At 41.2% G+C, this 72089-nt stretch overlaps 1 protein-coding gene across 8 annotated transcripts; it reads left to right on the top strand.

The window, feature by feature from the left end:
• Nucleotides 1–22216: 22216 nt before the first annotated feature.
• On the top strand, nucleotides 22217–49290 carry LOC148032828 (uncharacterized). Of its 8 annotated transcripts, none has more exons than XM_087683498.1 (8): nucleotides 22217–22365; nucleotides 22717–22874; nucleotides 23052–23117; nucleotides 23756–24287; nucleotides 24394–24528; nucleotides 39448–39520; nucleotides 45391–45532; nucleotides 48341–49289. In XM_087683498.1, the coding sequence occupies exons 4-8, from the start codon at nucleotides 23919–23921 to the stop codon at nucleotides 48369–48371; spliced, it is 750 nt and encodes a 249-aa protein (XP_087539624.1). In that variant the 5' UTR covers nucleotides 22217–22365; nucleotides 22717–22874; nucleotides 23052–23117; nucleotides 23756–23918; the 3' UTR covers nucleotides 48372–49289. The 8 variants fall into 8 exon arrangements, with proteins under 8 accessions (XP_087539624.1, XP_087539621.1, XP_087539627.1 ...); XM_087683495.1 differs by having other exon boundaries at nucleotides 23639–24287; XM_087683501.1 differs by lacking the exon at nucleotides 23052–23117 and having other exon boundaries at nucleotides 23639–24287; nucleotides 24397–24528; nucleotides 48341–49290.
• The last annotated feature ends 22799 nt before the right edge of the window (nucleotides 49291–72089 follow it).

Raw genomic sequence — 72089 nt, 5'->3', positions numbered from 1 at the left:
TATATATCTCTCTTTTTGGAGGTGTCATTCAAATGGTTGTGTTCGTGTTTGTGTGTGATGTAATAATTGTATGTGATGAGTTCGTACTGGTTGAATAATTTGTTCGAGAGCTCTTTTCAAACTATTGATGGTGGATGAAAGCCTATGGTGCAAAGCTGAAGAGAACCTCTCATATCCTTTACAAATTTGTTATGATTTTTAAATGATTAATCAGAAGAGTTAACGAATAACGAAGTTTTCCTTTAGTAGTTTTTTCAAAGATATAGGTGATAAGTTGGGGTCGTGGTTTGGCGAGATTATTGAAGATACTACAGAAGACAAACTTCAGCTCTTTAGTGAACTTATATTCTTCTTTTCCTTAGGTCGCGAGGATGCTTCCTTTTTAAGTGTGGAGATATGTTGAGAGTGGAAAAAGATCGAATTTTTGACTGAATTTTATTATTTTTGAGGTCTGAATGATTGATTTTTGATGAATTTAGAGTGATGTATGGTTGTTAAAGGAAGTGTTTGAGAGTGTTTTGGATGATATTGATTATGTTTTGAAAGTTCATGATGATTCTCAGTGGAGATATATAGGTTCTGTGATGTTCTGCTTAGTTGTGTATAGCTTCTATTTTGTTCTGATTGTCTTCTGTATGAAGCATGGATTGATGATTGATGAAGATTGAGATATTTTGGAAGCTTATTGAATAGTTTTTAATAGTTTGGAATGGTTTGAGTATGAGTTATGAGGTTCTAATGACCTTTTGTAACCCTTTGTAGACTTCTGTAGAGCCTCTGTCTCTCTGCTCTGTAACTGTACTGTAGCTGTTCTGGTACTGTACTGTATTGTTCTGTAGACCTTCTGTAAGTGTTCTGTGGAATGTATGTGTGACTTTGGGAAAGTTTTCTAACTTTTGGAAAGGATGAATCTAAGTTCAAAAGAGCTAAAACAAATGGAAGAAGCAACTGCTGAAGATTGAAGAGAAGACTGAAGTGACAGTGACAATAGTGAGCTGTGAAAAGACACTGTAGTGGCTCTGGTGACTCTTCATATCAGACGACATACCACTTGGGAGGTGCATCCACGACCTAAGAAGGATTATTGAGAGTTATTATGAGAATATTTTAATGAGGAGATTATGTACTATTGAGAGAGAGAGAGAGAGAGAAAGAGAGCCAGAGATAGTCAATTCTATCAAAACAGTGCAACTATATATGAGAGATTGAGAGAGAGAACTATGAAGATATTGAAGATGAATACTATGTGATTGATTTCCATTCAAAGATGGTGTATTCCTTTATGTTCTTTGTTCTATTGATGGATTCTATGAAGATATTGAAGATTATGGTTGATTCTATCAAATTTGTGGGAGATATCTACTATGATGATGCATGAAGAATTGTTGTTTTCTTTATTTTGGTCATCAAAAGAATGAAATAAAAGCTTGTTGATGCTACAAGATAGATTTTCTTGCAGTAGAATCCCCTTTTCCTTGGTGTTCCTCTTGGGGCTCCAAATATTCTGCACCACCACAATATATATACAGTTTGGGTCCTCAAGTGCAGGACAATAGCTGAGAGTTCTCGACCTATCTCCCAAACTAATCAACATTACGTCTTGTGCACGATAAGAAGACTAGCACTAACCCCAAGGAAGAGACCACATATCAAGCTTTTCAATTGCAGGTATTGCAAATTCCAACAGAAGTACCGTCAGCTCTTCATCAGCACTCCACTCTAAATTCGTATCCTTTATCATCATGCAAGCCCACCAAGAATCGTCGGCTGCAGAATCCCCAGAACATCAACACATGTGCCCACCCATGTGTGACCCATCCCTATTACCACCAACGTGCCCCCAATGGCCTTCATCCGCACCACCACCAAAACTCCTCCATGGCAAACCACAAATATCTCTTCCACCCACGTCTTTGGTACATGCCAAAGCTTGCTACCTACGATGGTGAGTGCCATGGGACTGGCACTCGTCTAGGAGGGGGGTAATGTTAACCCTCAAACGAACAAGGCAGAAAAGTCAAAAAATCTAAAGCAGAAGACAAAGCCAAGGCAAAAGTGAAATAGAAGACGAAGGCGCGCTAAGAAGAATGTGGACACATAAGAAGTGCAGAAAAGTCCTGAAGCAAGGAGAAAGGCGCACGAGAAAAAGTGCAAATCAATACTTTTGTAAAAAATGCGTAAGGCACACCATGATTTATTTTAACAGTTTCAGGCTCTCACTCGTGCAATCTGTGAAGGTAGATGGGCGGTAGAAAGGAAGCTAGGAAGATAGAAGAATAATGGGACAAAGGGCCTAGGCAACAACCGGCCATGTAAAAAAGGGGATAAGGGGATGACCACCCAAAAGAGATTTAGGGTTTTGTATATAAAATTGAAATGTGAATGAGGTCATTCTTGTGTGTGGCAAAAAGCTTCTTCTTCTTCTTCTCTTCTTCTTGCCTTCTTGCTTGCACTTGAGAGAGGAAGTGAGTGAGTGTGAGGGAGTGAGGGAGTGAGTGTGTGAGAGTGAGGGATCGAGGAGAAGAAGCTCCCTATCTCCTCTCTTCATCTTCTTCTCTTCTCTACTTTTCTCTTGTCTGGTGTGGCTATGGAGGATGGAACTTGTTGGAGAGGGATTGAGGTTGCTTGAGCTTGCCTCAAGGATCGTGGAGCTACCTGAGTGCACGGGAGAGAAGGGTACTCGATCGGGCATCAAGGTAAGCTCACTACACCCCATAGGTAGGGAGGGCGCGTCGGCTATGTAAGAGGTAGCCATGGCCGCTCAACCTGAAACGCTTGACCAATAAGCGGTCCGTAGGTCTCAGGGGTTGAGCTTGAAGCTCCCTTTAACTTGTTGCTTACCATGCATATAAGAAGGCATCCCTCTAGATGATAGATCAAAATACTCGGCATTTGTACAACTCTTGAGCCATACTTAGTACACCCTCTAGGGTCATAAGGCCTTGGGTTCATATCATACATTAGAGGTTGTTGAATCTCCATATACATGCTATCAATACACCCATCAACAAATATATAGCAACATGCCTACTCTTTCAAAGTCCATCGCATGGGAAGTTGCTTTTGATAACCTTTTTGCTCCTCATCCAACATAAACTGAGTCTCACTTGCATTCAACACATTCTCACCATCACTGAAAATAGTGAAACAATCCATAACTTAAAGCATCTTTGGTTTGTCTATCAAGGCCTTTGATAAAGCATCTGAAACAGTTTCCAATTGTGGAGCATCATATTTAATGTCCTCTAATACATGCATATCCTCAAGCTCATAAATTGTCGTATAGATAATAACTTTATCATGCAAATCATATGCATCCAACAAGTCATCAATCTCCCTTTGACTCCTTGCATCAAGTAAAACACGATCTTCACAAACCTCTTCAATTGCATTAAGAAAATCTATAGGTGCAATGGCTAAATCTTCTAGTACATGATCTTCTAAGGCATTTGTGGTTGTCTCAATATTAGACTGCAACTTATATCCTAGCTGCTTGCCCTCTTGCTTGCTATCATGTTTCTACTCCTGTAAAACTTCTTCCATAACATGCTTGGGAGATGGTTGATTTATAGTTTTAGGCAAATCCACACTTCTTCTTGTCACTTCCTTAGATATCCCTGCATTATCTTCATCTATCTTATATTTCTCTTCCACAAATACATATTGTGTTTTTTCCTTTTCCTAAATATGCATCTATCAGTGATTCCCAGCCAATTATGTCATAAATTTCTTGCCCTGCATGAGATATTTCACCATTCGTAGCTTTTCTCTTTTCAACTATATGCAAATTATGTGTCCATATTTCAGCCTTTGAACCAACCATCACTTGGCCATGTGTTCTATCCAACTGTAGACCAAAAGTAGAAGCATGTATCACCGCATAAGCATTTCGATAGGCCAAGTCTTCCAACAACTTCTGCAAACCTCCCTTTCCAAAATTTAAAGCAAGAGGCAATCTCATTTCTTGTGCATGGATCTTGCCATCTTTCCAAAAGATGACCTTTCATGCCAAGGCCTCCTGATAGGTGCATATGCATATACATTCCTACCATTGAATAACTTCACCTCACGCTCAACTGCTTGAAAAGTTTTCATCACAATACTTTTTGTTTGAGCAGAATCCTGCATCACCTATTATTGTTGTTGTACCTACATAAGCATATTCATATTTTGTACCTACAGTTGCAAAACATCACTGGAGATTGTGTTCGAAGGTTCTCCCATCTTGTCTTTCCTTCTTCTGACGACCTTTCACATCGAGTTCACCAATATTGGAGGGGTTTTTGTCAAAATGTCACATCCATCGAGGATCAGAGGTAGAAGGAAGTAGATGGAGGGGAGCTTCAAGCTCTACCCCGAGACCTACGGACCACTTATTGCTCAAGTGTTTTGAACCGAGCAGCCATGGCTACCTCTCACATAATCGATGTGCAATGCCTACCTTATGGGTGTAGTGAGCTTACCTTGATGCTCGATCGAGTGCCCTCCTCTTTCTTGCACACCGGTAGCTCCACGATCCTTGAGGCAAGCTCAAGAAACCTCAATCCCTCTCCCATAAGCTTCATCCTCCATAGCCACGCGCGAGACAAGAGAAGAGAAGAGAGGAACGGAAGATGAAGAGAGAAGATGGAGAGCTTCTTCTCCAAGATCCCTCACTCTGACACAATCACTCCCTCGCACTCTCTCAAGCACAAGCAAGAAGGCAAGAAACAAGAGAAGAAGAAGAAGAAGAAGCTTTTGCCACACACAAGAATGAGCTTCCCATTCACTTTCCAACTTTATATACATGCCCTAATTTCCATAGGTGGTCATCCCCCTTTTTTACATGGCCGGCCATTAGCCTAGGCCCATTTCCTCATTTCCCACCGTTCTAGTCTATCCTATCCCCAACTAATACATACAATTTGCACAGGAGTGAGCCTGGCGCTCTTTTACAAGGTTTTGGAAGTGTTTTCGCACTCAATGGTGCGCTTTTTATTCTTTTACTCTCCTTGGGCAACTCCAAGACTTCTTGAGGATCGTGCCTGTGCATTTAATTTTTTCCCGTGTCTAGTTGCCATTTAAGGTGCCTTTTCTTTTTCTCTTTTTCCATTTCTTGCTCCTTTGTGTTGCGGTAAACATTACCCCCTCCTAGCCAAGTGCCAGTCCCATGGCACTGTGGTGGGAAGTAGTGGGATAGATGGTGCTATTGCTAGGTGGAACTGGTGGGGATATGACACTGATGCTTGCGAATGAGAGGTGATGGAGTTTGATGACGATGACCAGTAGAGATTCCGGCGTGCTTTAGGCTTCATGAAGATTCTCGACATCCTTCACACTATGCTGGCGCCCCTATGGAGCTGGTCGTCTTTTGAGTATTAGTGGGTAAGTAGTATCCCCAAACAGGGTGAGTTTGGCATTAGTGGGCTGTAGTTTCGGTTGACCAATGCGTGTCCTATGGTCATGTGTCAAGATGTTGTAGTCAGCACCTTCATCAATCAAGGCTTCAAAAGAATACACTGCTCGTGCTGCGACTGTGATCCGCAGGTATGCCGGTGCCACTGCTTCTTCATCCTGATCTGTAAGGTCAGTTACAGTAGCCATGCGGACGTTCAGTGGGGATTCTAGCATGGGTGGCTCATGTAATGGATGTGAAGGAGGATAGTACTTCTTAATGTGGCTACCGTTAAAAAAGCCAATTCCTTCACTGTCAAATGTCTCCAACTCGACATTCTTGGTCCTACCGATCATGCGTACTCTAAAAGGCCCTAGCCCCCGAAACTTCATCTTCTGTTTATGTCCTTTTACCGAGTATAGCAGAACAAGATCCCCTTGTTCAAAGTCCCGCTGCTTGACATGCTTGTCAAACCACATCTTTCGTCGAGCCTTTTCACAAATCAGAGAGTGAGTGGCGAGAAGTCGGGTCTCCGTTAAGCGCTCGAGTTCCACCAAGCGGTTGGTCCAAGCCTCTCTTCCCTCCCAATGCTCCTGGACTACTAGCCTCAAACTAGGGATGAAGAATTCTAAGGGCAAAATGGCTTCAGTTCCATATGTCTGTCTAAAGGGCGTCTATCCTACAGCCGTTTTATAAGCTGTGCGATAGGCCCACAAGGCCGCCATTAGCTTGTTGTCCCAGTCACTTCTCGAAGTAGACACGACTTTTGTAAGCACATTGACTAGGATTTTATTTGTGGATTCGGCTTGGCCATTAGCCTGAGGGTAATAGGGAGAGGACTTCTGATGAATTATTAGGAAGGTAGAGAGCAAGTGGGCAATCACTTCATTAATGGAGTGTGTGCCTTGGTCGCTTACAAGTTCGATTGGACAGCCAAACCGTGAAATGACATGCTCCCACAAGAACTTTGTGGTGGTCCTAGCGTCGTTCTTCCTCGTGGCTCGTGCCTCTACCCATTTCGTTAGATAGTCGGTCGCCACTATGATGTATCGAGCTTGGGAATACTGTGCTGTAGGACTGATAGGTCCAATAAAATCGATGGCCCATTTTTCAAAGGGTTGTTGGGCTATGACAGGGGTCAACTCCATCTTGTCCTTTCGCACAGGCACTTTGGTCCTTTGGCACTTATCGCAGTGCTTTACAAATTTAGCTGCATCGCGGAATAGGGTGGGCCACCATAGCTAGGATTGTAGCACTTTTCGGGCTATTGTGTCTCCACTAATGCGTCCTCCAGCGATTCTGCCATGTGCTTCGTTTAAAGCGTCGTGCATCTCGTGCTCACACACGCATCTGCGCAATAAACCGTCTTGTCCCAACCTGTAGAGTTGCCCAGCTATTAGTTGGTATGGCTAGATTTTCAAGATAAGTCTTTTCAGCCTGGTCTTCTCAATGGGTCGCTCTGGTAATCCATTTTCTAGTACTTGCACTATGTCATCGGCCCAATACGGCGTCAGATCCGCTTTAAATAATTCTTGCTTACTAGACAAGTTAAAAAGATGGGTATCCGGCAAATCGTCAAGCACCCCTTGCCTAACGGCTTCTCTTGTGGGTATGCGGGACATGTGATCAGCCATGTAGTGCTGCTTTCCTTTGCATACAACCACAGAGAAGTCAAACTCCAATAAAAGGAGTAACCATCTAGCTATGCACCCCGTAGCACAAGGCTTGTTGACAAGATACAGTAGGGCTTGATGGTGAACAAAGAAGACAAAGGGAGTGGCCAACAGGTAATGCCTAAATTTCTTTATTGCAAACACCATGGCCAACCCCTCCCTTTCTATCGTGGAATAGTTCATCTCGGTCTCTGTGAGCTGCCTACTGGCAAAACTCATCGGGTAATCCAAGTTATGCTCACCAGGCTGGCATAGCATGGCTCCAATAGTGAACTTAGAGGCGTCTATGTGCACATGGAACATTATGTTCCAGTCTGGGGCTCGCAAGATTGGTGCAGTCATAAGAGCCTTTTTCAACTCCTCATATGCGCGCTGGCATTCCTCTGTCCACTCAAACACTATCAATAGCTTGTACAGAGGTCTAGTTATTAATGCATAATTTAGCACAAATCGTCGATAATATCCAATGTGTCCCAAGAAGCACTGAACTCCCTTGTAGTTGTCGGGTGGCGGTAGGTCAACAATGACTTTGACTTTGGAAAAGTCAGTAGCAATGCCGTTCCTTGACACTACGTGCCCCAAGATGCATCCGTGTTTTACCCAGAACTGGCACTTTAAGGGGTTTAACGAGAGGTGGTACAGCCTATACCTTTCAAAGACAGCTCTCAATTTCTCCAAGTGTTCGGTCCAACTAGAATGTAAACATAGGTCGTCTACGAATACTTCCAGTTCGCGCCTAAGCATGTCCTTAAAGATAGTGCACATTAGGCATTGGAAAGTTGCAGGTGCGTTCATTAGCCCAAAAGGCATGACAATGTAGGCGAATACGCCCCATTCCATGGCAAAGGCAGTCCTGTGCCTGTCATCGGGGTGCACCTGCACTTGATTGTAACCCGAGAAACCATCCAGAAAACTGTAGGCTTCCTTCCCTGCTACCCTCTCCAGCATGTGCTCGGTGTAAGGTAAATGATAGTTATCCCTTTTCGTAGCGGCATTCACCTTTTTGTAGTTTACGCACACTCGGAATTTTTTATTTTTCTTCATGACAATCACGATAGGTGACACCCAGTCCGTGTGCTCAAACTCATATATGAAACCTACCCTCATGAGTTTATCAATCTCCTCCTTTACTTCATGGGTGTGCTTGAGATTCATGGGGTAAGGTTGTTGTTTTGTTGGCACTGCATCTGGAACCATTGGGATGTTATGAGTCACAACCCTAGGGTCGACTCCCTTAAGTTCGTGTCTAGGCAAACACATCAACGTACTCTTACAGGAGCGCAACAAGTTTGGTCTCTTCCTCCTCCCCCAAGTCATCTGCAATGAGCACCGGTCTTGGTTTTTGGCCTTTCCCAGCCACGTTAACCTCTTTGATTTTGGTGGGTCCCTCGATCGGTTCACTAGTCTGACCTTGTCTTTTTGCACCTAACAGGACCACCACTCTGTCACCCTTTTTAAATTTTGTAAACCGTTTGGGTAGATCATGTGGTCTCCTCTGCCTTTCCACTTCTGAGTCCCTTGCTTGCTTCTTGGCCTCCTCTTTTAGCCTCCTGCGCCTCAGGTGGACTGGCAAGTCTCCCTTGGTGTGTTTGACCTTAGAGGGTTGCGGTATCTCGGGATCACTCTCAGTGCTAACTTCTGACTCTGAGTTGAACTCGCATCCCTCACTTGAGGAAGGTGTTTCCCCAGGGGGTCGTAGTGCCGTAGGTGAATCTATCTTGAGCACTGGGATTACCCATGGCTGTGCTACTCCGGCTTGCTCGTAATCTATGGCTCCTATTCGTTCTAGCCAGGATCTGTCACACTCCATTAGCATGACTCTTTTTTCGTTCTGATTGATCCCTTCTTTCCTAGGCCTTAAGTCTGCCCTGATTTGCTCTATCGCTTTTCCCTCCGTGTCGTATTCTATTGTGTCTACCTCTACTTCACTCTCTTCTCCCGTAGAGTGACAGTCCTCATACTCCTCATCATCCGGGTCATGTCCTTCTGACTGCTCATCATCCCCCAAGCTTCCCTCTTCAATCTCCTTATCATCAGTAACTAAAGCCCAGTAATATAACAAGTTTAGGTCGTGGACCTTGGTCCATTTCCATTCTGGTTTAGCTAAAAGGTCACGTAGAGGTTTTAAGTTAGCAGCCAAATTGCCGTCCAATTTATCGGTCAGATACTCTACAATTTCCTGAAGCTCTAATTTGTTGTTGGGGATGTGGGACGAGGCCGATTTGCCTGGGTTGAGTGAGTTTCCTACCATCATGTAGAGCGGCACAACTGGCTCCTCAGTCGGCATGGTTGTGGCTTTAGCAGCCTGCTGATGTGGTCCCTCCCCATCTGAGAATGGTAGGTCAATGGTTGCCAAAACGTGCATCCAATCCCTCTCATCCTCAGGGCAGGGAATATATCTAGCGAGCGATCCATAGGGCTTGGTCGTTTGAGTATCGCCTTTTAGCATGGCTGAGATGGCAGCCAGGTCAACCGGCATCGTCGTCCAAGTGTCCATCTCTACCCTCACTGCACTAGTTCTGTTCCCTAGGAAAATCAATCCATTGCCCCAATCCTCTATATCTCGTGCATTCCTCATCCAAGGTCAGCCTAATAGTATTTCGTTATCCACTCCCTTCATGACAATGAAGTTTACCGATAATTGCACACCGGCAATCTTTACTGGTCAATTCTTTAAGACCCCAAATGGTCTTACCCTCATTCCGTTTGCTAGCGTGACATTGAATCTAGCAGTCTCTACAGGAGGGTTTCCCCATGCCTCTAGGACCGCATGGTTTAGCACACTAACACCGGCACCTGTGTCTACAATTCCTTTCCGAGTCATGTCTCCTAAGGCTAGGACGGGCAAAACTGCGTGCATTTCAGTGCCTTCCCAAAAAGCATTGATATACAAAGACTTAGGATCTGAGTGTAGAGTTAGACTTGGGATCCGTGTAACTGCATCATAGTCTTGCAGATCACTACCTGCAAGCCCTGCATGTCCCTCAATCAAGTCTTTTAACTCCTACCACAAGTAGTGATTTTGCCTAAGCAAATCCTCCAAGCTTAGAGTTACTAGAGTGGACAGCAAAGTTGTGAGGAGACTATTGGACCCTTGTCTTCCTCTAAGGCCAGCAGTTCTAGGCCATGCATTCTGTCTGCCCTGGTAAGCTTCCCCCTGGCCTTGCTGTTGAGTTGCTCCTAGTGGTGCAGGTATGCTCCCAGCCTGTGGTTGTGAGGGTGAGACTGGTGTGCTAACACTGGAGAAGTCGTCCATAGGGTCTTCCAATATGGGTTCAGCATCTTCTAGGTGCTTTTGGGCATCCTTGACCCACTCCTTAACCTTGGCTATAGCTTTGAGTTGCCATTTGGGGTGGGGATATTCCCCTACCTTGGCACTCCCTAGCTCTGCTGTCTTAGGAGCCGAGGTCTCTGCCTCTGCATCTGTGACCTTCCTTCCCGTTACCAGCGTAGTCGTTTCCTCGATTTTAAGGGTTATCTTCGCATCGGTTCTCTTTTTCCATCTCCTCTGGCTTTTCTTCCCTATTGGGTTGCATCAAGGTTACTTGGCCCTGGCAAGGAGATGCCTGCTTATTTTGTCTGAGCTCGTGTCATAGCATATAGCGGAATAGGCGTATCCTCACTACCAAAAGTTTCCACTCCAAAGAGCCCCAAAGGCACTGATGGCATGTTGGCAGCGCTCGTTGATGGCTTCCGCCTAGGACAACTAGGAAACAGATGTGTGATTCCACACTCCGTGCATTGGAGATCCGCTTTGTCTTTGTTAGCTTGTTCTCGCTCTGGGCAGCATGATGAAATGTGGCTTGGGTGGCCGCAAGTCCAGCATGTGACTAGATCCTAGCTAGGCCCTCCAAAGCCTCTACCTCGTCCTCTTCCTAAAGCCATCACCGGCACTGGCCTATAGTCCATCAGGACTGGGTTGCCCTCCTTGTTGTAGGATAGATACGGATTGACATATGCCTCTTCCTCATTAGGCTCCTCCACAAAGTGAACAGGAGCATCGCTAGGTGGGTGAGTCACAAAAGGCCCTGGTGGCCTGGGTATACTAGTTGGGTTCATTTCCAACCTAGGCACAACAGGTCTTGAGTCAGTTGGTGCTTGAAGAGCTAACTGGGTTCCCCTGCCAAAGAAATTAGGTGGCCTATTACCTAAGTATGGAGGGCTGTACTGTTGTGTGTATGGGAATCTCCTCGGCATTCTGCAATGCGCTGCATCATGTCCGAATCTACCTCAATTTGAGCATGGCCGAGATCTAGGATCTTGGCACTCCACCGGGAGGTGATTGTCGTCGCAGTACACACATTGTACATGCGATCTCATAGGCTTTCTAACGAGCTCTTGCAACCGCGCAATCTCCATTCTCATCTCTGCCATCCCTTGGTCGCGGTCTACACTCTTTACCTAGTCCTGCGCGCTAGCAGTTACTTTTTCCCCTAAGGTGGTTGATCTCTCAAGGTCCCTCTGGCCTGCACTATCTCGGTTGGTAGCCCTCATGCTTCGTTCCCTAAGTTAATCATCTACGCGTATTGCCTCCTCGAAGACTCGAGCTAGCACGTCTCATTGTAAGGTGGAGTTATTGGCCAAAGCCTTGTAGAGCTCCTCGCTCCGAATCCCATTCATGAACATTGTAGACACTGCCCTCTCGGTGGGTCGCTCATTGGTAGGGATTCTCTTGTAGAGATTGCGCACCTGAGTGACGTAATCCCTAACGTTCTCCTTCTCCCTTTGATTGATATTCATCAACCTAACAATGAGGTTATCCGAATACCCTGTCTCCGAAAACCTCTTGATGAAGAGGCCCTTAAGGTGAGCGAAGTTTGTACGTTCTGCGTCATCTAGACTAGAGTACCAGGTCCTCCCTTGTCGCCTAAGCACAGGCCGAAGGCTTGAGCTCGCTGCGCAGGGTCAGTAAGACCGTTACCCTCACATACTTGCTCGAACTGCTCCATGAAGTTGTACGGGTCAATGCTAGGTTTGTATCGAGCTAGTTGTTTTGCTACTATGGGGATTCTAGCCTGCCCCTTAGCCCCTTGCGTGACTCCCAATCCTGACAGTAGCGCGGTGGCTAGGGCAGTAGCACTATGTTCCACGGATGTATTGTCCATGAGTCGCTTTGCCACTAGCTCACTCAACGTCATGCCAGCCTCTGCTGCCCATTCCCTCTCTACGTTCGGTCCGGACTTGGCTGCCCCAGCTAGGTCTAGTACTCGTCTAGCCTCATACATGTCCACGTCTTGCTGCAGCCTTCTAGCCCTTTGCTCATGGTTGTAGGCAATTATGCCTTCCAGTGCTCTCTTGATAGCTCTTCTCTCTTCTTCCAGGTTAGCCACTACTTCCTCTACAGGTCTACCTTGGATCACGGTCCCGGTGAGTAGATCATAGTCGTGGACCAGTTCCTGGACCAAGGTTGGAAATTCTCCTAAGTCTAATTGGTCTTCCCCTTGGTTACCTCTTGACATGGTTTCTACTTCCAGCTCCACGAGATTGTCAATGAATCCAATCAGCTCCGGCAGCTTCCACTCCTCTATCTTGTTGCTTCCCGTGTCTTCGTGTTTTCTCCAGGTACTACTAGTAGGGCGCTCAGGCACCTGTCTAAGTCTTGGGGTCTTCTCCTACTAGTGGGTTCCTTAATGTTATTAGGTATCCAGATGTGTTCCTTGTTATTTGAAAGCAACGGCGATCCTTACTCACACGTTGTGCTTGGTGCGTTCGTGGTGCTTGGTGCGAAAACAGGCTTTTCTCTTTTCTTGCTGTGCAGGTTTAGTGGAGCACAAAAGTGAAATGCCAATGCAAGAAGCGTTTAATGCAAACTCCACCTCGTTTCTACCCACGTTCTTAGCCTAATTTGAGTTTTCAACTCGGTTCCCGGCTATCCTACGGTCTTTTCGCACCCTAAGTTCTATTAGTCTCTGTGGTCCTAATGGTCGAACTGGGTCTTGGGGGTGTTCAGGGTTGCTTCCTGGGGTCAGGTCTGTGGCAAGATCAGCAAAAGATCCTTATCTTTTTGTTCTGGCAAGATGGTTCGATTCTGGGAATCGGACAGGGCTAGTCTGACTTTGGGAGTCGGACGGTCCGATTCTGGCAATCGGACTGGTTTGGTCCGACTCTAACAGTCGGACGAGGTTGGTCCGATTCTGGGAATCGTCCGACACTAGTGGTCCGATTCTGGGAATCGGACTAGGAGGATGGTCCTACTTTTGAAGTGGTCCGACTATGGACTGGTCCGAGTCCAGCCCTAATGGTCTGACTACAATGGTCCGGTTCTAATGGGCAGTCTGAGTGCCATGTGGCACATCCGATCAGGTTGGTCCGATTCTGGCAATCGAACCAGTCTGGTCCGACTCTCTCTCAGTCGGACGGTCCGATTCTGGGAGTCGGACGGTCCGACTCCAAAGCTCGAGTGGTCCGATTCTGGGGATCGGACCACTGCGGGTTGGTCCGACTGCGTTGGCGGCGGGTGCGATTCTGGCACGTTTGAATCCTTCCTAATGCCTGCTGCACTTAATCACCACAGACTTCCCATAACCGATTAGAGCACTAATGAAACACACTGGACTCACCTGAAGCAACACGAATCGAATGCGCCTAGAATCGGGGTTGTGTTTTCTCGTCCTGTGAACCAAAAACTCACACACACACACACACTCTCTCTCTCTCTCTCTCTCTCTCTCCAACTAAAGAAATGAGGTCTGTCCTGGCTTCCCAAGCCTCTTAAGGTCCTTTCCCAGCACTGCAAAACCTTACAGCCAGTTCCTTGTCCCTGTTTCACCCAAAAACTTGAATCTGGTCCCCTGTTTCCTGATTCTAGCAGCAGCCAGAACCTCTGTTTTCTCTTTTCTTATCCTAATCTAACCTTAATCTAGTGCAGGAAATATGAAAAACAGAAATGCAGAACAATAGTCCTAATCTAATGCTTCCAACAGACCCAAATACTTACATGTTTCACTGATTAAACCCTCCTAAATCTCCTAGTTATCTCGAGCACTGGTTCAGGCTGCAAACCCTACTTTCATGCTCGATCTGATGTGCACGGCGCTCAAGGCTCGGTTCTATCGGTCCTGGCAACGGAACCAAAATGGAGGGGAGCTTCAAGCTCTACCCCGAGACCTACGGACCACTTATTGCTCAAGTGTTTCGAACCGAGCAGCCATGGCTACCTCTCACATAGCCGACGCGCAATGCCTACCTTACGGGTGTAGTGAGCTTACCTTGATGCTCGATCGAGTGCCCTCCTCTTTCTTGCACACCAGTAGCTCCACGATCCTTGAGGCAAGCTCAAGCAACCTCAATCCCTCTCCCATGAGCTTCATCCTCCATAGCCACGCGCGAGACAAGAGAAGAGAAGAGAGGAACGAAAGATGAAGAGAGAAGATGGAGAGCTTCTTCTCCAAGATCCCTCACTCTCACACAATCACTCCCTCACACTCTCTCAATCCCTCTCTCAAGCACAAGCAAGAAGGCAAGAAACAAGAGAAGAAGAAGAAGAAGAAGCTTTTGCCACACACAAGAATGAGCTTCCCATTCACTTTCCAACTTTATATACATGCCCTAATTTCCATAGGTGGTCATCCCCCTTTTTTACATGGCCGGCCATTAGCCTAGGCCCATTTCCTCATTTCCCACCGTTCTAGTCTATCCTATCCCCAATTCATACAATTTGCACAGGAGTGAGCTTGGCGCTCTTTTACAAGGTTTTGGAAGTGTTTTCGCACTCAATGGTGCTCTTTTTATTCTTTTACTCTCCTTGGGCAACTCCAAGACTTCTTGAGGATCGTGCCCGTGCATTTAATTTTTTCCCAGGTCTAGTTGCCATTTAAGGCGCCTTTTCTTTTTCTCTTTTTCCATTTCTTGCTCCTCTGTGCTGCGGTAAACAGTAGAGATAGGAGATGGAAGAGAAGATAAAGAATACACAAGAGGTAAACACAATAATGACAAAGTATCATGAATCGAATCAATATGTATTGACAGAACATGAAATCCTTTGTGTGGCACTACTCAGAAGCACTCTCCAGGCGTTAGATCTCCTAGAGCTTCTTCGTAGAACAAAAACGTGGATCAAAATAATAGCTCCTTCTCTTTGCTGCTCAGAACCCAAATCTGATGGCTCCGTTGGCTTTGGAAGGGGGTAAAACCCCATGACAACACCTAATCACGGATCCCCCAGATCACTCCTTCTTCTTCTTCTAGTTCAAAGTGCATTGTCAATAGCGATCGCGATGCCTCTGATTTTGCCAATCTGTCTTTTTCATGAAATATCTCATAACTAACTAAAAAAGCAACTTGCTTTTTGCATGCTATCCTAATCTAGAAGTTTTTCTAACTTTTTTCAGATTTTAACAATAAATAATATAAAAAATAAGCTAAAGTTATCCAAAAAATCTAGTATTTTTGGATAATCCATGCAATTCACACTAGTACTAATGACTCAAATCACATTGACTCTCTTGATCAATAAGAAAGTCGGATGATGATGCACTCCCAGAGTTTTTCACATTGTGCCCGTGTAGTGGCACGACACCATCCCACTACTTGGTGACACATCTTGACATGCTTGCTCGTTAGGACATATGTTTGTATCCTCTCATCTGTGCTTGTTGGTGTTAGGTTATGGTATGCTTCGCTATATCTCCGCACCAACCGCCACACCCTTATTTGGACTATTTGGAATCGATTGGGATGGAATCTAAGAGACCATGCCCAAATGCCTTGAGGTAGGCCTATGAATAGGGGATTTCCCATGTGTAAGAATGCTCCCCATATTTGTAGCAATTGCATAACCAAGATGGGAAAGAGTTGCATAAACATGTCCATGCAACATATGTCTAGTAGAATGAGGTGATGAGAATGCAATGTCCACAGGTGCATGCATTAGATTCCTAGTGTGGGAAATAGAATAGCCACAAGATTCTAGGGGAATGGAAAGAGGCATAGGGGAAGAGTTGCAATCAAAACCCCTCCATGGCCTTGGTGGATTTACATGTGAGCGGAGGGGTTAATGAGAAAGAACTAGTACCAAAACTAAATCTAAAAGGTCTTGTAGTTGAGAAAGCAATGTCATTGTGATCCATGACTAGTAGTGGTCATGGAACATTTTTGAACAAAACCACCAGTGTTGTTCTCTAATTTGAGAAGATGGCACTAATGAGTCATCCAACTCTTCAACCTCATCATTTTGTGACCAATCCTGGGAGGACATGATACCTTCATAATGTAAGATAGTAGATAAGCAAAATGAAATTTTAAAAAAGAACTCCATTTCTATCTAGCAATCTCATGTGTTCGTTGTGTATTGTAGTCATTGTTTATACAAACATTGCCCACAACAAAAATGAGTCTCATAAGCAACGTGGGTGCATGATGTATGTACTCTTAAGATGGTGCACGGTGGACAAGGTGCATGATGTTGCAATTTCAATTTCATATGAAAACTTGCATCATGTTTCACATAGCATTTACAAAATTGATAAAAAACATGCAATTTACTATTTAGATACACTTTCGAAAGAAGTCAAGAAAAAAATACAATATTTTCGCATGAAAATGAATATGGTGCTCATTAGCATGAAATCAGACATGGTAAAATCACTTAAAAGCAACTTCGAAGATAGTCATAAGATGCATTTGAAAATAAAGGTACACATCTTATGTGACATCTTTTGTGAAACATTAGTGAAGTGCATAGCTAAAACAAACATCTTTAATGATTATTATCCTAAAACCAGCTTGGAAATAATGACACTAATTTACACGTCCACTTAATAGAGCTTCGAGAATTGCCAATCCATTGAGTGCATGCATTTTGCTACCATGAAAATTGATCTAATATATAAATCAAGTGTGGTAATGGATGAAAGAACAATGAAACAATTGCAGGTGTTGCATTGGGACAACTAAAATGTACTTAAAGATGAGATAATTTATGAGGAGCAGGTTCTTAGCATGGCAGATGTCTACTAATATCATTCAAGCATAACAGTGTATACATTACCATCTATATCCATATCTTAATTTCAAGTATAAGAAAAATAATTTCCATCAATTGAAAAAAGCAAGTCTTGTCCATGGTGAGAAGTACCTGCAAGCAAAGGACAAGGGATTTGGTTGAATTTCCTATGCGCGACTAATGAGGGAAAACTAGTGAGTGCACCAACCAATCCACATGTAGGGAGGTGCATATCATGAGGAAAATGTTTGCATAGACATAGAAATGAATGGGAATTAAATGGACATTAGCAAATCCAATAAATAATGGTCATGTCTCAAAAAAATTAGCGACTGTAAATTCAACAATAATTTGCATGCATAAAAGGGGATCAATCCATAGAATAACCCCTAGTAAATGCACGCGGAGTTCACCTTATAGAATATGTAAGATACCACATGAGTTCAAAAGAAAGGGTATATATTTAGCCAAATTCACAGGATTATATTTACTAAAGGGGGCTTTTAATTACATTTTGAAAAAAAATCATAAGTTTAGTAAAGTAAAAGGGTCATTTAAAGGCCTTATAGCATGTACAAAATGGGTATTTTGTAATATCTTTTGAACGCCTGTGATAGATGATTTCTTATAGGTGGACCCCTCGGCAGCAAACGCACCCTAATGAGTGATTACTTTCTAATAATACAAATTCAAATGGGGAAGGGAAAACACTATATTAACACCGTTTGGGAAATGTGAAAATTTTCAAAAGTGCACTTAGGAGCCATTGCAAACAATCGTTGGTGCACAGATCGGATGCTGTATGCTCGCGTAGTGAGCGCCGGAAGGTTCCCAATAATAAAAGAACTCTATTTTTTGCACAAAACTCAAGGTAGAAAGCATGCACGACATGAACAAGAGACCAATTGGGTGCAATCTCCCCCCATGCCTTGTGTGAGCACTCCACAAAGCATGCATTTTATGTATTAATCATCTTCAAGCTCAAATAATAGCCCAAATTACAAAATAGCATGCTTTTGGCTTTTGAGTTTGCTTTAGTGCCAAATAGAAATAAAGCTAATGGACGGGGCGCCCAAAGAGTCAGTCATACCCAATACAATATCCAAATACAAATATCATAATCGTGCGTCCATGCGCATACAAAATAATAAATAAATATCCAACACCTTAATAAATAGGTGCGACAAAATATAGGCGCCATGCCTAAGGTATGCGCCCATCAAAACATAAGTGATAACTCGAATACACGCTATCCTCCAATGCTTTCCACCACCACTGCTGCTATCTCTACACATCAACTAAAGCATTCACAATCGTTAGTAAAATAATACAATTAAACCGACAAAAGTAAATACCTAGCAGTCTTCAGCTACATAAAAAAATCAACTGGTTAGAAATCAATCCTAACCTTAATTTATCACGAGTGTACACTTTAAACTCATAAACATTTATTAATTTAATATGTATTTTACGGAATCACCCGCTATGGAATCACCCGCTATGGAATCACCCATGTACACACTAAATTAATGAAACGTCCGAAAAGGATAGGTGTCCCCATCGACTTCTCGCACAAAGAATCCACTTTCTGTATAAGCCCCGATCAACAAAGTTTACGGAATCCACCGTAAAACCTCACGGAATCCACCGTGGCACGGAATCCGCCGTGAAATATGCCTCCTAGCATCATACCCCCTGATACTAAGTGTAATGGTCCAACCCTCAGAGACCCACTCGGGACCCTGTCTAGGCCGCGGGGCAGCACTAGACCCATTCCATAACTTAGCCATCTTGACCCCTCAACACGTCACGAGGCACCTCAACACGTCACGAAATGTGACACAGAATATAACACGGCACAAGATTCACCCAAGGGCCCATCTTGAGGGCATCACGTCATATTCATAAGTAGAAAGCATTTACAAGATCATCGGGGGACTCAGCAAGGGACTATGTCATAGTGGGTAGGTGCAGCTATCAACGCGCTACAACACGACGCCAACACCGTGGGTGAGGGAGCTAGAGAGGGTATAATGCCAGGAGGCATATTTCATGGCAGATTCCATGCCACGGTGGATTTCGTGAGGTTTTATGGTGGATTCCGTAAACTTTGTTGACCGGGGCTCATACATAAAGTGGATTCTTTGTGCGAGAAGTCGATGGGGATGCCTATCCTTTTCGGGCGTTTCATTAATTTAGTGTATATATGGGTGATTCCATAGTGGGTGATTCTGCAAAATGCATATTAAATTAATAAACGTTTATGAGTTTAGAGTGCGCACTCGTGATAAATTAAGGTTAGGACTGATTTCTAACCAGTTGATTTATTTATGTAGCTGAAGACTGCTAGGTATTTACTTTTGTCGGTTTAATTGTATTATTTTACTAACGATTGTGAATGCTTCAGTTGATGTGTAGAGATAGCAGCAGTGGTGGTGGAAAGCATTGGAGGATAGCGTGTATTCGAGTTATCACTTATGTTTTGATGGGCGCATACCTTAGGCATGGCGCTTATATTTTGTCGTGCCTATTTATTAAGGCATTGGATATTTATTTATTATTTTGTATGCGCATGGACGCACGATTATGATATTTGTATTTGGACATTGTATTGGGTATGCCTGACTCTTTGGGCGCCCGTCCATTAGCTTTATTTCTATTTGGCACTAAAGCAAACTCAAAAGCCAAAAGCGTGCTATTTTGTAATTTGGGCTATTATTTGAGCTTGAAGATGATTAATACATAAAATACATGCGTTGTAGAGTGCTCACACAAGGCATGGGGGGAGATTGCACCCAATTGGTCTCTTGTTTATGTCGTGCATGCTTTCTACCTTGAGTTTTGTGCAAAAAGTAGAGTTCTTTTGTTCTTGGGGACCTTCCGGCGCTCACTACGCGAGCATACAGCATCCGATCTATGCACAAGTGGTATCAGAGCAAAGCTAAGATCGAGAGCTTCCAATCACTACCCATTTTGCGCGAAGGCGGAGCTCCTGGAACGATCGAGCTCTACAATGAGTTTCATCGCGAACAGTCGATACAGGTGGATTCCTGCGGTCAAGAACCTCTGTCTACAACTTCTGATCGCGAAGGACTGGCCTGAGGAAGCGGAGGACCACTCCTACATCTCTTCTATCAAGTCGTTTTTCTCTGTCAATACAGATAAGCTTCATCTCTTTCATAAAGCTTAAAAGCTTAAAACTAAGCTTTTTAAAAGCTTAGTATCTCAAATCTATGAATCGGCGGCATCAGGATGTACTCGCCGTGATTTTCGGCGGCTGAAAAACACCCCCCCCTCCCTTCAAAAAAAAAAAAATCGTCATGAGATTCAGATTAAGCTACAAGCTTAATCAACTAAGTCACAAGTCAAAAATTTCCAAAGTTCCTCAAGTTCTATCACTCTGCAAAGTCCTACAAGTCAGCAGAGGTCAAAACTGACTTATTCCAAAAACTCCCATAAGGACTGTTCCTGCGCAGAAGCAATGAACTGCAAAGTTGTTCCCTGGAAGACTCTGTTTGCATATATAGACTTGCTGAACCAGTTTCAGCACATGCAGAAGGTCATACACAGATTTTACGAAGACTTCAAATCCCGCAACTGCAAAAGTCGAAGACCGTAAAAGCCAAACAAAAATCTATAAGCCTTGTATACCCGACTTTGAGCTAAGCTCATCCCGCTAATTGGATTTTGAGAGTGTGAGGTCTTTTGAATTTTTATAGAATGACGGAACAATATATAGGCACCATGCCTAAGGTATGCGCCCATCAAAACATAAGTGATAACTCGAATATACACTATCCCCCAATGCTTTCCACCGCCACTGCTGCTATCTCTACACATCAATTGAAGCATTCACAATCGTTAGTAAAATAATACAATTAAACCGACAAAAGTGAATACCTAGTAGCCTTCAGCTACGTAAATAAATCAACTGGTTAGAAATCAATCCTAACCTTAATTTATCAAGAGTGCACACTCTAAACTCATAAACGTTTATTAATTTAATATGTATTTTGCGGAATCACCCGCTATGGAATCACCCATGTACACACTAAATTAATGAAACACTCAAAAAGGATAGGCGTCCCCATCGACTTCTCGCACAAAGAATCCACTTTGTGTATGAGCCCCGGTCAACAAAGTTTACGGAATCCACTGTAAAACCTCACGGAATCCACCGTGAAATATGCCTCCTGGCATCACTCGTGGTGGAAGAAATAGGAAGGACTCACTTACTTCAATGCAACACATCAAGCTTGAGATTAGAGCAAAGATAAAAAAATATTGCTTTGAGTTTGGGGTGTTGTTGCTTGCAACAAGGGCTGTGGATAAAAAATGATATGATTGCTGTAGAGCACAAAGATTCAGAAGTGCACGTAGGAGGTATTGCAAACAGTTGTGGTGAAAGAAATGGGGAGGACAACATAGGCAGCCTTGAGATTAGAGCAAAGATAAAAAAATATTGCTTTGAGTTTGGGGTGTTGCTGCTTGCAACAAGGGCTATGGAAAAAAAAAGATATGATTGCTGTAGAGCACAAAGATTCAAAAGTGCACGTAGGAGGCAATTGCAAACAGTTGTGGTGAAAGAAATGGGGAGGACAACATAGGTAGCCTGAGATCAAAGGAAAGACACACCAATTTCTTACTTTGATTTTAGGGCAATGCTGCTTGCAAGAAGGGTTGTGGAAAAAGAATGCTTTGAATGCTGTAGAGCATAAAGAAAAGCTAACATTGAAATGGCTTCTCTTCATAGCGCACGTGGAAGAAATAGAGGGAGCCTTGACACTATGTGGGGTGGTGTGTAGAAGAATGCCATCAAAGCAACGAAGATGGTGCTTTGGCAACTGGCTCCAACATTCATAGCAATGGTGACAACCTTAATTTGGTCGAGCAGTGCTTGCATCCATAAATGGGGAGGGGTTTTGGGCTAGAAGATAGGCCCTCTAAGGTTTTGGTTTCTAGCAAAAAATCGGGAACTCCCTCCATGTGGCGTGGAGAGGGTATTGGTTTTGCCTTGAAGCTAGCTAAAAGGCCCCTCCCAAAAACCATCGTAGGAAAATAGATCCTTGGGTTTTGCTTTCTCAACGACACATGTGACACGTCGTTCTGCGGTGCCCAATAAAATTCACCTTAGAGCATAGAAAGAAAAGTGCTACTTAAGTTCATAATATATATTTTGGTTCACCTTTGTGCTATCTTTATAAAAAGTGCTTGTTGCCCCTTGAAGTTTGTTCGGAGACAACTTTTGCCTAGGCGAGCCCATTCAAATTGTGGCTCGTGAGCGCTCTCTCTCTCTCTCCCTCCGTCTCGTTCGCTCTCTCGCTCACATCTAGGCAGCTCAGATGCACTCAGTTGCGGAGTTGTGCGCATTCGAGGTAAGCAGTTCACAGCTTTCTGAATCTGTGCGGGCAGAGAGAGAGAGAGAGAGAGAGAGAGAGAGAGAGAGAGAGAGAGAGAGAGAGAGAGAGAGAGAGAGAGAGAGAGAGAGAGAGAGAGAGAGAGAGAGAGAGAGAGAGAGATTGGCTACAATGGCTTAACTTCTCGTGGAAAGGATCGATTCAGACTGCATGGTAATCAGAAGAGAAAACTGTCCTACATCGCTTTTCCAGCATTCGTCCCTGACAGATTAGATTGATCTTTCTAGAGCATCCATTTGTGACAGATCAGGTTGATCTTTGGGTTTCATTTATTAAGATTAGTTGGTTATTGATCAATTGTGCTGGCAGGAAAGCTTGTGAATCTTGAAGCAGCTTTTGCATGGCTTAAGGACTTCCCTGTCAACAATAAACCATCTGAACAGTCCTATTCTAGGAAAACAGACAACAGCACCATGGCTGTAAAGTTTATATCTTCAATGAAGATGACAATGCTAACTGAAATTTAGGTACCTCACTACCTCACCTCCAAGTTCAGCCAGTGTTTCGCTAGTGTGATCAATGCGTTGCATTGTAGTTGATGTGTTGTCTTACAGTTGATGGTAGAGCTGTGTTCATCTATACTCCTGGTTGCAAAGGGGAGAGTAGCACCTGTAAGTTCTGACTAAGTGATGCATCTACACTAGGGAAAAGTTGACAAACGATGATGAATTCTCAGGCTCCTGGAATGCAATGACACCATGAAAGAACAGGTGTGTTTGAGGTCTTGTTTCACTGGAGGTCGGCTCTTTGTGACACTATTGTAGCCTGTAATTGAGAGGAAGTTGCATGTTTGGCTTAGGGGTCTCAAAATATGGGTGTGCAATTGGCTTTAGTGGAGGTCTCAAAGAGTTCTTGAAGGATATTTACCTCTAGATTGATTGTCATTCTATCAGCAATAAATGTACTCAACGAGTTGCTTCACTATAATTTGTGCATGACTATATTTGGTCCAAATAGACATGGCCTGCTATGCCTTGTAATGGTCTTTAAGATGAACCTTGCATTTGTCTTGGAAATTTGTATGAACGGTGTCCAGAATTTCTAATTGGTCACCTTTTCCTTTTTCTATAGGTCAGTTTATGTCTTAGTAGAGGATCCTGTAACTTTTTCCTCAGCATAGCAACTTTATGCACAGTGAATTGTAAATATGAAGTGCATCTTGTTTTCTAGTAATGCATTTTCCTTAGCGAGATAGGTATCAATGATTTCATTTTCGTTTGGTTGAATACAGATACATGCTTAAGAGGCTAAACATTGCCCTCTAGCTCTTCAGTTAGTTGACGAGACAGATAATCTGCTGGTTTCTATGCTGAAGAATGCATTGTTGTGGCTTTTACATATTGAACAGGCTGTTGTGAGAGATCAAGCAGAGAGATGTCTTTGTGGTGTAACTATTTAAAACATTCTTCAAAGCCAGCATATACACAGGAAGAGAAATAGACAGACAGGAATAGTGATAGACAAAAACGGATCAGGCTATTACTGAAGCTTCTACAGCATATTTGGGTATCATGGGACATGAAAATCATGCAGGAATGTCTCCAGCTCATAGAAGAAATCAGAATCCAGTCTCACCCTCTGCAACACTGTTCAGGAAGTCTGCGACCTTTTCACGTGAAGAACCGGATCTTTCTTGGATGGCCTTGTTGAAACGCCATAGATTTCTTCTACTTATGCTACTCCTGTTGACATTCCTTTGTACAATCTACTTGTATTTTGCTATTAAGCTTGGCACAGACAGTTGTTCTGGATTGAGTGCCAAAGAAGAGGCCCTGTGTCGTTTGAAAAGATCAAAGGTTAAAAGTTCACGTGGCCACAGGGCACTCCTTAGTATTGAAGAGTCTACTACTATGGAGATATGCAACCAGCTGAAACATGATGTAAGTTGCTCATGTTTTTTTTTGCCTACATATTCACTTCGGATGTCTTTCTTTCTTGACAAAGTAGATGGACTTTTGATTATTTATTTTTGTGCTCGTTTGCTAGAAGATTGATGCTGCATCCTGGGTAGAACATGTATCATTGAATGGTGGGCTTCACAATGTGCTTGCTCTAGGTTGTGACAGAAAGGACCTAGCTGCATTCAGTGCAAAAGGATCTTTTGCACCTTTGGATTGTGAGGTAAAGCCTTGTATCTTGATTTGGAACTATGGTTTAATGCTGAATTTCCTGACTGGGTTAAGGTATTGTGCATCTAACTATTGTGCAGCATGTGCCGCTCATTCAAACTGCAATCTGTAAATGTTTTACTGTTTTGGTAGCTGTTGCCCATTTTCGACACAGAGCCTCCATAAAAATTGCAAATAGAGTAAAACTGCAGCAACAGACTATATGGCATATGCATACACATGAAACCAGGTCCAACTGCATGAACATGTAAGCTGCTTGCAATGCAATCACACAGGAATTTATGTGTTTGGCTTGCTACCAATGCAAAACAACAATGGATGGTATAATGACCCACCAATTCGAAGTGCAGTCAGTGTTCGGCCTTCCTCTGGATTGTAAAACACTTGTCTTCTAAAAAGCAGGACTCAAAAGACAGAAGAGAAGTCAAAGGTGGAAATAGTCCTCCTTACTCACATATTGAAGCAGTAAAAATGACAAATGCAAGGGCAGACTGAGCTGCCACTGCACTCCGGCCCTTATGCAATCCTGCACGTTCCCACATTCCTTATCCATTGTGTCTAGGAGACATTACCTCTGGCATGATCAGCCATGAACACTCTTGCTTGTAATATCTTGTTTGATGAACTCATCGTCTGGCTCTTCATTCATACTGGCGATGATCGAAAGAGAGAAGTGCCCCTTTATTGGAGTGGGTTCTGAAACTGGCCAACTAGCCAGCCAACTGAACAGCCACTTGTCTAATTGCTATGTGGCATTATATGTGCTTGTCACGTCACAATTTTACTTGCTTGTGTTTGCATGTTAGCCCTTGTAGCAAGACCTTTTCATCTCAATGTTGCTTCTCTATACAAGTGCCCTCGTTGCTGAGCAATTGTGATTGCCACCATATGTAGCCACTATGACAAGATCTTGACTTGATAAGAACATTTGCCAATATGCCTGGTCATGCTTAGGAACTCATATGCTTGCAGCTGTTGAAGCAACTATAAAACCTAAGGACTCCATACATGTGACATCATCAGCTTGATTTTGTAAAGAAGCCTCTGAGCCACCGACTACAAATTGCCCAATTGCCTAACCACCTTTGCATCATGCAAGCTTTTCTTTGAACAAATGCTTGCATTTGTGATTTGGAATGCTACCTCCAAAGCACATGCCTCATCCTCTTGGTGACTTGTGTTCCATGGTTGGCACAACTAAATCGTAGTTGTCTTAGTAGGGTTAGGCAGATTTTCTAAAGAGACATCAACCACCTCTAGACTTCCAACAGATGCAAACTCCACGGCTATGTCTTGGCACAACATTAGTTTGAGGGGCCTACCAATGAGATGGCTACTTTTTTGTGGAAAATTAGGAGCTAGGTTAGGAACCACCGGCCTTTTAATTAGTGTGCCATTGTTTCACTATTAAGTCCATTTGGACTGATGTGAAATCATCTTGGCTAGCAACTATTTAACTTGGTAGACAGGGAGCCTTAGAGGTTGACTGTCTTACTGCCCTATTGTGAGACCAGCCTAATACTTGGAGCTCCATATTAATTGCACTTTGTCAATCCTTCACTACTTATGGGCCCTAGAGCAAGTGCTAAGAAAATGCATCGATGACTGAAGCTCTCTTTTTGATGCCTTTGAATTGTGGCAATTCTTAAACTTGATGCAAATCATGTTGAAGCTACACTTGCAAGCCTCAAACTCGATAATTTAGAACTTAGGGCGTCATGTCTTGGTTGCTATTATCATCCAATGTTGTCATTGCCACTTGAGAGTTGATCCATCCATTGAACCTTGGCCCTTATGCCTTTGCTGACAATACTTATTATGGTTGTGATCTATTTGCTCTTGAGAGCCACTAATATCAGGCTTTGCACTACTACTTAATTATAGTCCATCAATCCCTAATTATTTATTCTTAAAACAGCCTCAAAAAGCATTTAATGCTGAATTGCTAAATAAATGGTCTTTATTTTTAAACAATAGGGAAAATGCATCGAAATCCTCTATAAATAGAATCAATTGTTTAGTGCAGTCCTTTGTGTCCACTCCTTGAGTCCTCAATGAAGGAGACGACTCATTATCACGAGGGAGATTTGTGCGATTAAGCAACCGGGGAGGGTGGTATCATGTGCAAGAGAGATTCCCCACACAACAAAGTGCATAGGTGGCATTCTCAGCAACAAATCACCAAAGTGCAAAGTAGTACACCTTTGAGTATCTAATGATGACCTAAAGCCTAAATGTACATCAAAGACAATGTGTGCTAGGACGGGATGACCTATGGTAGGTCTAAAGCAGGGTTTTAGATGTAATGTAGATAAATATAAATGGGAAGTGAAAGTGGGAATCGAGGGTAACATAGAGACAATGAACACAATGAATAAGAAATTGAATGAGTTTGAATAGAATACAATCCTCATGTAGCAAACACACTATGCGGTGAAGGATCCCCAAACTCATGTGTCTTGAGGATAGAGTAGAGATTGAGCTGTGACGGATCCCGAAATGCAGCAAGGCAACCTCCGTAGGTGTCTGGCAGCAACAAATGCAGCTGTGGGCAGCTAGATCAGCGAGATAAACAAGCAGAGGAGAGAGAAAATCAGCAAATGCAGCCATAAAAGATTACATGGCAGCTGAATCAGGGCTGATCTGCAGAAAACACAGCACAGGAGAGTGCAGAAGATTGGGTGGTAGTAGGCTGGTCAAAACACAGCATTTTTTGCAGTCGCCAGCTCTGTAGGCAATACCTCCAAGCAGGTTCCCACAGGCTGGAAGGTGACATGTAGCAGTAAATGCAAACCTTGTGGGTAGGCTGAATGCAGGTGACAGCAGATAGAGAGTGAACAGCAGCAGGCCTGACTGGACAACAGCAGAATGGTGGCTGAGAAAGAGGCACCAATGGATGGACAACAGTCTTGGACAGTTGTGGTTGAGATATCCTCCAAGAACGGGGTATGGACAGTGAAGCTTTAGCCCTTGCAATTCGCAAAAGGGAGATTAATTGACTAGGAAGGTAGCTTGTCCATTGATAGAAGTTTGGGGCCTCCCAAATTAGGGTTCGCATGCGGGACATTGAACTCTCTAGGACCGCATCTATTTTAAAGAAAAGGTTTAAATTCATTAATTAATTTGAGTTTTGGGGGTGCTTAATGAAGGCTAATGAAATTTTAGCTCAACACCCAAGTAATACTCAAATGAAACAAAAGATAAAGGATTACCCTTTGGTTGATCTTTGATCATAGAGTTTTCTTCAAATCCATATTATGCTGATTTGGATCTTCATGGTGTTTTATAGTTGGTTCTCGCATAATTGAAAGAGCAATATAGACACAATTAGACTCATACAAAAACGGATTACATGAACTTGCCATTAGGCTTGATTGTGAAGAACTTGGACTTCTGGTTATGTCCCGAACAGATAGTTGTTCCTCAATGGAGAGATGATCAATCTTGTCAGTGGAGTGCTCCTACTAGGATACACCTTGTGAAGGAATATGAGATGAAGAACATCTAGGCTGTAGTGGGCCTTGGTGAATGATCCTTAGAAAAATTTAGTAGATGGAGGGTTGTTCTCCAAATCAAGACCATAATGCCTCAATAGAGTCTCCATTGAAGGAGTAGCACGAGAAAACATCGGAGGACTCAAAGATCAAGTACTCTTATCTATCGTGAATCAACATGTGACGTATAGTTTAATCAAGAATAAACCAAGCAATCCATGATAGCCTTGGGTAACTCTTTAGAAGAGCATTGGCTTTGTTACCACGTAGAGATATGCTAGGGTTGGCAAAAGAAAATACAAAGTATACGACCATGGCCAAAACACAATGAACTTAAACACTAATGCAAAAATTAAAAAATGCAAAAGGGAAGTGTTAGCTAGTCATTTCTTGGACAGTGCGGACGTCAGTGCCACGTCAGCACCTGCAATCGGACAGTTTTTGCTGCAGTCGGCTGCATTTAATGCAATCAACCTGCTGCAATTATTTCCTATTTTTTGGCTATTTATAGTTGGTTTTGTGGACAAACTGTGCTCGGGCTGACAGAGATCGAGGTCATCAAGTTGGAGACATATGTAGATATTTTCTCTGCCCCCTTGTGTATTTCTGCACTCTTATACAGCATACTACATTGTAGATTTGCTGCATTTACACCGTCTTCTTTTCTCTCTCTCGCTTCTCTTTGTGTTCACTCTCTCTCAGTCTTTATCCTACGCTTCTGCATCGCTGCACTCTGGCATGGTATCAGAGCGGTGAAGATGGATTGACTAAGGGTTAAACCTATCTGAAGAGGAGATTTCAGTGCGACACAAGGCTGCGTTTCCAGGATTCGAGGGTAAGTGGGAGGGCTGTGCATCGGATCAAGGCTGAAGCGAGTATGGGCTTGCGGGAAAGGAGTCTAATCGGTGAATTTGCTGCAGGTTTTTGCTGTTCGAAGGGGAGGAAGGCTGCGTTTGAGGCATTCCATTGCAGATTTTACCTTTTCATCGCCTCCGACGGGTGAAGAAGGTTTGGGCAGCGGAGGAACCAGTCCTAGAAGGCTGCATTTTCACAGTCAGAGGAGGCTGATTTTGTGTTTGTGCAGGTATTACAGGTTAACATGTCTACGGAGACTGATTTGGAGTTCTAGGCGATCATGGACAGGAAGATGCCTGTCCTACCAGCTCTTCCATTGGATCAAAAGCTTGATGGTGATAATTATCGCATCTGGTGGGTGATGATGTTGGCCATTTTGGAGTCTTATGATTTGGCAGAATTGGTGATGGAGAAGATTAATAGGCCGTCGATGAGAGATGAGTCCAAACTCTCTTCCAATGCTTGTGTGGAGTTGACCAAGGCCCAGTCTCATTGGGACAAACTGAATGCCAAGATTCGATCTTTTCTGTTTCTGTCTTGCACCACAGCCGTGGTTGCTCACATCGAGCACTTGGCGGTGGCTCGAGAGATATGGCTAGAGCTCGATTAGATGTACAACCGGATGACCTTGATAAAGAGGGTTTTTTTGGAGGTACAGATGCGGACCTTGTTCGTGAATAAGTCTTCTTCGCTTCGGGAACACATCAACAAGCTTCGACAGCTGTAGATGTAGGTTCAAAATGCGGGGAAGCCTATTTCCTCCGAAGACATAGCGATCATTTTACTATCCCAATTGCCGCCACGATTCGGTACTTTTTATTCCGCTCTTATTGCATCAGGGCAGGAGTTGACTCTTTGGTGGGAAGAGTTGGTTTCTATGGTCTTGGACCAGGAGGAACAATTGAAGGGACAGAATGCTTTCAAATCGGAGGCATTGGTTGGTCAAGCCTCTCAGAAGAAGGGGAAGGACCAAAAGAAGAAGGAGGAGGACAACAAATCCAAGAAGGGTAAGGAGAAGGAATTGACTTGCCATATTTGTGGAAAGACCGGTCCTTGGAAGAAGGATTGTCCCAACAAAGACAAGAAGGATACCAAGAAGAAGGACACGAAGGATTCTGGAGCAGTGGCTGCACTCTCATTAGCTGCTTTTCTATACTTAGCAATCATTGAGGACTTTACATCAAAGACTTTTGATGCTGCGATGATAGCTCTCTAGGCTTGAGAGTGGATTGTGGTGCCTCAAGGCACATGTCTTCTTCTTCCGTTGGTGTTGCCCATTTGCGACCTTCGCGTGGACAGATTCTCATTGGAGACAACTCTTCTGTGTCTATTGCAGCGCGGGGTGAGATACAGCTTATTCTAGATGGACGTGGTGGTACCCACACCTTTGAGGTGTTGTATGTGCCAGGTTTGGGGTATCATTTACTTTCGGTCCTTAAGATTTGTACTCTTGGTCTTTTGGTGGAGTTTGACAGTGATACTGTTCGAGTCCTTGATCGTGGATCGAGGAAGATTTTCTCTGCAGGGTATGGGGAGAATGGTGTCTACAAATTGAAGTCTTCTTCAGCTCTTACTTCTTAGACATAGTCCGAGTTATGGCATGCTCGGTTTGGCCACCTGAACTACGAGTACCTTTGGAAGGCATCGCGAGGGTCGTTTGTCTGAGGATTGCTGGACATAGTGGTGAGCCATCAGCCATGTGTCTCCTGCATTCGTGGAAAACTGCATCGGGATGCGATTCCCAATAAAGCTTCTAGGCGGTCTCTTTCACCCATGGAGCTTGTATCTACGGATCTTTGTGGCCTGATGAGGACCGAGTCCCTGAAGGGGAGCTTGTACTTCATGTTGATCGTAGATGACTACAACATGATGACTTGGGCTTATTTCCTGACTTTCAAGTCAGAGGCTTTCTCTTACTTCAAGGATTGGCTTCTCTTTGAGGAGAACTGTTTTGGCCGGCGACTGAAGACCTTGCGTTCAAACAAGGGAGGTGAATTTATGTCTAATGAGTTTGCTTGTTTTTGTGCAAATAGGGGCGTTCACCAGGAGTTTACTAACACCAATACTCCCCAAGAGAATGGCATTTTGGAGTGGAAGAACTGAAGTGTGATCGAGATGACACGCACCATGATGGAGCACCGACAAACACCTCAGTTTCTATGGGCCGAGGCAGTGGCTACCGCAGTTCACATCCTCGATCGATTTCCCACTTTGGCCATTGACAGAATGACTGTGGACACCTTTTGAGGCTTATTTCGGGATTAAGCTTGATGTCTCTTATTTCAAGATCTTTGGGTGTGATGCTTATGTGCACATTCTGAAGATGCAGCGTGATAAGTTCGAGGCGGCTTCCCGACGACAGGTTTTTGTTGGCTATAGCTCACAGTCCCAAGGTTATTGTTTGTTTGATCCCGTCAAGCGGGATGTCTACACGAGCCGCGATGTGTGGTTCGTGGAAGTTCCGGCCACCGAGGGGGGTGAGGAGCACCCTGTCCTTGAAGATACCAAGGGAGAGTTGAGCTCCCGAGACAGTTCTTTTGGAGCTAGAGCCTCTTGATGGAGATTCTTCTTCTGATTGAGCATCTTCTCTTCCACCGGCAACCCCCGAGGAGCTTCCGCTGGTGGATGTTCCTGAGTCTTCAGTAGATGGAGAGCGACGGGGAGAGGTTTGTGCTCCTCCTCATTGGGCTCGTGACACACTCCGAGATTCAGGGATCGAGGGGGTCCCTGAGGAGTGGGAACCGCAGGATGGACCTCGGAGGTCACGGAGGAATCAAGCACATTCTTCGGAGCTTGTTTGCTCCAACTATTGTTTACTGACCTGTGTTATGCAGGATCGCGAGTCCACTTCAGTGAAGGAGGTTTTGCAGTTTGATCATTGGCGGAAGGCCATGGAAGCTGAGTTGGAGGCTATTGAGAGGAACGATACTTGGTCTCTTGTGCCTCGTCCCCCTCACAAGAAGGTGATTGGTGTCAAGTGGGTCTTCAAGACCAAGTACCTTAGCGATGGTTCTTTGGACAACCATAGGGTTCACCTTGTTGCTAAAGGTTTTGCTCAGCGCCCAGGCAATGATTTCCATGATACTTTTGCCCCCACTGCTTGTATGGTGACTATTTGAGTTGTTCTTGCCTTGGGGCCTGTTTATCGGTTGGATGTGAAGTCGGTCTTTCTTAATGGTGACTTGTAGGAGGAGGTCTATGTTGAGCAGCCTTCTGGCTTTGGATCCTTGGATGGGAAAGTTTACAAGTTGAAGAAGGCCTTGTATGGCCTCAAGTAGGCTCCACATGCATGGAACGAGAAGATTGACTCGTTTCTTCAGTCGAAGTTGGGATATCGGCACTCTATGACCGATCTGCAGCTTTATGTGCACACTTCCAAGGTTGGTCTTGTGTTATATGTTGATGATTTGATTTTGACAGGGGATCATGCACAGAAGGTCCGAGAGACCAAGACAACTTTACATCAGGCATTCGAGATGACGGATTTGGGGCTTTTTCATTTCTTCTTAGGTCACAAGATTTATCAGTCTTAGAGGGGGATTTTCATCTCTTAGAAGAGGTACATTTAGGAGCTCTTGGTGACTTTTGAGCTGGAGACTTGTTGGCCCATTACTACTCCTATGGATCCGAATTGGAAGGCCACTTCATGTGGCTTCTCAACACTTGTGTTGATCTTTGTTTTGCTGTAGCCATTCATTTCCTGGACAATGCGGATGTCAGTGCCACGTCAGCAAGTGCCATGTCAGCACCTGCAGTCGGACAGTTGTTACTGCAATCGACTGCATTTAATGCAGCCGACTATTTGCAGGTTTTTCCTATTTTTTGGCTATTTATAGTTAGTTTTGTGGCACACTTCAGCATTCATTATTTTCAGATTCTGATCTTGAGATCTGTTGGCTGAGACAGACTGTGCTCGGGCTGACGGAGATCGAGGTCATCAAGTCGGAGACATACGTAGATATTTCCTCTGTCCCCTTGTGTATTTCTGCACTCTTATACAGCATACTACACCGCAGATTTTCTGCGTTTACAGTGTCTCCTTTTCTCTCTCTCTTCTCTCTGTGTTCACTCTCTCTCAGTCTTTGTCCTATGCTTTCGCATCTCTGCACTTTGACAGGAAGATGACTAAATAATGAATGAAAAGTATTGAATAATGAATGTATATATACAAAACGCTCAAGGGCAGAGTTACCCAATATCTATTGGTTCTTATGGGAGCAGGTTGAAGGAGGTGTCAATATGTGTTGTCCACTGGAGATGGTTCTTGAGTGTAGTAACCATGAGTTGGAGTAGAGGTTGATGAAGAAAAGTGCTGAAAATGCAAAAACGACTTGCTATGCAAACACAGATTAGGCTAATGTTGAAAAGTGGTCTGCACGACGAACAACAGTAAGGTAGCTTGTATGGATGAAAACACAACAGTCCACTGGGTCATAATGATTAGGGCTGTAGTTGGGAACACTCAAACATGGGCAGTGGGTTGTAGGACTCAAATAGAGGGTTGAGGTCCACTAGATCATAATGATTAGGGCTTTAGTTGGGAACACTCAAAGATGGGCAGTGGGTTGTAGGAGTCAAATAGAGGGTTGAGGCAATGACAATAGCAGGTGGAACCAAATGCAAGTGTAGCTAGAGATGATGATTTAGGTATAGGTCCCTCCCTCCCTAGCCTCCATCAGTATCATGACGTGAGAAGCACAAGGCCTTCACTTTGCACGCTATCCATGTGGTGAAGGATGCGAAAAAGTCAAGCTCCCACTATTGGATGTGCAAGTATTGTAGGAAGCACTATATAAGTGGCATGACTTGATGTCTTTAACATCTTTTGAAGATGGGAAGCAAGTCGCTCCAAGCAAGGAGATTCCTCAAAACATCGTGGATGAGATTCTTGTCAAGATGAGAGCCCATCTACCAGAGGAGGCAGCATGTTAGGACCAAGACCAACTTGTGATGAAGTCTTGAACATGGACTTATCTTCACCGTTGGCAATGCCAAGTCCACATCCATGTGCGGCTCTAAAAGCAATCCAGTCTCTCCCAAGCTAGTGGTAATATACGTGGTCAGTTGTCTTTCCCAGAGAAAGGCAACAACTTGCGCATTGAGATTGCATGCATTGTCATTGAGCTTGTATCTCTTGTCCTAAAGCAAGAGCAATGGAAGATGGTAAAAGTCATTGCCATTGTGGATCCATGTGAAGGATGGACTGGTGTCACCTACAATAGCATCCAGACCAAGAAAATTGATGTAGAGAAGGAGAGGATCAATAGAGCCCTTGATCCTGTTCGAGTTGCATGGACTAAGTATATTTGTTTTGATGGAGTGACTAAAGGACATGGGGTGTCATCAACATACTCGTGTCTTATTCGCTTGGCATGTACTTTTGTGGGCTTTGTAGACATTGGCAAGAGGGGAGGAAAATGAGGGGTACATCCATCTACCACCACATTCGATAAGCCATCATTGAGGTATACATTCTCTTTATAAAGTTGTTACTATCTTAAGCTTTCTTTCAAGTTTTGTAGTTTTAAATGATCATGGAGCCTCTCTCTCTCTCTCTCCTTAACTAATACACACACACACACACTCTCTCTCTCTCTCTCTCTCTCCAAGCAAAGTATTGTGCGTATAGGTGGGCCCCTCAAATATGGTGCAAGTTGTTATTGGTAATGCATTGAATTGTTGATGTAGGGGTTGCTTGCTTGAGGTCGGGTTTCCCACGATTGTATGGACTCCATGTGCAGGACATTGTATTGACTTGCTTATTGAGGATATCGAGAAGCTTATGTGGATAAAGTGGGTGGTGCTTAAAGCTACATTGGTTGTCACCTTCTTCATTGTAAAGGTAAAGGTGCTTGCAATGCATTGTGAGCATAGTGGGCTTGAGTTGAAGAAGCTTTTTTTCACTTGGTTCGCTTTCATGTGGTAGCTTTTGGAACATCTTTATGAGGTGCATTTCGCCCTTCACTAGACAATGGTGTCTACTCTACAAAATGAGTGGGATTGAGTACAAGACAGAGGAAGACCAAAGCCATGTAGTGCTTGTACCTCAGTGAACAATTTTGGTAGAAGGTTCATCTGTAATGAGCTGAAAATCAGCATGATCTTGAATTCCCTCTAAGTGGATGAGCTGTCCTTGCATCACAAACTCCATGTAAAGCTTAGAGAAGTCCATAGCAATTTTCCCCAATTGTTTTAGCCAATCACAACCCAAGACAACATTAATGGGACCCATATCTAAGGCAATTAGGTCAACCAATCCCATATAATTTTCAGCCAAGCATAAGAGAACTGCGGGGCATACATGTGTGCAGATTTCTTCCTCTCCATTTGCTACTTGGACCTTCAAGGGGTGGTATAATTATGTAGGGGTGCATTTCAACCGATCAATAACTGATTTATTAACAAAACTGTGAGTGCTACCACTGTCCACAAGGATGAAGACATGCTTCCCATGCATACTACCTTGAATGCATAGGGTGTTGGGGCTCCGAGAACCCATCCAAGCATCCAAGGAGATGGAGCAAAGGGAGGTGGTAGTCGGGTGGGATGTCAGATTAAGTATCTGGGATGGACAACCGCCCGGGTCAAAAGGAAACTCATCCTTCGGATCATAGAACTGCTTGTGATCCACATCCTCAACATGCTCCACATGGTAAACGAGTAGGTCATCCTCATCATTTTGCTAATCTTCCATGGCATACATGCTATGAACCTTGACCTTAGCTGTCTTGTAAGGGCACTTGGAGGCATGGCGTACTTATCCCCACATTTAAAGCATAGTCCTTTTTCCTTCCGTTCCTTCACAACATCTGGTGAAATGAAACGTTGGCTACTGGAGCCATGGGAAGGTGATGCAGTGGACAATTTATTTTTTCAGCATACTTACTCTCAGCATTAGAGCCAAATACTGTCCCAAAAGTGCCTTGTTTTCTTTCAACATGGAAGGTGGGGAAGACCCCTGAGGCCTCAGTTGGACACTTTCATGGCTGCTTTGTGAAAAAAGAGGAGTTTTTCTCTACTGGGTGGCTATGGTAGCTTGCCTGGGAAGAGGGAGAAAGGGCCGAAGCAAAAAGTAGCTGAGTTTTTGTCCTCCTCTAACTCCTGAGACTCTAAACTTGGCTTGGAATCCCTAAAATTTACATGAAAATGAGTGACGACTTGCTAGTTTAGCCATTTTATCTCCGGATATGTCTGAGTCTCTAGTCAAAGCTCTTGCTTGCTCCAAAAAGATGAGACTAACTATGGTCCTTCTTGCTATACATGTACATGTAACTTGGGTAATTAGGGTTTTGAGATTTGAAAAGGGAGAAAGGGAAAATAAGAAAATGACCAAAGCCTGATGCTTTGATACCACTTGTAATGAATGAAGCTGAGAGGAGAGAGAACTAAATAGACAGAAAGAGAGAAGATAGAATTGAATAGAGAACCAGGGTTTTGATATTTGAAAAGGGAGAAAGGGAAAATAAGAAAACGATCAAAGCTTGATGCTTTGATACTGCTTGTAATGAATGAAGCTAAGAGGAGAGAGAAGACAGAATTGAATAGAAAGAAAGAGAACAAGAAGATGAGAAAGGAAGACTAGAAGAGGAGAGAGAAAGACAGAAAAGAGGGGAGAAAGGAGGAGGAAGCCATGGAAGCTGAAGATGAAGGTGAAGAGTATGTTCTTGATAATAACTTGTTGCCCTAAATTGGGACTTTTACAGCTTATATATCCCGGTCAATGTGACTGGGTGTCTAACCCCTAGTTTCTGTGTATTCTGCTTGTTACAACTGTGCCTCTCTAAATGTCAGAGGCTCACCCTCATCAATCAACAAAATGCAATCCAAAGATGACTGAAACCTTTGCAGCTGCCCTCTGACACGTGTAGACCTTTTTACCCAATGATCTGTATTTTGAGGTAATGGGTTTACATCCTCAGGTATGTGCACACTATCACTAGGTGAGTGATTTTCAGCATTTCCTTGCTGTTGTAGCATGTTTTCAGCATGTTCTTCCTGCGGCCGTATTCCATTATGTGCTTCTATTTGTTGTTCGTTGCCCTTGCTTTTACTCCTACTTTTGCCTTTATTTGCTGCATTACCCCTCTTCTCTAACCTGCCTCTACGATGATAGGCTGAACCACTACTTTCTTCATTGGACTTTCGTCTGATCTCCTCATCGAGGATGGAGCCCCTAACACCAAAGACTCCCAACTATCAGGCAAAGTCATTAACAAGAAAATAGCCTTTAGTTTATCATTGAAGGGTTGCAAACCAAAGTCTTGCAAGTAACTCAAAATCCTCGTGTAAGCACTCAAATGTTTAGAGGTTGGCTTAGACTCATCCAACTCAATGTTCACAAGCTTGTGCATGAGAGGCACTTGATTTACTGGAGTTGTATTCTCACAAGTATCCATTAACTTTTTCCATATAGCATAAGTTGTATCGAGACACTTAATGCCTGTAAGTACATAATTAGATACAACCATTTTAATATTTGCAATGGCCTTCTTGTTAAGTCTAGCCCAATCCTCATCTGTCATAGCTGCAAGCTTAGGTTCCAACAGAGCATCATCATAGTCCTTGAGAAACAAAATGCCTTGCATCTTGTCCTTCCATAGATCAAAGCTAGTGCCATCAAACCTCTTGATTTCAAGGAAGCATTTAGTGTCACTGTTGCTAGAAGCATTAGTGGCCATTTTTCAGCAAAGTGCCAAGTACCAATGCTGTATTTCATGACAGCAAATAACAGGTTGAATATTCAGCTAATTTCAGCCCAAAATTTCAAGAAATAAGTGGAAGATTTGGTCCAAATACATGTACAACAATAGAAAGGATGATTTTCATTAATATAACTGAATTTCAGCATACATTTCATGCATACATCACTGCAAGGTGACTCCCACTTCAGCAATATAACAAAAATACATCTGCAACAATCTTGGATTTGCAAATGATCACAACTACGATTGCTGCACCATGAATATTCAGCAAAACATCAACTCAATAGGAGTTGCCTAACATGTGTACTTCATGTATATGTGCCCAAAAGCACTTTTGATAACCACCAAAATTCTCTATAATTTCTCCAAAATCTCACATGTGGGAGATAATAAACTCAAATCACACTGCTTACAGTACCAAGATTGCTTCAGCAATGTCCCCAAAGTGCATTTCACACCAATTTTGCCAAAGTTCACAAATTTTAGCAAAAGCCCCAAAATTTCGGTGAGCAATTTGCCTCGATTGCATTAACACATGTTCCCAAGAGCATAGAACATGAAAATTTAGTGAAATTTTATAAAATCTTGCAAAACCTCCAAATTTCATAGGTCCAAATGTGCACCAATGTCAGTAAATTTGGCTTAGTTGGGTCAAAATTCACTGATACATGAAAAGCCCCAAAAATTTCAAAGCCAATTTTTGCAATTTTCGGGTCAAATGTCACTGTTATGCATGAACAACACCAAATTTGCGAAAAGCCCCAAATTTTCGAGTACAAATCTGCACAAATTTGTGAATTGTGCTTACATGTGCGAACCCTCATTAGTGAATAGGGGGCCTACTTGCTAAAATGTTAAAAAAATGATGAATTTGGCATGCGCTGCCTCTTGTGACTTGCCGATGTGACCTATAGCGACTAGCGTGACTTGTCGTGAGTTGTAAACTAACTCCCGCCAGCTGTCGTGAATCATTGCTTGCTCCACATTGACCTTAAACTGTTGCTTGTGACCTGTCCCTAGTTGCCGCTTGCGATCGTTCGCCTGCCATGTTGTTGCTGGCTTGTAGAAGTGATGAAACCTATTATTCTCTTTGCGTATGTGAGCTGAAACTGACCCGCACGGACCTCGGGAAGTGTGCACACCTTAGCCGTAGCTCTGATACTAGTTTGAAGTGGAGAGTTCACAATAGAAGTGCAGGTCAGAAGTACGAGCAACAGTCTTGAGTGTGGGAGAGAGTGAACGCAGTGATAGGTGTACCGGATTGTGATTGTCCACAAAGAATAAAGAACGTATTTACAATAAGGGTGTGTTCACACCTACATAACTTTATACATGGAGACAAAGGGACTTTACACCCAACAATCCTATCATTTATAGTTTTAAAAAAATCTTTTTTTTTGGGGTACTAATATTGTATCATATTTGATAAATCTTAAGTTACCATTTTGTAAAATATTTTATTATATTGTATCATATCGTACCTTTCATTCTTGACAACTATGATTTATAGATGTGGATCCTCCCAAAGTTTGGGTGTTTGCTTATGGGACATAGAAACCTTTGAGGTTTGGGGTTGTTTTAATGAGCTAGTTAAGGTTTAATGAGAAATGCTCCTTTTATAGCTTAGCAATATGCTGATTTCACAGAAGGATTTCTCAAATCTAGCTTCAGCATTTGATGTGATGCTTTATATTGATTTTATAGAAGGATTTATTTAGCTTAACAAATGGGAGCGGGAGTGCAAAGAGAGAGAGAGGGAGAGGGAGAGGGAGAGGGAGAGGGAGAGGGAGGCTTTTATTGTACGAATTGGCCTTAAATTTTTGGTAAAAATTTTATAAATGTGTGATGCTAATTTTACAGAAGGATTTCTCAAAGCTGGCATCAACATTTGAGGTGATACTCGAAGATCACATTCCTAAAGGCCTAAGTAATGGTAAGGGTTAGTTCCATGTGTCATATCTCATGATATCGATTCGGTGGTAGATCTTTGGCTAGCACAAAAGGTTTCTATTCTGCTTGTTCTTTCAATTAAATTGGATATTGATTGATCAGAACCATTTGTTTTGAGACACCAAATAAATCTTGCCATACGTTTGGGCCTGCCATCAATTGAATGTTTGATTTATTTGTTTTGTAGCTTTATGATAACCATTCATGTGTTTGCACTTGCAAGGATTATTATTCAATGAACTTAGTTTCATTTTCACTGCCTGCTTAGGTGCATGCACTCCACTTCTTTTGGTTGAGTTATGTGTAGGTAGCTTGAAAACTTATGTTGCTCTCTCTACAAGATCCTTCAATGAGTAGTGTTTTGAAGGGTACATGATGCATAGCATGACCTTAGTATTAAACTTAGGTTTTTCCCCTAGTTCAAGACACAAGCATTCAATTAAGTAGGCATTATAAATTAGCTGACTTAGCTGTTTGCTGTTTGAGGAGCGTTTAGAGACAAAATTTGGATGTAGACCTGAATATTAACAATGCCTGCCAATCAGATTTGTTCATCCTATAAACATGGCCTCTTCTCTACCAACAATCTCTTAAAAAGGGGTGCCTTGCAGGTAGTAGAAAACTGTAAAGCTATGCGTGCCAATAAACAAGGAGAACCAATGGAAGCATGCTACATGATTATGCCTACACAAAAACTGCACTTTGGATGCATTATTAATGGCTGCTTTAGCACAACAAATCCATGTTATGTTATAAATCATTGGATACGTTCTTTAGAGACGATTTAGATGTAAGAGCGTTGACAAACTTTATTTGCAAAAAGTTTACCTTGCAACCATTTTGGACAAAACAACTATTAAAAGAGCTTTCAATCAAGTATTTGTACTCAAATTTATGTTTTTTTTCATTTGTGCACTAAGAATGACCATTTGCAAAGCAAGGTCCTGTTAGGGATCAGCCTCATAGATGTGGACACACAAATATGGGCAAATAACTAGGGGCAGTTTTGGAGGAGCAACTTGGGACCAACTTGGGGGTAGAAACTACCTATAAGGAGGCGTACATCTTTGGGGGATGGGATTGGCAATGGGTACAAGAAAAACAGGATTAAGTGTGGCCAGCCTCTTGTTGGAGTTCTTTACCAAGGGGACAAAACCTATTTCGAGGCAGGGAGGGGGCATTAACCTCTAGTAGAATGTGTGAGTAGTTGAGAAGCATGTCTTGATAGAATGCATGTTGCTAAAACCCCTTATGTGGGAGGTTGCTAGCGTAATAAAAATGTGCTATATGCTATAACATTTGTTCAGGAAGGGTACCATGGGGTACTTCCAAAAAAAGTGCCATGAGGGACAACTTTTGGCAACATCCTATAAGGGACTTGAAGTGGACGACACAAGGAGGTTTTGAGGAGGGGTGTACTACCTCCGGGCCTAGTCATTGAGGAATTGGATATGGTGGCTTGCCACATGGGGACCTATGCAGGTCTCATGGGTAGGGCTAAGGCACCTAACACATGGGAGGCTTACTAGTGTTTGCTTCCTTTTGGAAGTACACCTTTTCCCAAAACAAGACTAGTTTGGCTCAAGAAGGTGCCTCACATGTGTGCTAGGAGAGAACACCCCCTGCTACAAGACTTATCTTTTCTTCAAAACTCCCTTGGAGAGGAGAGAATATTTATTCACCTACTTGAAGGCTTCCCTATTATGGAGAGGAAGAGGCGTTTCTTCCAAGGCGAATCAGAATTTGATACCATGAGGGCTTGCTCACTTGTAGTTGGTTTTTCTTATGGGTATGGTTGACAAGTTATTAACGAATGATGGCGTGCTTTTCCTTGCACCTCTATAAGGGAGGAGACCCTTAGCTCGCTCAACTCCTTGACCGCTTGTAGTATGGACTTCTTAGGAAACCATATCCCCTTGGAACGAAAGAGCTAGTTTTTTTCTAGTATTAAATAGAGGTTTTTTAAATCCATTTCACACCGGCCTTAGCCCCCCCATCCAAGAATAAGTTTTTTTTTAAAGGGAGGGAGTGAAAAGGTTGATATGATTGACATAATCAACACAACTGGGTTTCGGTGAAACTTATATATGTTCCATGTGGTGCCATCAACCTCATCTGTTTGTTGGAGGTGTGCCTTGAGGACCTAATTAGTGGCCATTTTTTACTTAGTCTTGCCTTAAGGGGTTTTTATGAGTATAACCTATATTGTAATCTTCGGAAAATCGAGATCTTGATCTTCCACACATTAGCCACCTAGTGAGGAGGACAATCTTCACTCTAGGAGTTGGACATGTGGAGGTTGTGGACTCATATGTCTACTTAGGGGTCACATTCACTACTTTCGTAGGGAGATTCATCATGGCATGGGCAGTCAGAGATCAACTTATGTGAGGATATGTAGCATTGGCCATGCTAGAGAGAGAGTATCATTAGGTGCACTTTCATGAGCCCGGCACATGGAGGTGGCTATTTGACACATTGGTCACACTAGCCATGATGTATAACACTCCTATTTGGATCCCTTGCTTGGCTACATGTTTATGGGCATATATTGAGAGACCACAGATCATCGTGCTCTCACAGACGATTCATTGCAAACCATCAATACCACCTGAGATCTTTAGAGCAGAGTTTGTTGCATCCCCATGATGTTGGAGGTCCTTTTCCAGACCATTAGCTTTACACATAGATTACTTGGCATGCACCTAGATAGACTGCCTAGGAGAGCCTTTGAGGCCTCTAGGCAACTAGCTCAGGCACGACATGAGATCTCATGATATGCACAGGTCGAGTAGTGGCCCATAGGACATGGGATTGACATGGCGTCCCCCACCCCCTTGGGTGCCTCTCTTATACTGAGAGGAACCTGATCATATGATAGAAACTCTACTAGCTGCACATATAGCACACAGGAATCTCACCCTAGCCCTTCCCTCAAAAATATCGTACTACAGGGACCACTTTATGAGGACTACAACAGATGATTACTATAGGCAAGCACTCTGCAAAGAGGTGTCAGGTTAGGGTTTAGTAGCACACACACACACATGTATTCATAGTGAAGAAGTGAACAGCAATAGAGAAAAGTGTTGGAATGTCACATCCACTATGTGAGAATGATATGAGAGTACAATCTCTAAGGTACTAAGTATCACATCCATCCAACCAGAAGGTAAAAAGTGCTCGTGGATAAGGGAGCATTCACATCAAAACTTAGGAGGAACACGATAAGTATAACGAAGCCCCCTTGAGTGAATGATGTGAATGTATACAAGGAATAGGTAGATTGATCCCCAAATGGTATCAAGGCTAGAGCCTTGCGAAAGGCTTCAAACTTCTTTCTAGAGAGAGCTTCCGTAAATGCATCTACCAAGTTGTCTTGTGTAGGGACATAAACCAAGTTAGCCACTCTTTGACGTAATGATAATGCACCTCAATGTGCTTAGTGCGAGCATGAAAAATTGGATTCCTTTCAATTGCCATGGCACTCTGATTGTCAGTATAGATAGGAGTGGGTGACTATCGTCCCACACTAAGATTAACCAAAATGCGTCTGAGCTATACACATTCCAATGTAGCTGTAAATGCTGCCTTGTATTCCGTTTCACAGCTAGATGTGACCGTTGTAGATTGCTTCTCGATCAACTGAGAAATACATGAATCACCAAGCATGAAACAATTACCACTAGTGGACACCCTTGCATCAAAATAGCCAGCCCAATCACTGTTTGTGAATGCATGCAAGGAAAGAGAAGTGCCTTTAGGATAAAAAAAGGCCCAATGTCTCAATGCCTTTGAGATAATGAAAGACGTGTGTAATTGCTTGCCAATCTGTAGTATGAGGGTGGTGCATAAAATGTGCCAACTAAGAGAAACCCCAAACTGAATATCCAGCCATGTATTACACAAATACAATAAACAACCAACAGCTTGCTAAAAAAGAGAAGCATCAAATGGTTCTCTTGCACCCCCAAGTGTAAACTTGTGGCCTGTCTCAATGGGAGTAGAAATAGGCTTGCAATCTTGCATCTGAAAACACTCAAGAAGCTGCCCAACGTACTTAAGACTTTTGCAAAATATTACTGCCCTCAACTGCAGTAGCAGATGGTAATTTATCTTTTTTCTTTCTCTTCTCTCTCTCTCTCTCTATATATATATATATATATATATATATATATATATATATGGATGAAACATGCCACCATTACACTTCTCTAGGTCATGGATCAGTTTTTGGTCCCTTGCCTCGATTATCTTACTTCCCAGATGATAGCTGCATATAAAGCTTCTAGGGCTTGTTACAGCTCTAAGGATTATGTCATACCAATTCTTCAATTCATATGGAGTCTACCTGATTACACAAATGAAATAGCTCTAAATGAGCAGCCCTGGAAGAGCAACTCTGTGGCAATGTTTCAATCTAGGTTCCATAGTCATAGGTGTTTGTGATATCTTTCATATTATATTTGCAAAAAATAGTGACATTCTTTGTTTGGAAATGAATCAATATCATAAATCAGCATGTGTTTTGTTATAGTGATTCTCTTCATTGAACTATTCAAAGAGAGAAGAACATTTGGAGCTTGCACATTTACTATAATAAATAGATCAGAGGGTACGACTTTTCTTACATTTAACGATACTTCATATGTCCACGTATTATGTGATGTCAAAATAGCCAGCCCAATCACTGTTTGTGAATGCATGCAAGGAAAGAGAAGTGCCTTTAGGATAAAAAAAGGCCCAATGTCTCAATGCCTTTGAGATAATGAAAGACGTGTGTAATTGCTTGCCAATCTGTAGTATGAGGGTGGTGCATAAAATGTGCCAACTAAGAGAAACCCCAAACTGAATATCCAGCCATGTATTACACAAATACAATAAACAACCAACAGCTTGCTAAAAAAGAGAAGCATCAAATGGTTCTCTTGCACCCCCAAGTGTAAACTTGTGGCCTGTCTCAATGGGAGTAGAAATAGGCTTGCAATCTTGCATCTGAAAACACTCAAGAAGCTGCCCAACGTACTTAAGACTTTTGCAAAATATTACTGCCCTCAACTGCAGTAGCAGATGGTAATTTATCTTTTTTCTTTCTCTTCTCTCTCTCTCTCTCTCTCTCTATATATATATATATATATATATATATATATATATATATATATATATATATATATATATATATATATATGGATGAAACATGCCACCATTACACTTCTCTAGGTCATGGATCAGTTTTGGTCCCTTGCCTCGATTATCTTACTTCCCAGATGATAGCTGCATATAAAGCTTCTAGGGCTTGTTACAGCTCTAAGGATTATGTCATACCAATTCTTCAATTCATATGGAGTCTACCTGATTACACAAATGAAATAGCTCTAAATGAGCAGCCCTGGAAGAGCAACTCTGTGGCAATGTTTCAATCTAGGTTCCATAGTCATAGGTGTTTGTGATATCTTTCATATTATATTTGCCAAAAATAGTGACATTCTTTGTTTGGAAATGAATCAATATCATAAATCAGCATGTGTTTTGTTATAGTGATTCTCTTCATTGAACTATTCAAAGAGAGAAGAACATTTGGAGCTTGCACATTTACTATAATAAATAGATCAGAGGGTACGACTTTTCTTACATTTAACGATACTTCATATGTCCACGTATTATGTGATGATTATATTGATCATATACCAAGAGAGAATATTCAGGAAAAAAGAAATGCATATGGTTTGCTTTTGTTTTGGAGACAGGTTGTGAACATATTTGTGATTTATTTAGACAAAGGTGCATCATGTAACCATGCTGCTGGAGGAAAGTTGTTACTTATGAAAATGCTGTCTTTATCCTCTGATGTAGGAGAAGGAAACTTTCTAGAGTTGGAACAACTACTCCAAGGTGGAAGGTGCTTCTTAGGGGTTTTCAAATCATCGACTGAATATACTGATGAAAGCTCATCTATTACAATTCTGCAAGGGCACGGTTGGACCTGTTTCACTGGGTATGATTCTAGTCCTAGTAACAAGCATGCAACGCAAGATTTAATTATCTTCAGATATCTGCACGTGGGGAAAAACTTTGAATTATTCAGACTCTAAGCTGCACTTTTCAGCTTTGTAGGTTATACTTCTCTCTTCTGCACTAATTTTATGTGAGCTGAGGTCTGAAGATAACATAGATCAGGTGACAATTTGATTGTCTTATTTTGGAGCTTGATATGCTGTTCTAGCTAGAAGTATATGACACGCATGCCACATGGCACTACCTCCATTTTTGTGCTAGATTATATTAGGAATTTTAGAGTTTCATCTGGTCTGACCTGAATATTTATGACACCACCTGAATTATTGCTTGCACATAGGTTAGGCCAACCTCGGTTTGTGACCCAGACCTAGATTTATTTAGACTCATGCCAGAATGAGTCATACTCAGGTACTTCACGTATATGTCTTTTATCACATGGTAAGTGTAAGGAGAGAAGGCTCTGGAAATGAATTTTGGTGTTGCTTTTCTGGAAAACAGCAGTGATAGAAGCAGAGAGCCGAGGGATTTTATGATGAAGAAGGGGAAAATAATGAGTGCAATGACTCTCACTGGTTGGGAGGCTTGCTTCAGTTTTAGTTGATGAAAATCAGAGGGGAGTTGAGAAATTTGATGATGAATAGGGGTGGAAGTGATGAGACCAATGGCTGTCATCAACTTAAGAGATTTGCTTCAGCTTTTGTTGTTTTGGGTGTGCAAATGAGGGACAGTTGTCTTGCAAGGTGCAAGTGTCTAGTCAAATGTCATAAAAGTGGGACAAGTGAAAAAGCACTTAGAAGCTTTAAATGACAAGTGTCCTATACTTGCTTCTCTTTGATGCTTGTTAAAAATAGAATTATTTCAATTTAGTAAAAACTGACCGAACACAAACTTCTATTTTTAGTATACCATCTCTATAATTTTTAAGGTTTAGCATTTTTAGGCCAATTTGAGGCTGCTAAAATCTGTGGACATCTCTATATAATGAAATCTCCAATATTGGTATCATATCTTTTAAGTGTACAACACAAAAATCAAAACCAAAATCTCTTGCGTTTGAAAGTTTGAGCCTATGTTTGCATGTGAACAAATTTTCCCTTGCAATGTTATTGATTTAGTTGACAGATTTAGCCCTCACTCCAATGCATTAACCCTTTTTGTGCATGTTTGACCTCAAATATGCTTGAGAGCAAGTCACATATGTGGAAGTGCACAATAGACTTGTTCTCACTCATTGTGCATCTCCACCATGACCTTTGACCACTCATTAATAGCCAGTTTCAATGGACCAATCTATCTTGATATCTTTTGTTTTCAAAAGGGAAAAACAAAGTTAAAAAAATGAATTATATAATTTTTACCAGAAGAATACATAAAGTTCTTTTGAAGATGAATCCTACATCAATAGTTGCAACTCGTGTATCCGCAAGTAAAGTTTTTTTCCCAAAAAAGTAAATCAAGAAAGGAACATGATGTAAGAGAGTCCACATTAAAGAAAGCAAGCTATATCTTGATTTATAGCTGCTAGCAACTAGCCATCTTGGTCTCAAGTCTGAAGACATTGATGTGGCTATCAAATCTCCTCCTAGTTGTAGATGTAAATGTGTCACTAACCTGTGTAATTGACCCAGTATTGTAATGCTTGTTTCATATCTTGAGTTGATGGATGATTCAATTGAAGCATCTGTGATATTTGCAGTGCATGCAATGAACAATGTGAGACTGGGTGAACCAACATTAAACTAGTTGTTTGCAATTACATCCATAAATTGTCTGCATGGGGTTTTTCCCCCTTTTTGGGGGGGGGGGTGTGTCAGAGTGTGTGCAGATGTGTGTGTTGTCACTGTCTCTGTGTTTCATTTGCTGTTTTTGAGATGTGTAAAGTGCTTGTATTTCTGTTTTTTATTTGTCATTTAGTGTCAGATTTTCAAATGGAAGATGTGTTTGTATTCTAGCTTCTAGCTCTTTAAACTTGCAGGAAAGACAATAAGATATCTGAAAATCAGTTGCAATGACTACACATCAGCATAGAAGAGAACATCTTACTTCATTCAAGATCAATGTGATTGTATGAGATCCGTGCCTTACATCGAGAGTTTATAGAGAGCTCCAAAGAAGACTATTTTGATTCTGGCCTCCATGCATCACATTGCTGTCCATACCTATCCTGGCCCAATTGAGTTAGTTAGCCCATCCACCCTCAGGCAAAAAGCAATATTCTATTTTCCTGCAGTGCCACATCAAAGCCCTTGGGTTGCATTCATTCCCTATAGGGTGCAAGGGGTACTCCTATTACTAGCTTGAGAATCTGGGGATATTATCTTCAGACCTGATGGAACTGTTCATCAATATATGTTTTCTATCATTAACCTGAGTGACAGTACTGATGAAACTACTGATTGTATATAATCTTTCTATTTTGAATCTGTCTCTCTGCCAATTTTTCATTTAGGTAAAATGCCAGCGCTTGTAGATGGTTTGCTGTCTGTTGAATTAGATCATGGGCTGGTCAAGCATGCATAATTTGTGTAATTTAAGCAAATTTTTGTAAGGTTTTTCAAAAGAAACCTTAAAACAAAAGGGCACTGATTGCATAAGTATCTCATGACTATGAAGGATGGTGAACATTTCTATTGTTTGCATGGCATTTTCAAGTCTTCCTAATCTTTAAGTCACTACACAGGCAGCAGCGCTAGGGTAGAGATCTGAAGTACTTGTGTGTGATGGAGGTAGTATTTTAAAAAAACTGTTTTTGGCAGTTCTAATATTATTCACTCAAAAATTGCAGGCTTGGTGGGATGAGGGTGTGCCAACAGTAGCCCTCTGTTTGAGGCTGCTTGTTCAAAAAAAGGAGCGCTGATCAGAAACAACCTTTTACTTTTAAGGTGCGAGTAGTACTACTGAGGCTTGCTGTCCAATCCGATGTTGGCTGATTCTGAACGTTAACAAGCCAACTTCTACATACCTGAAGGCAAGAAAAATACCCAGTTTCTAGTTCACCTTATTGGGTTATCTACTGCCTTTCCCATAATCACAACTCGTGAATGGATGGCCATTTCTAGAAAGATCACCAATTAAATGCTGGACTTCATGACTCCTGTTTCCAAAGAAGTTTTTCGTTGTTGTATTCAGCTAGTCAAGATGGGATTGGAGATGGTATCATGTCAATTCCTGATTTGTGTCAATGGGTGGCTGTCCTTTCATGGTTCCCTAGCTTACATTGGAATGAACATGGGAATATTATGATTAAAGGTTTTATCACGAAAACGTGTCCAGTTTGTGACTCTCCTTAAGTCATGGTATGGTAATAGAAGAGTGGCTGGTTGTCCACAGCTTGGTAGCCTGGTGGTTTTGGACTTGTGCTGATACCCAGTTATGTTGTGCATTGAAGTTCATACTGGTCCCATGGGTAGGGGCACCATTTCTTGGCTATGTTACGCTTTTGAGGACTCCATTTGGTTGCTCCATTCCTTGGCTAGGTTGCATGTTGCGAGGTGTTCTAAGGATTGCAGGTCCTGTTCACCCAAATTGCTTTTATTGGGCGATCAGATCAAAAAGTGTGGAGTGACAACTGATTCTTTTTGCACGACTATTTTTGCTGAGCAAGTGTCTGGTGGGTCGTAGGCTATGCACAAAAGAAAATAAGTAGCCTGTTGTGTATACTCTCCTAAGGTATGCAATGAATGAACATACGCATTCATTGGAATTTGTATCGAGCACATCACTTTTGTACAGAACAGACTTTTGACATGATTATCCTACTAAAGCTCATCTATTGTTTTTTAGATAAAAGAATAGGCTTGTAAATATTATAAAACTCATCTGTTGTTCTCTTAAAGAATAATGCGCTTGTGAATATTATGAAAGCAAGTGAAGGTTTGAACAACATCCAAGAAGGAAGATGACCAGCATATGAAATATCAGGGTTTAGGCAGCACTAGCCGCTAGGTTTAATGTAAGCCCGGTTCTTCATCCCTTTCAGGTTACTACACAAAACATCTCAATAGAACTCGAAGGACTCACTGAGAGTTCTAAAGCTCAAAGGACTCACAGATACCTCCCTGTTGAAAGTCAAGAGTACCGTCTGAGATTTGGCACATATCCCATAGAGCTTGTAATCTCTTTGCATACCACATTTACTTGATTTAGGATTACATGTAAACCTTCATCTATCTCAAGCTAGGAAGGCTTAGGAAAATAGTTTGCAACGCTTTGCTACTAAAAGACAAAACATACCCAAATATACTCGTCTCAACTTAAAGATGTGAATATACCAATACTTATGTAAGAATATACCTAAGGATGTTCATACATAAGTGTCTCAAACTAATTTTTTTTTCTGTTTCCTAAAAGTCGTAGATTGGGGTTCATTTTTATCAGGGCTAAAACATATACATGTGTCTTGCCCTTCAAAGATTTTGATTGCAATGATATGTTATGATTATGCTCTTTAATTGAGGGAGAGAATTAAGGTGATAGAATCCTAACCTAGCAAAGTGGAATGCATTATATCAAAGGCAAATATACATCTGATTATCAAATGAGTGTTGTTAATTGCATTGTTATGCAAGATTGTGCTTCTATAAGTGCATCCCAATATACTTCAATTTCATGCTTATCACTTTCATGATTTTTGTGTTTGGTAAGAAGTGTATTGTTATCATTTGTAGGCTAATAAAATTAATGTAAGAATTGGTGTAGGGAGAGTTGGGGAGTACACCAATGGTGAAGGTGGGCAAAGTCTTGGCTTGGATGGATGATTGTGAGCAATGATCTTATTCAAACATGAACTTGCAAAGCACATATAATGAAAATTGAAAAATTGCTACCAAGCAAAACACATTGCCAATGTGTAATGTGATAGCATTGGGTCCCTAGAGTTTGGACAAAGAGGACATCCCATGAGTAACTTGTACACTTGGATTTATAGAAAGAGCTTATTTGACTCATGGGTATCATGTATTTGCCTACTATGTCCTAAGTATTTGCATAAGAAAATGCAGCATAGTTAGGAAATGTGCACCTAAGATTTTGAATTTTGGACATTGTCATTTTTATGGGTTTTTCATTGAATATTGCACATTCATGTAAAAAGGTACGTGCAATTTATACATCACGAGAATATGTAGGCTACCTTATACTTATCATGTAGTGGTTTAGGCCTTAACAATTGGCACTACTTGGTGGTTTAGCTTTTTGAAAGTTGTGACAAAACCAAGAGCACCCTTGATTAATTATCATGTATATTTGCTAGACCTCACCTAGATCTTTGCACCTTGAAATGAGCCACATTGAGTAGTTGTAAGTAGAGATGAGGTACAATACTAGGGGTATTTGTAACCACCCTCTTGTGCAATTACTTAGCCAATGCATTATAGAACCATAAGGGAACCTAATATGCCCCATGCATAGTATTATAACTTAAGAGCACATCAAGTTCATTCAGGAATTGGTAATGCTTTGTATGAGACCAATGCCCAAAACATCTTAGATTCACCATCACTAACATTGGTGAACATTTGCATCTTGTCTCCTTGTAATCGGCAATCCTTGACTTCTTGAAATCTAATTTTCCAAGTTTTGCACATCTTGAATACTTGAGTTTCTTGATTTCTTGAACTCTTGAGTTTTCCAAGACTTGCTTTCTTGTAGCTTTATGCACACTTTGATTCTTAGCAACATGTTGAGCCACTTTCACAACTATGACTTGAACATTAGATGCAACTTGCAATGCCCCTTCTTTTTGTAAGATATCTACTCAGATTGTCCTTTGACTTCCTCTTGTTCATAGCCACTTTTAACAGGCATTTCAAATTACCACACACACTCTACAAAGACTAAACCTCTTGCTTGAACTTGTCCTTAGCCTACATAAAAACCTCCATTGGATTTGCAATAAAAGAGCATTTCAAAATTTCGTAAGATCTCTAAAAACCAAATGAGACACTTCTTGTACCAATATTATCTTTATTTCATGAATCTTCGCATCTATGATATTGAGCCATCAATCTCTTCATCTAATTCTTTCAACACATGTTTCTCTATTAGAAGTAATGGAGATGCCTTTTTGCTAGTATCTCATTTTTGACTCTTAAAATGACTAATTGCTTTGTTAAGATTGCCATTCCCTTGTGAGTTTTTTAGTAAGGTCATCCATCCATTCTTTAAATAGCTTGTTGAATCCTTTACTTTTGAACTATCTTGTTGCAACACAAGCTTGTCCTTGCAACACTTCAACCTCTTGCAATTTAGCTTGAATTTCAGCTTCCAAATTGGACGACTTTCCCTTTTCTCAACCAATTGCACTTGTAGATTCTACGCAACTTAACTAACTCTTGTTTCTAGAGGTCCTCCTAAGAATACATGTGGACTCTTTAACATATTTGGGGATTATTCTCAAAGCCCATCATGTCTATAAATTTACCACCAAGAATTGTATATATTTCTTTCCAATTGGTTTATTTTTAGAGTGCTCAATGTTGCAATTGTTGATCCTTCAAGGTATATACATTATGTGGACCAATAAAATTTGTGAATTTCCTATTTTTTATCCTTTAAGGTATATACATTACATGGGCCAATAAAATTTGCGAATTTCCTATTTTTTGCAGCCATGCTTGGACTTTCACATCTTCCAAATCCAATAGTAGCTAGGAATCTTGGAATGGTGTGTATCTTTATTAGAGGGCAACAGAATCACAAGTGCCCTTGTTTGTATCCCAACATCTTCATTGGATAGTGTATTTGAATTCATCTCCTTATTTGATTTTGACACCACCTTGAGTGAGTACATCCAAACTAGGACCTTGCACACAATGCTCTTGGTTCTAATCATGATGATGAAGAGATTTTCGAGATAGTTGAACTTAGCTAGATGATAAAAGCACTAATTTGGGGAACTATGATTACTCAACACACCTATGATGGGAAGGCATTTTATATGTGATAATCCTTTTATGACTAATACTAATCTCATCAAGTCATGTTCGCTCATTAGTAGTAGGGATACACCCAATCAAATTAGTATCCACACTTGTAGTTGGGGGTACCTTTTCTAATCTAAAACCATTTATTACTTATTGTAATTTTAAAAAAAGTTATGAATTGCACTTGAAATATATAAAGCCATTATTCAATCCTCATCTGGCTATACCAATTGCTCCAATTAAAATGGTAAATATTCTTTTGGAGATAGTTTATGTTCCATTGCTATTCAAAGGCTTGGCATCACAAAATCCGCACAACTCCTTCTAACCCATAAACCAACATAAGAAGGATCAAACTTGTATAGTAGTTTTGTATGCAATTTGGAATGGCTAGACTCTTGAATCAAGCTTAACACCCCAATCCTCCTTTTCTTGCATGATTCACTTCTAAATCTTAAGAAAAAATTTATTAGAACTTTTAGTTTGTCCATTAGCTTGAGAATGATATGGGGTTGATTTCTTATGCAGGATCATATACGTATTAGTTAGCTCCTCGATCACATGCTTCAAGAAATGTTTACCTTGATCACTTGCAAGCTCAATTGGGCATCCAAATCTAGTCATTATGTTTGAGTACAAAAATTTAGCTACAATTCATCATGTATTGTCTCTCAATATTGAGCTTTGACCTAGTTTGTGCAATAATTTGTGCACATTAGAATGTACCCACTTTTTATGTACTTGTGGTTGGGTTGATTAGGCCCATGACATCAATGCCCCCATTTTTGAAATGGCTCCAAGGGCTATCCTTTAACAATGTGAGCCACCATAATATAACTTGCAATATCTTATGACATTCAATCTCTTCTAAAAAATGACCACCTAAAACTCTTCCATGTGGTTCTTGCAATACTACTAAACTTTCAGATTCTAGAATGCATATTCTCAATGCAAGATCTATGTCTTTTTTTGTGCAACACTCCATATATAACCTAGTAGGACCTACTTTGCAAAGCTAACTTTCTTCATTGATGCATGGTCAAATAGCTAGGCATGACCCCCACCATTAAAAAGTATAACATCTAATCATAATGGGAATTTGCATCAAGCACTTGAACCTCAAATGGATCAAGATTAGGTGGATGATCATTGATGGCTTACTTAGATTCTTCACCTTCCAGGTTGCTAAATATCTACTATTGCATGCTCCTTATTTGATGTATGGATAACTTCTTATAGATGAAACATCCATCTTGTTAGCCTTTCCATAAGTTGAGGTTTATTCAAAAAATATAACAAGGCTTAATGATCTACATGAAAAATCTCTTGGTTTTCCAAGTGGCAATGCTTGAATTTATGTTAAGCATATATCATACCTAAAACTTCTCTTTTTGTCACCATGTAAGTCTTTTCCATAATAGACACGATCCTACTAGCATAACACATTGGTCTAAACCATCCTTGCACCTTCTCCTATATCAGCATTGCTCCAACAATAACATCGAAGGCATCCACAAATAAGTAAAATAGTAAATCCACTAAGGTGGTTGAAATGTTGGGGCCATAATTAACATTTTCTTTAAGACAATGAAAACTTCATCTTGCTCATCCTTCCATGTAAAATGCATGCCTTTCTTCGTGAGAGTTGTTAAGGGAGGATATATATGGGATAAGTACCTAAGATATTGACCATGCTACTTTTGGTGGCCCATTCTTCAAACCAAAGTTCATAATTGTACTTATAAAAGCTTCACATTTTTTGATGAATGCTATTTCATCAATATCCTCCAAAGCTAGTTATATATCTAATTATAGCTTGAAATTCCATCCAAAGAAATTGCACATTTGAATGACCAAACACTCATTTAGCAATGAATCAATGAATGGCATGGAAAATGAATCAATAATCATAGTTGAATTAAGTGTCCTATAATAAACAAAAACCTTGACCATGTCATCTTTTTTGGTACAACCATTATTGGAGATAACCATGTCATTTCATTGACAAGCTTAATGTCAATCACTTTCTCAAGTGCATAATTGGGATTCATTTTGCACCCTTGTTTTTGCAATTGGGTTTTCATCCTTCTTCAAGTCGACTTGATGTTGATACATTGAAGGATCAAACTCTTCCATGCCGATATATTCACAAAGCAAAAACATATCATGAAATTATCTACATAACTCCACCAAATACTATTAAATGATATCTTCCAAATGAATGAAGGTATCATGTTGTCATAAAATAGAGATAGCAATTACTTCATTGTTTGAACTTCATTGATACTCATACACCTATGCATTGATACTGGGATGTTTGATATATGTCTGGAGATGCTTCTTGGATAGGTTTGAGCTTTCTTTGCTCATCTTGAAGTGCAATTCCAGTGGTGTATATACAGTGGATAACAAGTATTTTACTCGGAAGACTTATGCATTGAAGGCTTATATGCTTGTCAAGCACGACGTATGCTAATTTACATGGCATTGATGTATATAGGCTTGAACATGTCTATGGTGACATTTGAGGCTCAATTTTGAGCCACATTGGATGCCTTGGCACCTTGGTTTTATGCTTCAGTTGCCTCCATCATTGGCATTACTAGGCTTGAAGAATATATTGGGTTTTATGCTTCCGAATGTATGCTCTATGGATCTTGGATGTATGGATGTTGTCATCATGATGTTTTGAGCTTAGTATTGCTCATTTGGCATTTGACTTTTGTTTCAATGGGATCTATTTGTCTTTATGTATTGAGCCACACCCACACTTGAAACTTGGATGTACTATAGAGCATTTGGTCTATGCAATTGAGCTTGAGCATATTACGTTGAGACAATGGGACTTAGTATGCAATTGATGCCTAGTGGGCCGATTTGGCTTTTGTTTAAGCACCTGGAAGTGAACCTACTTTGCGCAGGTCTATCAGAGCTAGGTATCCTGTGGATAGACTGAAATATGATGGATTTACAATCATTCACTATGCCTATATGGTGAAAGTGATACAGGAACCAGAACCCACTTCTTTTGAGCAAGCCATGGGAAAAGAAAAATGGGAGAAAGCCATGGATGAAGAAATGGATGCCTTGGAAGCAAATGCTACAAAATAATTATTTGTTTTCATGCAAAATGGACAAGGCAATGATGTCGATGCCTTAGTGTCACAATCGAACATACACTTAAGAGTCTTGAGATCACCATCCAAGTGCCAATGAACATTGAATTCTCTGGCTCCTTCCACATAGAGCTTCTCCCCACTTGTTTGCTTGGAAATTATATTCAGATATGGAGTATGTTGAAAGATCTAAGAGAGAACATTATGGGTCTCCTTGGGCACTTCGATTACTGCTAGCCATCAAATTTTATTTTCTGACTACACACTAAATGGTTGGACAAGCATGATGTCTTTTGCATAGGGCATTGCATTCCTTTACAATTCATCAACGTAAGACCTACCCTCTCTTACTTGCGTTCCTTTAAAATTTGGCATTTGTCAAGCTTGATAACAAACTCCAAGGTTGAAACAAAACCTGGCAATCATAGTTGGTACAAACTTAGTAGAAACAAGTGTACTATATTGAATCCATAATATTAGATTAGGACAATCCAATACCTTTCGAGCATTGCACCTTGTAGAAACGAGCCACGGCACATTGTAACTTAACCACGTCAACAAAAATATTGTTAAAGTTATCATAGTCATAAGAAGTATTTCTAGCATTAGTTCCCTCCACTTCTATTTTGCATGTGATAATAGAATACTTTTCTATTGAATGACCAAGAATGGATATATTTTATGCTTGTCTTACAACTCTCAATCAAAATGGACAGAGGCAAAATCATGTGCTTTATTTTGCTATGAGCCAATGCAATTTTCTATCATGTTGTATATAGTCTCATAGCCTTTTTGACTAACCCTGGCTATTGTATCACATGCTATTTGAGCTTCTTCTATAACCGATTAAGAACATCTATAGGAACCTCATTAAAAGCAGCAAGCCGGAGGACGCGATGTCGAGGGTCTCTCAAAACTCCATTCAAATTCTTGTGTTTTAAGAATGCCTTTAGAAGTTCCATTTGTTGACCCTCACCTTGGCCTCCAACATTATCAAAAAAGTTCCTAACAAAAAATAGACATTTTTAGGGAATAAAGTAGATTCAGATTGTCCTTCAATAGACAATGACGAACCTTAGTGCTTGCACACGTCTTTTCTCCACTCCACCATTCAAAGATAGTGATAGCATTGGAAGTATTCGATGTTTTTTTCCTTGTAAACCATGGGAGTTTGTTTGCACCTTTGCAACTTTGCTTTTGCAATGTTCTTATCCTTCTCCATTTGCTCCAAAAGCGATTTTAATGAAGCATTCTCCTCCTGAGTCCAAGGTTGAATTTCTTTGCATGTCTGTTGCCATGTCTTGTCCCTTATCTTTATATTGCTTCAATTCTTCTTCAAGCTTATGCACTTTGATTTATTGATCTTGTAGAGCTTTTTGCAACACATTTAAAGAAACATGGAATTGTAATAATATTGATAATTGCTATATAACATTGATTGATAATATTGATTCGTATGAATATTTTCATCTAACTGTTTGCATTAATCTAGTAGACCATTTTCACCATCCCAGACAAATGTAAGCAATGAAGAAGTGTTAAAAGGTGGATTTAACCTAGCGCTAGGATCATTAGGATACAAGAAACAATCTACCCAAAGATCAATATTTTTCTTTCCCTCTAAATGATATTGGAAAGAAATTGTTGCATCTAGCCCATGCTTGCTCTATAAGGAAACTTTGCAATAACATACTCTTCATCTAGCCCATGCTTGCTCTATAAGGAAACTTTGCAATAGCATACTCTTCATCTACATGAACATGCAAATCCATCTTTCTCTTATGATTGCGTATGTCCCTAAGTGGTTACATTAGAGAAGGAGAGGAAATGGAGTAGATTAAGTTTTCATGGGACAATACTGATTTAGAAGGACTAGAGGGCAAAAGAGAGTATGAAGAATGCTTTAATGCATATACAATATGGTTAGGTACCACTAGAGATAGAAAAGACCATGTTTTGAGAAGGGAGAAAAAAAATCACTTTTTTTGGGTCAAAATTAGTCTATCTTACTGATGTAGCAATTAGGAGAAGTAGTGGAGCACAAAATAGATATGTAACTACCTCTATAGGAGGGACCCAAGTATCATGTGTGGGTAGTAAAAAATATGAGTTGATTTCAGAGGCCTTGAATACAAAAAAGTGTATAAAATTTTAATATTTGAACTTGCAATATGATTGGGTGCTTTTTGAGAAAAAAACCCTATCTTTTGTTAAAAATCTTTAAAAATCCATTTTTGGGATAAAAATAGATCTGAGTTGCTGATATGGAACTTTTGGAAGAGTGGTAGTCCCTTGTTGGAGGATGAGCTAATCTAGAAGACCTTGAATGCAAAAAAATCTAGAAAATGAGTATTTCAACTGGAAACATGGTTCGGTACCTTTTAAGAAAAGAAACCTAATTTTATGAAAATTTATAAAAATTCATTTTTCGGGGCAAAAATAAATCCAAGTTTCTGATGTGGCACTTTTGGAAGAGTGGTGGTCTCAACTTGGAGGATAAAAAAGACTAGTTACAAGAGTGAAAAGAAAGGGAGATCCCCCTCCTTTCTAGGTAGGGTCCACCACAAAAAGTGGGTGGAGCCTAGGAATGTAGGGGGGCTAAGGACAAAAAGACATGCAATTATGACCATTAAAGAGGGACTAATCCAAGATTAAAGATTCCTACTCCATTTCTTGTGAGGCCCTTTTTGAGTCCATATTCCCCCTAATGTAGTCAAGAAGAATGGAAAAATCCATGTATGCATCAGTTGCTATAAGAAATTGAATACTGCAACCAAGAGAGATAATTATCTACTACCCTACATCAATCATATGATCAAACAAGTAGCAAGGAAGAAAGTTTATAGCTTCTTAAATGGATTTTCAGGATATAATTAGGTACAATTCCATCTAGACAATAGACCAAAAATTGCCTTTGCCACCAAATGAGGGGTATTCGCCTACATGGCCATGGCTTTTAGGTCAATTAATGCACTAGGAACCTTCTAGAGGCTCATTTGCACTATCTTCAAGGACATGCTATGGATGTGGCTCAAGATCTTCGTCGATGACCTATGTATCCACTCTAACTAGTTAGAACATGTTGACAAGCTTCACCTAGTCTTTGAAATATACAAGCAATATAACTTCTCCTTAGCCCCCCTGAAGTGTCAAACATGGTATGATCTTGGGCAACGTTGTGTTCAAAAATAGAATCGCAATTGACACCACTAAAATTAAGGTTATCATAAATCTCTCTCCACCCACCAACCCAAAGGGGATGCAATGCTTCCTTGGCCATATTAGGTATTATCAATACTTTGTGCTAAACTATGGTCTATCACCCAACCACTCTACAAGCTACTAATTACGTGGGCCTAGATAGAGGAATACCAAGCTTCCTACAAAGCATTAAAAAAGGCTTTCATGACTGCTTCTCTCTTAAGAGGCCTAGATTGTACATTAATATTCCATGTATATATTGATGCCTCCAAAATTGCTATTGGCATAGTGTTAACCAAATTTGATAAGCATAATATGAATTTCCTCATGAGCTTTGCTATAGTCGATAGCTCACTAAGTTAGAAATTAAGTATTCTACCACCGAGAGAGAAGAGGTATTAATTATTTACAATATGAAAATGGTTTGTCATTATCTCCACTACATCTTCCACTTTATTTGTTGACCATCAAGTATTGCTATACCTTGTAAATAAACCATGTGCCATGGGATGCATCACTAGATGGCTTCTTACTATTGGAGTTTGATTTCTTGGTCATTATGCACAAAGGAAAATAGCACTTCATTGCCAATCACTTATCACGAGTGATGATCAACTCCCTGATGCTCATCTAAGCCATGTCTACTTGAAATCTCAACTCTTTAATGATGATCCCATGCCTCATTGGGCCAATGACATTGTGCATATTCTTGAGCAAGGCCTCCTAGAATGAACAATTGAAAAATCTCAATTGATACACCTATTGATTAAGACATGACCCTACCAAACAATTGATTTGGTCAACACCTAGGATAGGTCTCTTCTTCAAATGTGCATTTATGATTGAGTATGAAATTGAGGATATGTTACAAGAGGCACATAGTGGCATTGTTGGAGGACACTTCGATGCAAATACCACAATCCAAAAAGTAGTTCGAGCCTAATTATAGTGACCCACTCTCTTTAAGGATGCAGCCAAATTCATTAAACATTGTGACATGTGCCAATGAACAAAGTTATCTATTCGAAAGGATAAAATGGAACTCGCACCGATAGTTGCCTACTAACATTTAAAAAATCAAATCTAAACTCCATGGGACCCATTAGCCTAGCTATGCAATACTCATGGGCTCAATATATCATCTTTAGCATAGATTACATGACTAGGGCAACCCATAAGAATGATGCACAAACCACTGTACAATTCCTCTGGGAGGCAGTCATCTCACCTTTCGATTGCCCACTTGAAATCTTTGGAGACCAAGGGACACACATCCTCAATGGAATGGTTGAGAATATGCTATCTACATTCACAGTCATCCATTCAAAGTCTAATCCTTATTATCGCTAAGCGTATGGAAAAGAAAAGATAGAACAAAAGTTCTCATTAGTGTATTGATCAAAACTATCTCAACATCATGTTCTGATTGGAATCATAACCTCATGGTAGCACTATCGGCCTATCAAATAGTGTACAAGACAAATCCCATTCTAACTTATGTATGGAAACAAATGTCATCATACCCATAGAGTTCTTAGTCCCTAGCTTTATCATTGCTAACAAAGAATGTTGGAAAGGCAGTAGAGCTAAGCAACGTCTCCTTGAAGAGCTCGAGCGCTTGATTGAAACATGCCTACTAGTTACTCATGCCCTTCTTGCCGAAAAAGCTCAAATCAAGGACTAGTTTGACAAGCATATCAAGTAAAGATTATTTGACAAGGGAGATCTCATACTACTCTATTCAATTAAAGGCCACAAATAAACGTCAAAACTCTAGGGCCTCAAACCCTTCCACATCCATGTAATCAGTAGGACAAGGAATATCGAGCTAAAAACGTTAGATGGCCAACCCATCAGTCATTTTAATGGTAGGAGAATAAATAGTATTATCCACCTGCATCCCCTTCCTATGAACCATCCATGGCAAATAATGATAGTCTTGTTCTACAAATAGGATAGATCTTCTATGAATAGTTTGAGCAACACCAAAGCAACACACCACACTCTTGACCAAATCCAACTAACTTGTCATACATGTTTGAGCCATTACTCTTAGTAGTTTAGAAATGGAAGATGAGCCCCTAATTCTAACCAGTTACCTTCATATCTTCCTTACAATAGCTAAAGCCAGTCTCGGCCAATGCACCTATCAATGAGGAGTCAAATTATAACATGCTTTCTTACTATTATTGGAGAAACTTAAGTCAGATACCATAGCTACAATCTACAAATGCAAAGTTGAATCCCTACAAAGGGTGACCTTACTCCTTGCTTGGCAAATGTAAATTGATAGTCACCATTGAGACCGAGAACATCCCACTCCTCTTCTATGTTCTCTCAAACTTTGAATGGAGTGGCACTGAGATTCTCTTAGGATGAACACTCAAGTTCTTAACCAATTCCAAACTATATGGTTAGTAGATGCATGTGTAATCACAACCTTCAATTCCAAAGAGGTGTGATCTAAGCCTAATCATATCACCCCTATGTCTCAATCCAATCCAGCACCTAAGACTATAATGCTCTTGACCTTTTTCTTAAATGACTAAGCCTACAAGAAGTCACTTGTTGTCAGCTCCATCACTCACTGGAAGTGGCAACCCAAAACCTCCTCTCATAGCCCTTTTCAATACAAACTAGGAACACAAAAGCAAAGATACATGCACTGACATCGCCAATCCTGTCACACCCATGGACAATAACTCGATGGAGGAGTGAGCCCCGAATGAAAGCACACGAGAGGAAGCAAGAGCTATGGTGGCATGAGTAAGAGCAAGAGAGAGACACATACAAGATGTGGTAATTTCAATAGTCACAATGTGTGACCAACCTTTCCTTTATTTAAATGTCATTGAAAGAATAAAGAATGAAGTGAATGTGATGGGTGCCCGCCACCTACAATGTATAGGTGTGTGGGTACTATTAGTGTAGTAATATACGAGCAGCTAGGCACATGCACCTTTACCCCCAACAACCTTCTACTTAAAGGTGAATGTGCCCCTAGTGACGAGAGAATGAAAAAAAAGTGACAATAGAAAAATGTACATAATTACAACAAGATGAGAAAATACGTCATCTCATCCAACACCCATCAACTTCCTAAGGACGGAAAAATCCTTCACTGGGAGACTTTTTGTGTGAGTAGATCTGCATGAATTTGGTCAGTTGAGATCTTGACAAGTTCAATAGACCTATCCTCAACAACCTCTTGGGCATGAAGTGGTAACACATCTGAATGTGTTTTATCTTCACATGGAAGTCTTGATTCTTGGCTAACTAGTAGCACTCATAGAATCTGAATGTAGTGTAGGGACCACATCAATCATACCAAGGTCTGCTACAAGATGATCTAGCTAGAGAGTCTCATTGTAACCCCCTCAATGGATGCAATATACTCAAACTTGGTAGTAGAGAGGGCCTTGCATTTCTACATCTTGGATATCCAAGAAACAACAACTCTAGCAAAGGTAAAGACATAGTCCAAGGTTGACTTCCTATTGTCTGCATGTCCTGTATAATCAGAGTCAATGTACTCCATGACTCCTGTATCTTGGCCACCATAACATATGCACATAGTTGTTGTGGCCTTATTTAGGTACCTCATGATACCCTTTATGGCATCCCAATGCCATTTTCCAAGTGTAGTCATATAGTGTGCCACAACTCCCATTGCAAACGCTATGTCAAGACGAGTGGCTATCATGGTATACATCAAATTACCCATTGCAGATGCATAAGGGATCTTGGCCATCTCGGCCTTCTACTCATCAGATTGTAGACTAATTAACCTTCACATGAAAAGGTGGAGGATAGCTAATAGGCTTACCATCTTGCATATAAAACCTCTCGATGACTTTCTAGATATACTCCTTCTCTGATAGATAAAGGAGCCCCTTAGAGCGAACACACCCACATAATGCACATTCCAAGACTATGCAAGACATATCTCATGTTCTTCATCTCAAAGCTCTTCTTGAGTTGAGTTTTCAAGGCATCCATCTCATCATGAGCACTCCCAACAATAAGCATATCATCCACATAGAGTACCAAAATCATAACGCTAGGTGTAACAATAGAAGGAATACCCAACTCATCATCAATGCTCTATTTTGAGCCACTGGATTCACCATCCACATAAGAGTAACCTGCATTCACATTAAACATGGGCTGATCTACCTTCTCTTTTCCTTTTCGTGATACCTACATACCACTATCTGCATTGCTTTGAGAAGATTCTCCTGATCTCAATCTGCCTGTCCATGGCGAAGAATGTGAACCACTGCTAGAGGACGCTCCTGGTCCACTAATATCTTGTGACTGCTACTGTGAATTCTGTGCAACATTACCATTTTGTGCATCTACATTATCAATCACATTTACTGGTTTATACCAGCTACTCATCTCATAAAAAACAACATCTCTGCTCACTATAAACTTACGAATAGAAGGGTTATAGCATCTATACCCTTTTTGCTGTAGGGAGTAACCAATAAAGATGCACTTCTCAGCTTTTGGATCCATCTTGGATCTCAACTCATCTGGCACATGAACATAGGCAATGCAACCAAAAATTTTCAAATGAGAAATATCTGGTTTCCTACCAGTATACCTCTCCTCTGGAGTCGTGCCATGTATTGATGCAGTGGGAGTCCTGTTCATTATATAGACTGCTGTAGCAACTGCCTCAGCCCAGTAAAAATCTGGCAGGTCTTTTTCATTGAGCATGGCACGAGATACCTCTCCAATATGTCTGTTTTTTCTTTCTACAATTCCATTTTGCTGTGGGATGACTACATGAATATTGCTGCTTTATGCCATGCTCCTGCAAGAACCTTGCAAACTCATTTGAGAGGTACTCTCCCCTCCATCTGACCTTAGGCACTTTATTTGTAGGCATGTTTCTTTTTCAACCATAGCTTTAAGAGTTTTGAAATGCCCAAAAACTTCACTTTTCTTTTTCATAAAATACACCCAAATTTTTCTGCTATAGTCATCAATAAAAGTGACAAAATAATGACAGCCTCCAAGAGATGCAGCTTTAGTAGTCCACACATCAGAGTGGATTAATTCCAATGGCTTCTTACTCTCTTGAACATGTCTAGGAAATGGTTTCCTTGCATGTTTTTCAAATTGACGGGCTTCACATACCTTATGCATTTCTGCAACCTTGAATTTAGGCAATCCTGCAACAATATTTTGGGCTTGCATTGATTTAAGTTGATGTACATTAACATGACCAATACGTTTATGCCAGATATCAATATCTGCAACTACACCGGTCCCATGTGCAAACATTGCTGCACTCAATTCAAGCATGTCTGCATCCAACGTAAACATTCTGCCCTTCTTCTTTCCTTTTGCTATCAAGCGACCTTTATTTTTCATATCCTCAACAAAGAATCCATGAGAATTAAATTTGACCTACAAGCCTTGCTCAACCATTTGACCAACAGAAACTAGGTTCTTAGTGATATTCGGGACATGAAATACATCCGATAGATATTTCTTTTTCCCATCCTGCATAGACAAAGGAATTTTTCCAATCTGCACAATAGGATGTGCAGTATCATCACCAGTCTCCACAAATTCCGGTTTTTTCATTTTCCTTGCATCCTGCATCCATTCTGCATGACCTGTCATGTGGTTTGATGCACCTGAGTCAACATACCACACATCGTTGCTTTCTTTTGCACTTGCCACAAAATTGGTCATGTGCTGCACCATAAACAAATGCTCATTTCTGTCATCACCCTGTCTACTAGAAGATGCATAATTCCCTTGTTGCAATTTTCCATTCATGATGTCATTCTGCTTTTTATAGCAATCTTTAGCCATATGACCCATTTTACCACAGTAGTAGCATTCAATATTGTTGTTTGTATTTTGGCCTCTTTGCCATCCACCACGACCTCTTTGGCTCCCCCTACCTCTAGAGTTACCACGTCCTCCTCCATAGGATTGGTTTTCTTGAGTTTGCTGCATATTTTGATTTCTACCACAACTTCCAGATCAGTCTCCTCTACCTCTGCCTCTACCTCTTCCAGCATTTGAGTAGAAGACAGCTTCTTTTGAAGTTCCTCCTGAAGAAGATGCACCACCATTTCTCTGCTCCTCAGAAATTAGAAGAGCAATCAACTCCTCAAAATCAGGAAATCTTTCACAGACGGAAATGGATGTTCGGAACTGTGCATAATCCTTTCCTAGACCATTCAAGGTTACAGAAACTAAATCATCATCTTCCACTGGCGACCCAATGGAAGCAAGTGCATCTGCAATCTTCTTCACCTTCATGTGGTAGTCATTGATGCTCATACTTTCTCTTTGCACATTGTGCAACTCTTGCTTGAGCTGCATTTTCCTGGCTTGCGTATTTGTGCTATACATTTTTGACAAAGTATCCCATGCCTCCTTTGGCGTACTTGTATCTTGAATATGCACAATCATAGAGTCTGAAATGCTAATAGATAGCCAGTACATAACTTTCCTGGCTCTCTCATGCCATGCTTTAAATGCCTGCATTTGCTGTTGATTGGGAACATCAGGAAGAATTGGTTCTTCTTCATTTCCTGCAACGAATTCCCAATATCCTTTTCCCATAAGGAAATTTGTCTTTCTAAACTTCCATGCTTGGAAGTTGTTCTTGTCAAGCTTTTCAGTGACAATCTGTGAAAGACAATTAGACGCCATTATAGAATACTGCAAAAAATTCAGTCACTACAAAGAACACAGCTTCAGCCTCACAAAGGCAAATCTGCAAAACTGACGAAAGTGGTATTTGACCACACATTCACTTCCTAGTGACGATTTTGCATCATCAGGCAACAAGGATGATTCTGTAAACTCCCAATGTCTCTGCGCACAGGCATACGATGCAATTTCTACAGTAACTTTTCACCGACCTGTAGAACAGTGGTCGCACAGCATAAAACAAGGCCTTTTCCTGAGTGCGTGCATAAAACTTCCGCCTCTAAAACAGGCCCCGAAATGGCCTCAAATAAAAAAAACAGAGCAACCGAGGGCTAAAGCCCATACCCGTAGCATATACTGCCCTCTTGCTACACTGCGAAGGGCGTCTCAATCCGAAACAATGCACTCTTGCACTTTCCGGCTGTGCTACCTACAGAGACTTGCTCCCAAAACAGAAAAATGAAAGCAACACTGGTCCTCTTACTAGAACACCACAAACTTGGTTTGCTTTCTTGAGCTCCTTACCACGAACAAGGCTCTAACACCATGTCAAGATTGCGGGAGAGAAGGAAGGAGTCTCACTTGTAGCTTTCCTGCTTGCACAATGGGGGAATACACACAAAGGTGGAGGCTGAAAACAGTTTTCCTCTTCTTAGTTGTGTAAGCCAAAAGAACTCAAGTACATAGAAATAGAAGAACCCTATATATGGGTCTCAAACCAAACTCAACTAACTAAGGTGGCATACTAACTGAGCCACGAATTAGAGTAGATAAGGATAGCTGTCATCTAGCTATTATTCATGGGCGGTGTACCAACCGCATCTGCAACAACTGACAAGTCGGTGACATAAATGCACAACGGTCACCCTGGCATATCACGAGTGGAGCTCGATATCTCAACATAGTTGTTCTTGTTGATCTTCTCAATAATGGGATTTCCATTGTTCTCTGCCATTATCACAAACAAGGATACAACACAGCAAGCTATTCTTCTGTAATCTTTCACAACATGTGCACATCAATACACCAAGCAACCTTTTTCACTGATTGGTCAATAGTACATGTAATTTGCAACCTATTTGCAAATAAACCTTATGTTTGCTTCTTGCAAACACCTCAAAAATTACATATTCAAAATCTGTATCCTGTGCACCCACTTTCGGTCAATACACCCAAAATCACAGTGTACCCTAAAACTGTTGTCTGCAACCTTGTAGCTCTAAAATGGGTTTGAAACGGCCTCAGATGACCAAAATAATTGCGGGTAAGCCCTTAAGGGCTTGTCTGCAAAATATACAGTGCTCTGCTTGCACACCAAATCTCACAGCAATCTGAGATTTTTGCTCTACCCTGCTTCCGGTGCCTCCACAAGCACTATCCAAGAGAGAGAGTGGAAGAGTGGGAAAGCTTCTTACACATTGCTTGCTTGATCGAACCTTGCTTCTTATCCTTCACTTCAGCCTTTAAAATCATCCTCTCTCAGTGGCGTGGCTCTGATACCATGTCAAGAATTGTGTGGTGCAGGACTTTGCTTGAGCTGCTGCGCCAAACACACATTCTATTCACAAGAGGAAGCTAATTCAAGAACACAATAAGAGAAATGGAGGCCAAAACGTTTTCTTGTAGGTTTTTTTCTTCTTCTTTCACACACTATACAATGTACACAAAGTATAGATAAGATACAACATAAAGGAAAGTGGCATTCTAAGTCAAACAATGCATAACCAACTACACTAATCGACTGGCGCTACATCTTCGCCAGTTGTAGGTAGGTGTAACAAACTAAATATAACAAGTGATAAGTCAGTGGCCATGTGAGTGTCATAATGACCACCAACGTGCTAAGTGTAGATATGTGGACTCATCTAGCCAAGTGGTCCATCATCAATGTCTGCATGTGTTGAGCTTGCCATCTCAACATCCTAGCCTTAAATCTACCATGGCTCTTAGCTACCAAAGTGATGGCTAGATGCCACCTTCCACCTTACTACTTGGGCCTTCAATGTTAGAGCTAGTCTTTACCTATCTAGCAATCAACTCTCCACCATGAGAGACTTTGAAGCCAAAAGCACTTCAAAGTAGTTAGCATTTAGAAATCAAATCACAAGTAGCTCATATGTCTTGAATGTTAAAGAGCTCCATAACAAGCTAGTGGCTGCTAGAGACAAGATGTTAGATAATGAGATATCATAGTGATCACAAATGGACTGGGTGAGGAATATGAAAATCTTGTGTAAGAATTGATCATCCAAAATTAAAATCCTTCTTTGGATAAGCTTGAAGAGATTATTCTTGATGAGGATCAAAGAAGAGAAGCTATTAAGAGCAAGAAAGGAAGAAGTGAAGGTTCTCACAATGTAGCTCTCTTCATTGGAAGAGGGAGAGGAATACCAAATGCAACTAAAGGTAGAGGCACAAGAGGTTACAATGACTACAACACTAGTAATAATCAAAATCATACTGGATACTCTCAACCCTCTCATGGAAGAGCAAATGGAAATGCTAGAGAGGAGGATATACTTGTGAAAGAAGAAGAGCCTCTTCTAAACCAAATGTAGAATGCAACTACTACCATAAAAGAGGACATGATGAAAGAGACTTTTGGTTGAGGAAAAATAAGGAAAAACATGGAAGAAGGAACCTTTCATTTTGGGGAGGAAAATTTGTTGTCTATTTCTAAATATGACATTTTTAACAAGTTCTGGCTTAAAACCAAGATATTTTACAAGAACTTTGGTGGATTGATAGTGGGGCAAGCTCCCACACGACTTCTCACGAAGAATACTTCAGCTCTCAATCTACAAATGTTGGTCCAATGATGTACATTGTTGATAGAACTCCAAATGCAACCACAGAAAAAAAAGATATCCGCATGCTGAGAATAAGAAAACTAAGGTAGATGATATTTTGCTTGTTGCTTCCTTAACAAAGAACTTATCAATTGGTGCTATGGTTCAAAGGGATTACAAACGTGAATTTAAAGGAAATATATGTCTCATAAAGGATAGGAAAAGAGACTACAAGGTGATTGCAAAAGGAACAAAGCATGGTAGATTGTTCAAGCTAGATGCCTACATGCCCAGGTTGAATGTAATGAACATGAAAGACAAAAAAGATGAGTTCTTCAAAGCTATCGTACAAAAGGTATGGTCATTTGAGCTTCAAAATCTTGTTGATATTGGCTCCACATAATCATCTTGGTGCATGTAAAGCTTGTGGCTATGGAAAGCAAGCAAGACTATGATTCAATAGGAGCTCCACAAGCGCTTCTAGAGTCTTTGATATCATACATACTAATGTATGGGTCCTTCTCAAACCTTTTCATTGAATGGTTCAAGAAACTTTGTCATATCCATTGATGACTACTCAAGATGATGCCAGGAGGCATATTCCACGGTGGATTCTGTGCCACGATGGATTCCGTGAGGTTTTACGGTGGATTCCGTAAACTTAGATGACCGGGGCTCATACACAAAGAGGATTCTTTGTGCGAGAAGTTGATGGGGACGCCTGTCCTTTTCGGGCGTTTCATTAATTTAGTGTGTACATGGGTGATTCCATAGCGGGTGATTCCGCAAAATGCATATTAAATTAATAAACGTTTATGAGTTTAGAGTGCGCACTCGTAATAAATTAAGGTTAGGATTTATTTCTAACCAGTTGATTTATTTATGTAGCTGAAGACTGCTAGGTATTCACTTTTGTCGGTTTAATTGTATTATTTTACTAACGATTGTGAATGCTTCAGTTGATGTGTAGAGATAGCAGCAGTAGCGGAGGAAAGCATTGGAGTCTAGTGGGTATTCGACCTTTGGACTATATTTTGATAGGCGCCACGCCTATATTTTGTTATGTCTATTGAGACATTGATTATTGATTATTATTTTGTATGCACCTATGGGCACAGATATGTTATTTCTATTTGGACATTGAGATTGGGCGTGCCAGACTCTATGGGCACCGTCCATTAGCTTTATTTTCCTATTTTTGTAGAAAGAAAACTCAAAAGCTAAAAGCTTGTCATATTTTTGTAATTGGGCTATTATTCAGCATGAAGATTGGAAAATATACATAAAATACATGCTTTGTGAAGTGCTCACACAAGGCATGGGGGAGATTGAACCCAATTTGTCTCTTGCCTCTTGTCGTGCATGCTTTTACATTGTTTTTTGTGCAAAAAGGTAGAGTTCATTGTTCTTGGGGACCTTCAGGGATTCACCACGTGAGCTATCTGCGACCGATCTGCGCACCAGTGGTATCAGAGCGGAGCAGAGATCAAGAGCTTCCAATCGCTACCAATCTCGGGCGAAGGCGGAGCTCCAGGAACAAACGGGCTCTACAGTCAATCTCATCGCGAACCGTCGATACAGGCAGACTTCTGGCGATCAAGAACCCCTGTTTCCACTGTCAAATTGGAAGGACCAGGCTCTGCAGGCGGAGGACCACGCATACATCTTCTTCATCAAGTCGCTGAAAACAGTGAGAAAAAAATTCTTAATCTCCTTAATCAAAAGCTTAATTATAAAGCTTTATAAGCTTAAAGGAAGCTTAGGGCTTCAAAACCTCACTTTGACGTATCAGAAGACCCCCTCGAAATTTCCGCGTGGCCAAAAAACGGCCCCCCCCCCACGAAAATTCACGCCGCCTGCTAAGTCCTCCATTAAGCTTATTAAGCTTAAGCTTAATCACTTAAGCTTAAGGCTTTCTGCAAGTTACACAGGGCAGACAAGTTTAGTAACTCTTGGTCCCGCACTTCTGAAGTCAAGTTCAGCAAGTCAATTGAAATCAAGTTCTGCAAGTTCTGCAAGTCGGCCTAAGTTCAGCAAGTCAACAACTCTGCAAGTCTGTTAAGTCTGCAACTTTGCAAGTCAGACTAAATCAAAACTGACTAGTGCTTAAAACTCCTAGAAGACTTGTTCGTATGCAAAAACTCTGAACTGGAAAGTTGTTCGCAGCAAGCTGTTCTATCTATCTACAAGTTCGTTGAAGTACTTTCAGCAAACGGATATAGAAATATTGCAGATTTTCTGAAAATATACAAAGAAATACCCAAAAATACATAGCCTTGTAACCCCAAATTTGAACTACGCTCATCTCGCTAACCTGATTTTGAGTGAGAAAGGTTTGTTGAGTTTTACAGGATGACTACCCCACATATGGATGATCCTATGGCTGAAGACGACCTACCTGAGCCTACCATGGAACAAAAGCTGGATCTAATCATGCTACAATTAGAAGAAGAGCGAAGGGCTAGGCAAGCATTGCAAGCATAATTGACAAAACTACAAAGAGCGTCCACCGATAAAGAAGAACCTCAAGCTGAAGATTTGATTCGCCGTACCATCGATGCCACTCTTGAAGCACAAACCATTCGCAAGGAATCCAAGATAAGTAAACGAAATTTCAAGTTTCGCACTTTCAATGGTATACGAGAAGGAAAGATTGTTTTATCATTCATTAGCCAGTTTGATGACTATTTCCATGAGGAAACTTATCTCGAAAAAGATAAAATCAAGTGTGTTACTAATCATCTGATAGACAGAGCATCACTTTGGTGGACTGTAGTCCGCAAGAGCATAGAATGTCCTGCTACATGGGAAGATTTCAAGAAGAAGTTCATGCAAAATTTCCTTCCACCGCAATTTCATGAGAAGGCTATCAAGCAATGGGATTTACTTCAACAGCGAGATCGTGAGCCTATTCCACAGTATACAGAGCGTTTTTGGAATGCACTCCTACAGCTACGCATGCTTGAAGACGTACCAGAGACGACACATAAGCGGAAGTACATGTCTGGACTTCTTGGACATTACTACGCTGAAGTGAACATGTTCAAGCCTGCTACCCTTGAAGATGCCATCTCCTTAGCTCATGACACTGAAGATAAGTTACGTGGAAGAGACAGACGACCACAGCAATTCCAAGCCAACGGTAATTATGGATCTAAACAATTCAATTCCAATTTTAGAAGGTTTAATCCAGGTCGTTTCTCATCACCATCTTTCCGCAAGAATTGGCCTAAACCACCTGCATTACCATCCACTGTCAATCCAAACCCAAAGCCTATTCCACAAGCAAATCCAAATTTACCCAAACTTCTAGCCATTGCAAATAATGTAACCAAAGCCAAGCCAATAGTATGCTACAAGTGTCACCAGCCAGGGCATCTCGCAGCAAATTGTCATTCAAAGAAGCCATCAGCACATATCAACTACCTTGGAGCCATGGACGAAGACGAGCATGAGGATATGCCGGATTTTACTGAAGATGAGGATGATCCTACTACTACTTCCGACACTTTACCAGGTATGCCTACTCCACATTCATTATTGACTATGAAATGTATGGTGTATGGAAAAGAAAGAACTATATTGCATGATGACGGTAGTACCCATGACTTTATTTCAACAAAATTGGTAAAGGAATTGAAATTGCATACTGTACCTACGCATTATCGCATAAAAGCTGCATTTTTAGGCACTAGGTACAATGGTACACAAGAAGTACAAGATTTAGAAATTCAAATTGGTGCATACATTGAAAGAAGAAATTTCTTAGTTGTTCCATTACAGTCAAGCGACATTATTTTAGGAATGCCATGGAGACA

Source organism: Lygodium microphyllum, chromosome 8 (assembly GCF_053477565.2).
Source record: "Lygodium microphyllum isolate KBCC chromosome 8, Lygodium_microphyllum_v1.1.10, whole genome shotgun sequence".
In the NCBI taxonomy this organism is placed as follows: domain Eukaryota; kingdom Viridiplantae; phylum Streptophyta; class Polypodiopsida; order Schizaeales; family Lygodiaceae; genus Lygodium; species Lygodium microphyllum.
The sequence above is the reverse complement of the archived record's forward strand: the minus strand, read 5'-3'. Positions and strand labels throughout refer to the sequence as shown.

Excerpts from the sequence above, each read along its gene's own strand:
- LOC148032828 (XM_087683500.1), top strand. The coding sequence starts at position 23,919 with ATGGGACATGAAAATCATGCAGGAATGTCTCCAGCTCATAGAAGAAAT. Across the intron at positions 24,529-39,447 it reads TTGCACCTTTGGATTGTGAG|AAGGATTTCTCAAAGCTGGC; the intron begins GTAAAGCCTTGT and ends CTAATTTTACAG. Across the intron at positions 45,533-48,340 it reads GGTTGGACCTGTTTCACTGG|GCTTGGTGGGATGAGGGTGT; the intron begins GTATGATTCTAG and ends CAAAAATTGCAG.